Below are 66820 nucleotides of genomic sequence, written 5' to 3'. Positions count from 1 at the left end.
CCTTTCCCTTTCCCTTTCCCTTTCCCTTTCCCGTTTCCGTTTCCGTTTCCGTTTCCATTTCAATTTCCTCCTTCATTTCCTTTTCCATGTATCTTGCACGGTTATTTTCATCTGTGCAAAGAGGAGACAAATGTTACCAGACTGCTGATGTTGGAGAAGGAGGCTTGGTGCAAGGAGTGAAGCTGGTTTGTGTCACGTGTCACAGGAGCAGTGCAGGCAAAGCTGCAAGCACAGCCTACCTTTCCTTTGCTCCTACTGCCAAACCTTATCGTTGGGACTAGGACTGCCCTGAATATTTTGTAGGCATTTACATCCTTGCCAAGAAACCTCTACCAAATCAGGGGGTTAGGTTTCTGCACCCACAGTTTGTAACCAGGGATGCATTCTCTTAATCCTGCTCATTCTGTCTTTCACCTCAAATCTGTTCGTAAACCAAGTCCAAAATGCTGAGGAGGGACACAGAACAGGAATAAGCAAAGCTGTACAGATCCAGTCCAATTACCCAGTAGTTGCCAGCACCGTAAACAGAACTGGCTGTCATACATTCTGGCACCAAAGGACGGAGTGAGGAACATATCTGGATGTAATAACTTTCTGTAACTTCAGCAAATAAAGAAGGGCTGACTAATAGCAGGAGCCTCTCCTACAGTTCGCTTACTGTGTGAAATAGTCCTGAGACACCCTCAGCAGACGAGAATGCACAGCGACTGCTTTGATTTATGGAAGAATGTTTTTCCTAATATTTTTTCTAAGATTTTTTTTTTCTCAACTATGTAATGTGACTCTGAAGATGGTCACTCTGTATTTTTAAAGGAGACACTCTGTGTATGCTTTTTAAGACCTTTTTCGAAAGGGGACAGAGGGTTGCGTATTTTTTAACTCCAAAACCCAGATGTTCTTTAACAGAGAAAAATAGAATAACATACATTAATAGCTTGGAAAACAATGGCAATATTTAATTAACCTTTAGAAATGGCTAATCTGTGAATCTGCACGTGTCAGCTCATCTTTAGAACAGAGTGACTGAGTGTGCCTTTGCCAAAATCAACATGCTTGTTCTGTGGATTTCTTCCACTGGGGATTCACATGAAGAACAAAAAAAAGGAGGAAAAAAAATAATAACTTTTTTTCAGTTGTTTGACTTGAAGCGTTCATGTGATCCAGATGACCTCGTCAGGGTTTATGGAGCCTGGTGTGCCACAGATCTAAGATCTGCATGTTCAAGGCTTGGCTCTTAGCCCTCAGTCGTTGGACCAGACAGTCCGCAGGTCTTGTGGGACCATTAAAAGCTTTGGTTTAGCAGTGGTGCTGTTACCTCTTCATCACTGACTTTCTCTGTCTCTCTCCCGTTAGCTTGGCTGCCATCAGAGCTTACCTTCAGCAGACCCTCTACCTGCCAAATCCTCTCATTTTCCAGCCCCTCAAGTAGAAATTCAGAACACAGGAGGGAAAAGGGGTTGCTGAACGTTTGGCTCCTTTCAGAGCTCCCTGTTTTCTATCTGATAGGAGTGCCCTGCTAAAATGGACTGGAATTTATCCCTCCTCCAGCTGGCTCTGAGGCTGCAAGGTGCAGGCAGATCGCAGAGTTTCTCAGCATGCAGGAGAGGTATCTGAAGCATAAGGCTCGTGGTGCATAAGGGAGGAGTGGCAAGTACACCAGAAGGTGAAGAGATGGCTGGAAGCAACACTAATGCCCCTCCATCTGGAAAGATGAGTGCTGTTTAGTACGTCTGGAAAGCATTATTTCTGCAAATAGCTCAACCTCTTTCAGCTTAGAGGCAGGGATCCCAGCCTGCTGCCAAGCTTAGATCTCCCTGATGGCAATGTGGTAGGGGAGATGGTGAACAAGTGTACTAATGGCATAAAGCAGGAAAAAACAGCATCCAATACATCAGCTTAAGGTACATCAGGCATCTGCCCTTCTCCCAGAAGGCTGCCTGTGACTTCAAATTGCATTAAGACACACTTGTGTTTTATATCACGGGATCAACCCATATGATAAAAGTTTAATTGGGTGGGTGTGAAGGGGAATTTAGAAGTCGCTCAACTGATTGTTCTCAGTGATTTAGCTTTGCAAGGGCAGTACGGGAAAGGATCAGCTCTAATCCAATAGTGCCCCTGAATTTCTGTTTGAATTGCAGCCTTGAAAAGATCCAGCTTTATGTGAAGCTCATCCGAAAACACTGAGAGGTGCGAGTTCATGTGGGTTCAGAATGAATGCCTCATGCAAGTTTGTTAAAACCTTAAGTCAAATTCAGAAACCAGAGGGGATCGCTCAGCAAACCTCATCACACCTTGGGCTTGTGTAGCAAAAGCAAAAGCATTATATATGGTTTTCTTCTAATTTTTTTTTTTTTTTGCACAGATAGAGATGTACATGCAAGTTCCAATAAAACATTTTTCTAGCTATATGGTTAAAAAACATTCAAAGTGAGCAGTCTAAAAAATCTAACAAAACTGCCCTCCATGTGTGAATTTCAAGCAGGACAATCTCCAAACTCCTCATCAGAGTACAGCCTGTTTTCTAATGATATATGTTCATGATCAATGTGGGATGCTGTACGTGGTAATGAACAAGTTGTAATGCAGCTGACGTGTAAGGGTCTTGTGTGTATTCTCAGGGGTCGCTGTTGACCAGCCATCTGATATGTGCCAAGTTGAGATGAGAAACACTGTGCAAAGCTCAGGAACAATTTCTGGAAAACATTGCTTCTGTTTCTTTACAGCAGATTTGCACTTGCAATTTTTATTTATTTCTTTTGTTTCATTATTGTTGTTCCAAGAAATTCAATAGACATTCTCATTTGAAAACATATTTTCTAAATGTATTTTAAAACCATTGCTGTCCTGGATTGGGCTCCAGACATTTTTAGGAAAACAATCGCTTCTCAGACTGGAAAATAAAAGCATAAACCCTGTTTTTAAGCAGTTCCAGGACATCTTTGCTACTGTTGTCATGGTTTTGTACATCTTTTCACAGCCTTGTGGATATTTGCCTAAAAATTTCTTTAAGGTGTTTCATTCCATATTTGTCATCTGCAATGAATGTGAGCCTAAATCATTTGTTGAAGTTTGTGCAGCTTGAAGGACTCCCCATAACTCATACACTTAAGTGTATGGAAGACATTGCAGGTCAGGGCTGACTTTTTTTTTTCTTTTTAAGAGGCTTCACAATGAGTTTAAACATTGGTTGTAGTGATTTAAGATAACTGTATACACAAACTTGTGCATTCACTGGTAGTACTCCACAGTTTTTAACGGAAAAAATCAAAATGTAAGGAATGAATTTCTAGCAATATCATCATCAACAAAATCTTAATAAGCCCATTTTTCCTGCTTTAAAAAATGAGCTTACTTTTCTTTTGACATTCTCTAGGTGTTTTCTACAGTTTTTACCAACATTGTTTCAAAACTATTTGCTTATCATATTTATTTTTTTTTTTCCTAGCAAGAGTAAAAATCTCCATAAGGATTTGTTTGTTTTTGTTTTGTTTTCTGTGAAAAGTAAGAAGTCTGTGAGCGTTCTGGTAAAATATGATAGAAAATTACAAATAATAAAGAAAAATGACTGACGCATTTTGTGAAGAATTGTTTTTGGATAAAAGGGGTTCTTTTCAAGTAAAAAGGCATGTTGTGCAAAAAATTCAATTAGTTCTAGTTTCAAGATCCCTATGGGCCATATCCTGAATAGTTATTGAGACAAAGCTCCCATTGAAGTCACTGGGCATACTTCCTGATTAAAGCCTTCAGGACTAGGTCAACTGGGAGTTTTGCCTGAGTAAGCACTTCAGGATTCGAGTGTAAACACAGCCATTGGGGAATAAATGGGTTAATACAGCAGCCTAATACATTCTCTGCATTCGTAAGCTTTGCTTCATGGAAGGGACGTGGATCCCTCTTCCTCGTGAGGATGGCAGACATTTTATTTTCCTTAACCCACTACCCTTTCCAAAGCAGTGGTGTCTGGTCATAGCCTTTCCCCCCGCCCCTCTCTCTCTCGCCAGCGAGAACGAGCCCCCCCCCCCATGTCAGCAGAAAGACCAAACCACTTTTTTAATCCAGTACCAAGGGAGGAATCCCCCTGCCCCCTCCCAGCCAGCCCCATTCCCCCATCCAGGCTGAGTTAGTCATGTCTGACTTCTCCTATTCACATTATGGCTACCCTTGTTGCTTTTTGGGTTTTGTTTTGCTTCCTTACTGTTGTTGTTTTTCAGCCAAAGCTGTCATTTATCATGAGAACAAGAGCAGCCATGTGTTGATTTTTCTGGATTCCTTTTGGACAGTGTCCCAGTGCTAATGAAGGCCCTTCCAAAGTGCTAAAGAGCTGGTGCCAAAATCAGTTACAGTGAAAACAATAGGGGAGTGGTGCACAGACAGCACATCTAGTGTGTGTGTGCGTGCATGCGTGTGTGAGCGGAGGGAGCACTTACAATTGTGATTTCGGTCCCCCCTCCCTGAAGGATAATAAATTCTACTGAACTGAGGGGCTCAGATTCCCATTTGCTCAGAGGCTGAGGCACATTAGAAATAAAAGCCAGCGGAAAAATAGATGGTGGATGTTCACACATTATGTCCTGTCTGGTCTGGATAATAACACAAAAATCAATGTTGTACGTAAGCTCTGACAATGACGATGGAGCTTCTGCAAGACTTCCAGGGCCTTGAAATTCAGGGCTTTATCTCTGCTCACGAGTCATTTACCTAAAAACTTTTCTTAAGAGCTCCTGAATATTGATATATATATATTTAATACACTTTTTAAAACCCGAACTACTCTGCTCCTCAGGCTTTACAGCCTGCCACGGTTATGACGCGTGCTAAGCCTCACGGTACGAAGCAGCAGGACAGGATGGATGCACACTTTTGCTGAGGGCATGAAGGTGAGGCTGGCACATGCCACAGGCCTCCCACCACCACAGCAGCCCAAAAACCCCAGCGAGGGTCCAGCCACCAAGCTGCAGACCGCACCGATCGCTGCAACTTGGAGAATTTTCACCTCGTAGGAAGCGCGCGGTGACGGCGCTTTCCTGTTATGATTCATCTCGGAGGGATTTATGCGTTTTATGAATCAAAACACTGCGATTTCGCAGCTCGGCGAGCGCTTTTTTCCCCAGCCCAGCTTCTGGCCTTGTGCTCCATCTACCGGCTGGCAGCCCCGCAGCCACCGAGAGCAGATACCTGCCTACCTGTGCGGCCTTGGGCACGGGGAGCCGGCCACTCGTGTTGCCTTGCTGCAGCACCCGTTGTGCTTTATTAAACCCCAAGTGATTTAATCAAAGTGGTGTTTGCCCAACACATCCAGGAAGCGATACTTTCATTACCAGATGCCAATCTTTCTTGCTTGCGTTTTGGTGGTGAGCAAGCCGGTTAGCGTTCGGGGGCAGATGCAAGTGATTTGAAAAGGCCTTTCTGTGGTAATACCTACTAATATTGCTGCTAATTTTGAGTTTTGTTCCAGAATAGACAAATATCTAGGATTTCAATAGAATAGGACTCATCTGGCGAGTGATTTAATCTACAAATCAGTTCCATTTGCATTCACTATGTATATACTTCAGTAAATAAAAAATTACCGCTAATTTACAATGTTTAATTTTAGATCTTCATTTAAAACGCAGTGTTACTGTACCTACGTACTTACTTTTAACGGTTATTGTCTTTATAGACGTTGCCTTCTGCAAGATCTAGGAGATCCCAGAGATCCTTAGGCCAGAAGGCTCCATTATGCTCATCTGGTCTGACCTCTTGCATTGCACAGGGCATACAATTTCACACTGGGATTTCTTCATCTACGCAAGTTACTTGCAGCTGAGCTAAATCATAGCTTACAGAAAGACAGTCAAAATGCATACAGCCCTGTGTAGCACTCCTAAATCCATACTTCAGATTTCCTTTGAAACCTAGTACCCAATTAGAAGTTTCCATCCCTGCTCCCCCCTCACTATCAGAAGAGTCCCTTATCCCCTCCTTGACTGCACTAAGCTATTTTAGATGTAACTTTTATGTATGTAGATGTTTCAGGAGAGCTCTGATTTATCAGCAGTCTCCTCTTCTTTCACCCTCTTATTCAAACATTTCAACAGAGCAACAGATGGTCCTTGCGGGCCATTTGCTGTGATTGGAATTGTACCGTCCCAAAGAAGGGCTGCTTTCTTAGAGCTAAAAGTGAGTCTAAGTTTTCTTAACCAGTAAGAATCTCAAATGATGCCTCAATCTTCCTTGCTACAAAAGAAAACACGCTTCCCAACAGTTGAAGGGTGAAATCTGCAAACTTTAAAAATCATCTCTCAGCATATAGACTATCATACCCTTATAGTCACAGAGAAGGGAGATTTTGAAGGTACAACAGAGAAAATTCCTAATTTTTGTCCCTGTAGCTTTGGATCCTGAACTTAGAATGACAGAAATGATTCATTTGAAAGTATCCCCGCTTCTCATTATTTATTGATATCATTGGCACATTTAAGCATTTGTAGGGTCTAGTTTCAATTTTGTACCATACTGATGCATCTTAGAAGAGCAGGAATTACATGAGCCAAAAGCTTTATATCTTAGTACAGAAAAGGACTGGAATAAAAAAAGCTCTCTAATAGACTTTTAATCATCTCTTTGAATTTTGCAAACCTTTCCATGTTATGGACTAACACAAAATATATCTGAGGGTCTAAGTAAAGTGTATAATTGTACATGAAATTCTTTGAATCAGCTCTTCTAGATGGGATATAATTCTGCTTGCCTACAGAACACTGTTACAATTCTGTAGACCTAAAGGTATGCAGTTGATATTCCTTATCCTCTTATTCCAGTGACCTCAGAGCCCACAGATACTTTGAAATCTGCACTCAAATTCACATTCTAGGCATTCGTAAATCCTTGGGAAATATGAGTCAGGCACCCTGATTCTTCATGGTACTTGTTCTGCATTTTTTTCGTAGTTGACCACCTAAAATGAATTGTGGGGTATAGCCATCTCCCTATGGGATGCTTAGGCCAGATGAGGTCCATGACTCGGATGCACAGCAGTGTTTTGAGCTTGATGTATGGGTGACATTCAGGACTGTTAAGGCTCCTGACAGAGGCCACATGAGGCCTTCTGCTGAATTTACTTTATGCCTGTTTTACGTAAAACAGGTTTCAAACTCCTGATAAAAGAGACTGTAATAGGGATCTTCCTTCTTCCCCTCTAATGACATCTATGGACAGGCATTCGGGGTCCTTTTTATGGGCACGAAAAATGTAAGTTTGAACCCTGTGTGAATGTACCATACTCTAAATCCTCTGAATCCTATCTTCTGGGTGAAGGCTGTAGCAAATAAAGCTCTGCTGTACATGACCCCAGTGCCTGTTCCTACAGAGAAAACATTTTGTGTGGATCTCAGTGCTGCTGTATCTGGAGCATGTACTCACAGAACACATTTTTAAAAGACCTTGTCCCTCAGGAACTTGGGGAAAAGGGAACTTGGGGTTAACTTCTAGATTTCATCTGGGTAGAGGAATGCTGGCCCCAGCACACTGAGGCAGCGCTGGCTGTTTGCAGGGGCACCACTTTTGATAGGAGAGCAACTCTGAAGTCAGGGATTTGGCTTTGAAGCTTTTCTGGTGTCCAGCAGAGCCAAAGCAAGGGCAGAAGAGGACAGATATTCCCACTCAAGATGCCACGCTGAGAGGATTGCCAAATGGGGGCAGTCAACCTTGCTGGCTTATGCTGCATGCAGAAGAAGCATTAGTAGGCATGTGGTTTTGGTTGGAGGAAGCAGACCCAGGTGAACAGCCACAGCTGAAGGCACGGGAAAAGGAGATGGGGTGGGGAGGGCCCAGATCTGGGTCATGTCCCAGTGGAAGCAATGGCTTCAGGCCCAAAAAAAGACTGTACTGAGTCTGTCGGTCCTCAACTGAGCAGAGATTTTATTCACTACTTTTTTGGCTGCCTCTGGTCTTTCCTTATGCCCAGCTTTATGGAATGCAGACGAACTGATCCAGCCTCTTGACTCAGTGGTTTGACTTTGTGCCACAGGCTGTTCATGTTTATCTTTAGTGAGACAGACTAGCGTACAGCTTGAGCAAAGGGATGATTTAAGCCTGTGATCTGAACCCTTGGACCAAGACGTAAGAGTGAAGAGTCACTATGTGTGATGTCAGGTTCTGAGAAGGCAACAAATTTTCTCTCCATTGACAAAAAGGAGATTTCTGATTTCTTCCATAAGTTAATACTACCTCTTTCATTCCTTATCAGATCGTGTGCAGAGCTCACTTTAACCAGGTCCATTGGTGAGGTAAAATAAACTGGGAGGTTTCAGATGGATAAGACATAATAGCAAGAGGGAAGGCTACTGAGGAAAATATGTTGATTTAGCCAGAGAAGAGAAGTAGGTATGTTAATCAAGATAGTTCTGGATTATGGAGGTAAACCCTGTGATTTTGAATTGCAGTCACAAGGTGAACTCATAAAGTGAACCTTTACATTTTTATGTCCTATGGGGAATTCATAACCCAAATTAGATGACAGATTCACGTATCTAATGCAGAAGAATTAGATGCCTAACAATAGGAAATGCAGAAAGCAGCATCCTGAACAGGAAGCTATAGGGGAGGATTTATGCAAAATGCCAGTAGAACTTGCCTATACTTAATCTGAAAATTTTCTGATTTCCTCACGTGTTCAGAACCGTTTGCTCTGTGATCACCTTTCTACAGCATGAAGCACAAGCTCCAGTCTGGACCAGATTTAGAGCAAGCATGACTGCAAACTCTGTTTAGGAGTCCCTGAGGAATCCTGGAAAGCTACATGTGCCTGAGACTGATGAGCTTTTGTGGTGCCCATCTTTACATAATTTCCTACCACACGGGCATGACAAGAAAGTTCTCATCAGCCTTACAGGGACTGAACTCAGGCCTAGAAGAACAAAGAAGAATAAACACCAGACCATGGGGTACCTGGTGTGACAGCACTTTCCGGTTTTCTATTTTGCTTTTCAGGGTTGAGTCACTGTGCAATTGTGTATGCAACAGTGATGGGAACACGAAGAAATCGTTTTAAAAGGAGCCCTGTTTCTGGTGAGGTGGTTATAGCACTCAACTGGGTTGGATGTTCAGGCTCAGAAGGCAGAGGTTAATGGTATGTATGTTACCTGATAGCTGTTAACAAGTGAAGAGCTGCAGTGGACTGTACTGGGACTTGTCCTGTTTAACATCTTTATCAACAAACTGGAGGAGATGACAGACTGCACTTGTCAAGTTCACAAATGACACCAAAATGTGGGGCAAGAGCAAGAATGGTGACCTGCTGATATGCTCGAGGGCAGGGTCACCATCCAGAGGGATCTAGACAGGCTGGAAGAATGGGCCAACATTATGAAAAGAGCCATCTGAAATTCAAGGACACATGCCAAATCCTGCACCTGGGATGGCCTTGCAGTGATTCAGGCTGGGGATGCCGTGGCTGGAGAGCAGCTCTGCTAAGACGGACCTGGAGGCTGTGGCAGACAGCAAGCCGAACATGAGCCTGCTGATTGCTCCAGCAGCAAAGCTGGCCAACAGTATCCTGGGCTTTATTAATAACAGCATGGCCAGTAAATGGAGGGGAGTGACCAAAATGGGACAAAACCAAATGGTACATAGCCTTGACCATCATACTATGATCTCGGAGCTGAACTGAATTTGAACCAGAGACTTCCTGAGGTCCCTTCCAACAAGAATTGTCCTCAGATCCTTTGAATACATACCTGGAGTTTTTCTTTCTGGATAAAGTAGCACCAGTCTGGATGCAAGGAAAAAATCCTGTCATTCCTATGCTGTAGGCCTGAGATAGACTCTTTTGTGTCTTGTAATGGCCTGGTGGTTAGGGTTTTTCCCTGGGATGTGGATTTTCTGCCTCTGAGCCTGACAAGTCTAAACCCAAGTCTATCACTCCCTGAGTGATGTAAATACTCAGCAAAGGGCAGATGCCAACCGTATTGCTCTGTTGTGACACAGTAACATATAATATAGTTGTCATATGCTGTCATATAGCCCCATCCTCACGTGTCCTTACAGTAGACCCTAAGTTGCTACTGATTGTGCTCATGTCACCCCTTGCTGTCCAGAATTCATAGCTGCATGTCCTCCCTGGGATCAGTCCCTGCCCTGTTCTCACAGGAGCTGAAACTGCAGCCTCACTTGCACCTATAATGCTGGGGACTGGAATATTCATTCAGCCTAAGGGTATATCAGAAGGAATATAGAGCAGCTAGCCAGGATGAGGTCCTGGCTCCCACCTGACCATAAATGAAATGCGAAGTGTAATGTCTTCAACAGGACTGGCTGCAATGGTGGGGGGATCACAACTTAGGGCTTTCTCTGGGGAAATGGGAGATGAGAATTTACTCCTTCAAAACAAGCAGCGAACATGTTTATACCCTCCAGAATGACAATTCAAATACTAAATGTGAAGCCTAGGTGGGGCAAGGAACCATGACATTTTATCTTGTGAGCATGCTCTGGACCTGCAGACCTTGTTTGTGAGCTGGGACAGGGGCTTCTCCTGTGGCTGTGCAGCCCCCTTGGAAGAAAGGGGCATACCTTAAGAGATACCTCTGTAAGTGAAGTCAGGTAGGAACTTGCAAGGCAACACAGGCAGTGTATCTCTGTGCTGAGTTAGGTCATTGTGTCCTCTGAGTGAATCTGGGCTCATGCTCTTCTTTTTATTCAAAACGATTTGCCACGAGATTCAAATCGCTGCAAGTCAATACATTGGGATACACGGATGTAGCTACCTCATTTCCCTCCTTTCAACCTGCTTATACGTGCTGCTTGAGTGATATGGGAAGGATTAAACATTCTTCCAGGCAAGAGATCTATAGAACAAAGAAGGTTGATGGGGAGGGAAGGATAGCAATATAATTTATAAAAAGCTCTTAGAAGCAACAGCCTTAGCTTTCTACTATCGTGGAGTATGCCTGAAAATAGCAGGTAATGGGACCGATGTCCCTTTAAGAATTCTTGAGGTTACTAATGGATATAGGTCATGGTGACAGCCTTAAATAAACCTTCAGTAATAAACAAATCATTTTGAGTTTTCATAAGATTACCATCACTCTAAGGCTGCTCCAGTAGGGCTAAGAATGCGTGAAGGAAATGAGCATGATAGATCATATACATCATACTGTCATACCCCAAGAAAAGGACAAAAAAAAATCTTTCAAGGAGGCTCACACTGTATTCCTGATAAAAGCTGCTAAGAATGTGCATTAATATTAATCCTCTATTTTACAATAAGCTATTCACAGCCTCTACACAAAACGCAACATTGCATCAGAGGAAAATGAAAACAAAACTTAGAAAAAATATGTCAACAGGCATAAGTATCCTGTTCCCAGGATTTGGAAATTGAAACTACCAAGAGGGCTACAAAATCATGTATCTAAAATTACTCTAAGAATAATAAGGAAGTTTATACTTAATAGAAATTCCATCTCTCTCTCTCTCTCTTTTTTTTTTTTTCTTTTTTCTGCAATACATTCCTTACATATTGCAGTTTTACTTTGTTTTCGGTTATTTACATTTAATTTAAATAGAGTTCATAGTTCTTACTTGTTCTAAAAGTGCTTCTCTTCTGATAGCTTTATTGCTTTCTCACAGTGAGGGAAAGATACATTTAAACCAAAATATCGCTTGTTCTTATTTGACGCTTCTTTATATCTTACCATGATCAATGTTTGCACTTGGAGTGCTTACTATGGCACTGAGAAAACCGAACTGGAGTTCAACTGAGTCAAGATGTGGTTAAAATAAAATTTCCTTCTTTAGTAATAAAACCTGCTCTAAACTGAGTGTCACTTCATTATTATGAAGTCCCATTTTGGAGTACAAGCATCTCATGGATTGTTTTTAAACCTTTGATACCTCCTTATAATTTCCTCTGCCCCAAAAAGGAGCATGAGAGTGAAAAACGATTTTGGTATATAGCTGATATGTAATAAGGTTCGTTGCTGAAGAGAAAAATTAGTTGAGATATCTTTATGGATAATGACCTGCCAATGATTGTAAATACAAGGTGGCATCTTTAAAGATAAGGACATTCACAAATCGATTAGACAAATCAGTTAAGCAAGGCCACACAGATATATAGCTGTATTAGGACTAAAATGTCCTACTGTATGAACACATAGATGATTGCAAATATTGTAATGTCTTCTTTCTTGTGCCCATAAATAATAATAATAATCATAATAAACGTGCTCCTGCCGACAGCCTAAGCATCCCAGTAATGTGAATTGATTGTTAGCATTTTGCTTTAAAGATAGATTAATTAAGGCTGAATCATATGGCAATCCTTACAAAAGTACAGTACATATGACATCTAAATTAATACCAAATGAATTCATCACAAGTAGGGTAATTACACTGAATATCTAATGAATTAATAATGATAGATCATTTATGATTCATGCATATATATACACATATATATAACATACACACACGCAGAAGATAGCAAATTTTCTGCTACCATATATAAGAGTGAGATCTGTGGTTTTTAGCTCTCTGTGACAGACTTCCTACTGCTTTTCAGTTTGCTTAGCACTGTAGTATGCCTACTGCTGGGCAAAATGGAGGCAGAGAAACTAGCTGAAATAATATCCAGGTACGGGTGGTGAGTCACTGTCATAAAGCTGTGATCCTTCCTTCCTGTGTAACAAAAGATACTGGCTTAGAAGCAGGAACACCATTTTCATGTAGTTTCAAAGTCACCCCAGATGGACTTTGGATGCTTTTTTGAAGGTGTGCAGATGGGATGTAGAGGCTGGATACCTCAACATCCTCTAGCAGCAGAGAGAGGTCTGGTGTGACTGCTTGGTTGTGCCAGGAGCCTCCTTTCAATACTAAAATGCAGCAATAACCCTGTATTTTGCTGTCATCTGTCCATTAGCCTCTACAACTTATCTCTACTTAGTGTGAGTGGGTTTTCAGTTTTAGAAATGCTAATAGCACACACGGGCATGAACAAAGACCTGAAAGTGTTGGCCTCCTCCCTGTCTTCCAGATCACTGATACTTTACTTTCCCAACATTTAGATTTCTTTTCCCTGTTATCTGACCCACACCTTATCTCTCCAGTCTCCTCAGTCTTTTAGAATCTAGACTTTTCCTTTCTCAACAACTTCTACCTACCTTTGCCTTCAAACTGCGAAAGTGCCTCATACTGCCGCTGCTTGACTTCCATTGAATCTCCCATCCATTACTCTGTCACAGGGCCGAAATAAGGCACCTTCACCCACTAAAAAGGTGTTTGTCAAGGCCATCATGACCTTTTCCTGGCTGCTGCCCAACGCATCTTTCTATTTTCATCTTCCCCAGTGCCTGTGACTACCGAGTTACCAATGATAACTACAATAATTAATCTCTCATTGATTATTCTCTGCTCAGACATCTTTGATCGTGCTTTACCCAAGTCTCAGCCTTTCCTTTAGGACTAGTCCTTCAGGGATCCCTTGTTATTTTGGCTCTGTCTTTAGCCTATTCTATATTTCACCATCTGGTAATCCCTTGGTAGCCCACTCTCCTCTCCATGCATATAGGTCATAAGACTATGTGAGCTTGTCTCCTTGTCCACACCCACTGCCTAGCTGTTATGTCTCTAGTCATCTTCCATGGCCCTGACATTACTACAATGTCCTCATCAAACTCTGCTTTGTAGCATCTGGATCATATTTTTACCTTTTAATTTTCTTCCTTCTCCATTGCCAGTATGAATTCCCTGGGCTCCTTGGGAGAGAACTGGTCAAATGCACGTGACATGGACTCTCAGCAGAGGGTCATGATAGTGTCAGGACTCTGGAGCCTATAAATATTTATCTTACTGGATCTGAGGATAGGATAGACCCTGTTCATGGCTTTCGGTGTCTACCCTGCACGTCAGGAGCAAGCCTCATGCCTGATAGCAGAGTAAACAGGAGGGATTCCTCAGCGTAACAGTCCAGCTCTGCAACTGGTACCTTCCCTGCCCAAGTCTTCTCTGCAGTTGTTAAGTCTCCTCATAACTCACCGAAGGAATATCAGCCTTCATCTGGTTTGCATTTCATTTCTTCAAGGGTGCATGATGCAGGTAAAAAAATCTCTGTGTATGCACACACACAGTTCACTTAAGTGCCTGAAACTTGACCGATCTTGTCTAAATAATACAGAAAGCATATGAATTGGGGTAAGGTTAATAAAGCCATGAAGCTTTCATGTATTTCCACTATCTTGATTTTCTCCTTATTTTGGATGCAGTCTTTGGGCTCTACTCAGAGCCATTTAAGAACACAAAAAATATTTTTCCTGTAACTCTGAATTATCTTTTAAACCAAAAGTTTCATTCAGTTCAGTTTAGTATAGTTGGTCCAGTCAATAAAGAGGGTCTTCTTAGTACAAAGGCATATCTTCTTGTTCCCTTCTCTTACTTTAGGTCCTCTGTCTTTGCCATCTCAGTGAGTATCTTCAGTGTATATCTTCCAATACCCGATTCCTTTGTTTTGCTGCTGGCTCTTCTTTCCTTTCCACTTCACCCGCAGACTAGCTGGAGTAAAGTGCTTCTCCTTGCTTCTGCTGACCCCCTTGGCATTGTCTGTATAGAGTGGAGACATGAAGATCTCTATTATATACAGTCTGGGAAAGACATACTTATGGCCTTGTGAGTGAATACACAGTGCCATTCAATGATACAATAGTTTTCATAGGAACAGTTTCATCATATCGAACACAACTGTGAATTTACGCTGGCAATCTTTGACCCATTTTTCATCTCCTCTTTCTCTTATTTCCCTTCCATCAATATACTTGGCTGATGCTCAGCAGAAAAGACAGTACAGTAACCTAATTCTTTCTCCCCCTTTTTAGCTTCAATGTGCACTCCCAGTTGCTGCGATACCTTTGCGTAGTTGTACAGCCTGGGACCCTGCCGTACCTTGAATCAGTACTTGTCATGTGACTTCAATCCAGGCAAAAAATGTGTTTACCATCTGGCAAATTATCTTCCTCGCCTACCACACCCACATAGAAATCGGGAAGGGAGCTCAAAAGGTCATCGGGCCCATCACTTGCCCCAGGGCAGGATCAGCTACATCTACAACATTCCCAACAGATGTTTATCTGGCTTGTTCTTAAAACCTTCAAATGTGGAGATTTTCCAAGCTCCTCATGCAGCGCTCAATTCTCCTTGCAAATTCTTAATGATCCTTGGTATCCTGAGCTCTTCAATTACAACCTCTCACATTCCCCCATTAAATTCAACCTGCTTATCTGCTCATTCAAAGGCTCTGCACAGCTCTGGCTCCATCTGTCCCTGGTTCTTTATGAGAGTGTCTTCACAGGGTGTCTGGGTGCCTTTGCCCTCTTACTGATTAGCCACTTAAGCCATGTATCTCTCCTCACTTACATTCTGTACCCACCCATCTCCCTATCTCCATCTGTCTGGCGTCCCTTTGCCCCAAAATCTCTTCGTCAGGCTTTCATTTTCACTCTCAGGAACTTTCCCTTTCTCTTTTTTGAATAAGTGGACTCTAGTTCACTCAAAATGTGCTTTTTTAAGGAAGCCAACCCCCCTCTCCCTTCCAAACCCAGAAGTTACCATTTAGTCTGCCACCCCTGTTCACCCAGCCAAGTTTATGGTTTTGTTTGCCTTCATTAGCCTGTAAACTCATTTTGGGTGGGGCTCTTTTCTGCCCTTTGTTCTCCACTGTGTTGAATGTGCTGACAGTGCTGAACTCTCAATAATTAATAGCACAAACAAAGCTTATAAAGGGATGGATCAAAGGAAGGAGAAAGGGAAGGCAGAGGGAATATAAGGTTTTGTTTAAAGCAGCAAGGAAGCTGCAGGATAAATGTATCCCACTGGGATGTGTTGAACACCTGTTAAGGAGAGGTTCGGTGTAAGATTGTTGAATAATCTGAATGAAGGCAGTCTCTGTCTCTCTTTAGAGAGAAAATGCTCAGAAAAAAAGTCTCTTCAGTGTTACAGGTAGACACTTTGTGTAAATTCATTTAAGCAAGGGAGACAGCTAGAAAATAAATGAAACTTGGAAAGCTGGCAAGAGGCAAATATGAGGCAGGAAAAGCACCACTGACCATGGGATTTACCTTGGGCTTGGACGTTCAGGCTTGCTTGCATGTGTCCACTCAACTGTACCTCTCTTACACCCCATTAGTGATGTCCCCACTGTCTCAACACTGAGACTTCTGAGATGCTGAAGCAGATCTAAGTGTTTCACACTGTAGTCCTAAAGGTGGCTGTCTATTCTCCTGTGTGGCACTGCTGAGGAAACACACGCAGTGCTGACCCTAAAGGGAGAAAAACACCTCTCATCTCTCTGCCTTCAGGAGACCCAAAGAAGGTGTGAGACAGAGGTGACCAAAACTGGTGCAAGGTTGGAGATTGCAAGACAGCATGGGACATAGTATAGAGCTCCCTGGTGGTGTTCAGAGGATGCTCACACCCTGGTGAGTGGATCACACAGACTGCTTGCCACCATCAGAGCTTGGACACCTCTGGCTGCAGCCGTGAGGGTTTCCAAGTCCATCAGCGCTGACCACTGACTACAGAGCAGGAACACAAACACAAAAGGACTCAGAAAGACCCACCCTATGTATTCAGGAGGGCCAGGACCTCCAAGGAACACTGTCGGGAGTTTGCTTAACTTCTTCAGTGTTAAGACACTTCAAACCCAGTGTCTTCAGGAAGTCCAGAGGTAGATTTCCATCCTCCTCTGTCAGCAATTTGCTCCACACCACTGCAAATCCGTCGCTGGCTGATCTACTGTTGGCAAGGCAGATGTCAGTGCTGTGGTGATAGAAGAACATGAAGTCTATTATCGCTGCTTTTCCCACCAAAATCATGGTTAGTTTGAGGAAGTAAAGCTCCCAAATTCTGCTGGGAATATCAACAGCAGAAATATATTAATTGCCTGCCTCTCTCTTCTGTGTGGATTGAAACCTGAGAAAATACTGCCTGGTTGTTATCCATTCTTTGGACAATCATCAGCATCAATGTGGGAAATGCCAATTAGTTACAGCCAACAGAGTGGTGAGGACTTCTGGAGTTAACCTGTCTGGTCATGAAGAACTGTATCATCTTGCAGTAACGCTAATATCAACGGCATGTCTGCCTTGTTGTTACTAAAGACAGCAAGATGACCATATTTTGCGTCAGCTCCTGGAGGCTGACCTGGATGGAAGAGCACCCGGGAAGAAGTGGCTGCACAAACCTCAGTGGCTGGGGACCCTGCACCTGGCTGACTGCTGGTGAGAGTGCTGGCTGCAGACCTAACTTTTACCCCGATGTCTCTAATGTTGTTTGTACTATGAGACTTGGCTCAAGAAGGGAAGGGGGCCTCCACCAGGAATAGGAGGATTTAGATGGTGCTGGCTCACAGGCTTGGTGTAGGCAATCAGGGAGTGCACCTGTCATCACAGGAGCTGGGTCAGGAAAGCAAGGATGTTGCTTTGGAAAAAGCAATTCAGGGAAGTGCTGTAGTACACTTATCAATCTGTCTATTCACTATTATTATTATGAGAATTTATTAAAAGTTTTAGTTTAAACTTCCTGCCTCTATTTTTGTAAAGAATCACATAATCGGTAGATTGTGTAACCTAGCGGGTTGTATAAACACAGACATCCCTGCCATTGCGATACAAGGAGTGTGCATGTCAATAAAAGCAAAAGGTTCAATGGGCAAGGACAAATGACAGAAAATGCCAAAGAGGCCAGACCGCTGAGTTCCCCTGGGCTCTGGCATCCATGCAAGCACAAGAAAGGCATGAGCAGGGGCTGTCTGGCCATGCTTGCCTCCATCCCAGGAGTTCCCTGACCCACCAGTCCAGGTAAAAGCACCCTGTGCTTGCTTTGGCTATGGCACATGATAGCAGCAATCCAGAGCTAAAGGACTGTTTTGCCCATAGTTCTAGGGGAGATCATTTGGAAGACATTTTTCCAATAGGATCTCTCTGTTTATGTTAACTAAAATTACATTTCAGACACTGTTTTACCAGTCAACATTTTCACCTCAGTATTTTCTAGGGAAAACAAACAAACAAACAAACAAACCAAACACTAATATTCTTTGGTTGAAAATATTTTGTTTTGAGATTAAATTCAACACGATATTAAAAAATGTGGTAAGGGATGATTTTGAACTTCAGATGATTCATATGACTCAAAGTAAGCTACTTCTGAAAAGTTTTGTTTTGCTAGAAAAATGTCATCCTATATAAAATAATAATGGGTACCCCTCCAGGAAGAATGGAAAATCTGTGAACAAGCCTTCATTTACATCCATGCTGCTAAGTGGACACATTAGTACTAATGTTAGCGTGAAATCTAGGTTTAATTCATATCACCATCTGAGTAACCAAGCCCATATTCAGGGCACAGACACATCTGCATGAAGACTTCTGTGCCTAGGTAAAAGGAATTAATGAAAATCTGGCTCACAGGCTAACTGCAGAGAAAATGTGTTCCCAAAAGGCTGGGGAGGGGGAGATGCATAGCAGAGAGGAGCTGGAAGAGAAAGACAGAGAGAGGGAGAGGGAAGATGTGTGCATTAGGGAAATTGCCAATAGGGTGGTTGGAAAAAGATTAATTACAGCAGTAGCAGCATACCAAATACAAAAGGACCGAATACTTGATGGCCCTATACGATGGATTTGTGAAAAAAAATGAGATCAAATAGCAAATTCTGCTTTAAAACACAGCATTGGGAATCTGTGCTACTCAGCTGACATCAGTGGTGTTACTCCAGGTTTGCACCACTTTCAGTGAGAAGAATCTGTCTCTGAGTCTCTGACCTGTGCCTAATATGTCACACACTTTCACTCAGATACCCAGGTGGGTCTCAGGTGTCTCTTTGGAAAGTGGTGGAATTTTCCCAGTCGATACCAGCTGAGGATCACCTTCTGAAAAGGATGAGATTGTTTTAGTGACATTTGGCTCTGTATTTAATTTCAGCCTCTTGAAAGATGGATGCCTCCCTGGTTCTGGTGAATTATCTTTGAGGCTTTATCCTTTCCCACTGAATATTCCCCTGTAGTTTCCCAAGCATGTGTTCCTGGAGAATCTATGCGGAAATGTTGAGGGCCTGGTGTAAGTCTGAGAGCAGCAAGTATCCTGATCAGTGAGCCACATGCCAAGTAAGTTTCATGAAGCTAAATGAAAAAGGAGCTCAGAATTCAAAGGATGGCTGCTCTTCTAATTAACGGTATCTGTGATGTTGCAGTGCACCTTCAAATTACGTGTATGCCTACAGTTCACCAGAGCATCCACCCTTCCTTCACACGGCTGATTAATGATTCTTTTGCACATGCATTTGAAGCTTGAAGAGTTTCATTTCCTGATGATAATTTTCTTTATCTCTGCTGTCAGTGGGGGAGTACTTCTTTGTCCGGGGCAGAACCTGGCAAGAGAGGAGTCAGGGCTGTGCCTGGTTGCTTACACCTCCCAAACGTGGTAGGGAAGTCCCAAGGGACACCCTACCTGGTACTGCAGCAGCCTCTAAAACTGGATTTCAGCAAGGGCTAGTGCTCCTGCCTGGGGACACACTTGGATGGAGGTAGGAAGGAAGGGGACAACAAGGATGGTGTTGTTGTCTCCAGGTTCCTATACACTGAAGAACTTTTAGGATTACTGGACCTCCTTTTGGGGTGACTTGGTGTGTGTAAGGCACTCGGGGCATGCTCCAAGCATGCACTGCTTCTCCATTTTTATGGCTTGAACCTTTAGAAGGGAACAGGATCTTCAAGCACAAGGGCATTTCCCTGAATGCTACCCCATCTTCAGAGACCAAGTCTCCAGGTTGCACCTTGTGAAGACTGTGTTCAGTGTTCTCAGACCACTTGGCTCTTCCCAGGGTTTAACATTTCTGTAGGCTTCAAACCTCTGTGCAAATCTGAATTTAACCTGCAAGCACATAACTTTGCTTGAAGTCCACCAGAGGCTGAACCCTGAGCACAGGCAGCCTCTGGCACATCCATGGGCATCTGCAAGATTTCAGAGGGAGGACCCAGTTCTGCCCAAAGGGCAGAAAAAGTCAGAAAAAGTCAGAGAGTGAAAGATGAGATCTTTTCTCTTTTATTCCTTAGGACACAAAGAGTTATTTATTTAAAAGACTGGCTTAGCATTATTGTAATTTGTTTCACAATGGGTGCCTGGATGTTCCAGACTGGATCAGGGATCTCTTGTTCTAAGCACTAATCTTAACAGTATGACTGTAAGTTCATTTAATACCTGGGTTTATCTGCCTGACTGCCTGATGTTTTTTTTTTTTTTTTCTTATAAGATAAATTTACATTTCAGAGTCCATTCACATGTGCTAACCTAGTTATGAGCCAGTTTCGCTCTTCATGAACTTCCTGCCTACAGGCATTTTTTGTAAATTGCTGTAATATGATAACTGGAAATCCTTTTTACTATCTCAAAACAGGAAATAAACATCCTGTTGTGAGAAGAGAATTAGAATTATGCATGATACTTCTTTTGTAATTTACTCAACTTGATAGCATATATTATGTAGGAAAGACTTTCAGGGCATTAAAGCAAAGATGACCAGCCATAAATCAACTTCTAAGAGAAAGTATGCTGAATCCCTGTTGACTAGCACTTAGATCATTCTTGTTCAGTTTGAGTGTTGGTAATCTTTTGCTTTAAGGCTAAAGGAGAATTAATGAGAAAACATTTAGAAATTCAGCAGATTTTTGGGTCTGCATTTTGCTGATCTTCAGGTGAATGCTTGAATGGTTTGGACTTTTTGTCACATACTGCTTTATGTTTAGAAGGCGTTTCTTTAAATGTCACAAGTGTCTGCCTGCAGAATGCACCTGGGGTAGTCTTTTGTGAGATGATGTCCCTTTTCAGCAGTGGGCAGAAATCTGAGGTCTTGAGGTATGTATTCTGCTTTTCTTCCTTGCGTTCTGTGACTGATGTAAATAGAGTTCCTCTTCTCGGTTTTCCTAAATCTGTATTTTTTTTTCTCTGTTGGAATAATTGATATGTAATGTCTCTTTCTCAAGAGAACCTTTTCCTTTTCACTTAAATTATTCTTAGTTGCATATATTAATTCAAGATATTGCTGGAGATCTTATGAAGGTTTTATTTTAGTTGTCAATAAGAATTTTAAAGAATTGCTTCTCATTTTACACATCTCACTGATCAAGTTAGTGATGAATTTCCATTTAAAAGAGTAAAAAGCCAGGCACCTTAGTATAATTTCTGAAAAGTATCTTGATGATGATTTGTGACAGAGGAATGTTACGATATCTCTAAGTTACGTAACATCAGAGAAACTATACTAATGTCAGTGTTTGGATTTCTGCTGTCATTACTGAGCTATCTTTGATATCTCCTCCAAAACATTAGGGCAAATAATCTTTTATGATATTCATTTTGGAGTGATGCTATATGATTATTTATGAATTTGGAGTTCCTTGCTATACTAATCATAATATTATGAGAGAAATAATTCCAGTTTTGGCATCCATTTATAAACACTGTTCAAATGTTTAAGTGCTTGCAACAGCTGTAGGATGGATTTTTTGGACTCCTTCTTTCTATGCGTGGTCTTGTTTTTATGTTTTAGATAGTTTAGTATAAATGGTTTTTAGAACAATGACAGTGCACTTAAACAAGGTGATCTTTAAACCTGAAAAGGGGATTATTGGTCTGACTTTATTCAGATGGTGCTGGCCAAATCAGATCGGAGCTTTTTTTTTTTTTTCAGGTAAAAGCTGAGGTTTTTCTTAAAATTGACTTTTTTTTTTTTTTTTCTTTTTCATTTTAAGAATACAATTTCAGTGTTTCACTCAGGCTCATTTTCTGAGAAGTGGCTGGTGGTTAAAGGATAGGTCTATGAGTCAGATATGGTACTTTGATCCGATGTCTCCTTTTGAGTCATTCAACTTTGTATGCCCTGACAGGCAATCACATCTCTGCTCCACCACACACCAAGCTGGCCCCACAGTGCTGGGGCAGATGTGTGAATTTGGTGCTAAACCCGTACAACTCTATCCTGCCTCTTAGCATGGCTGATTACAAACTTATAACCACAGCTCTGATTACACAAGCCATGTACTAAAAGCTTCTCTCTCCAAAATTTGCAAGACACATCCTACATACCTCAGGGAGCTGGAGCTCTGGGAATGAATGCTTCACAGGAAGGAGATAATGATGAGTTATCTCCCCACTCTATTACCAAAGGGAGTGGGTCTGGGCATTCATATGGTTCCCAAGGCAACCAAGCAATATTGACTTTATCATCCTTTGATGATTTGCCTATTGCCACAGCTGGGAACCCAGATTACTCCACAGTCCCCATGGCAGTAGGGTCTCACTGCTGCACATGAGTGCAAAACACACTTGAACTGATCAAGAACCACAGCTGGGCCACTTTGGGCTTATTACCTTGGACTTGTGCCTACAGAGCTCCTGGGCTGGGGTTGGTTCCTGTCTATCCAGCTCAGGAGACAAGCAAAGCAGATGTATAACTGTCAGCACCTGTAGGTCCCTAGCTCTGAAATCAGGCAAGCTACCAACATCTTCCTTCCTGCACTCACTTGTGAAAGAGGTTTCTTACACATTAGGAAGCTGTGATTCCTAGTCTTTATTTGCTTAATCTGTGCTTTGACGTATTTTTCAATCATATTCAGAAATGACTGCAATCACTACATGCTGGCATCTTTAAAAGTGGTTAAAGAAGAAGTGTCTCTGCCTTGAGAGTTTTCTGATAAGGCCCCAGTTCTGCATCTTGATGCAAGAGGGCATGCCCTAACGTCTCTCTGGAACGTCAGACTTGTTCTTCCTTGCGTATGTTTGTCATTTTAAATAACAAAGTATTGTCAGCAGAAGTTTGTTTTGCTCTTTGTATAAGCATATAAATGAACACTCCCTTTGAGCTCAGTGGGGTTGAGGTTTCGTTTGTGTAGTTAAGAACTCTAAGGAGGTTCTGTATCTTAGCTAGCATGCGTAATGTCACTCTAGAGGTGTAATTGAGTTTTGGTATTTTCTTGATATTAAAAATGTTCTGGTGTGCTTTGGATTTATTGGTTACAGCTATTTACACAGTGGCCATTTTTGTCACCACAATCAGCTCGGTCTGAGATGAGCTTTTGCAGTGTGGAGGCTGCTGAAATCAGTTGCTGATCGGAAATCCCTGTAGCTTCTGCACACATCTGGATAGACAAAGGGGTGAGCTTTCTCTCTTACTCTGAATTTCTCTGAATTAATGCTATTTCATTTTCACTTTTGTACCCTTTTGCAGATGTTGGAACCTTTTTTCCTCCATCTCTCACACCCATTGTTAATGGGATGTATGTTCACACTGTCCACCTCATCTTTTCTAGCTTTAATGCTGAGAAAGAAATGACATCCTCCACCATCACCATAAGTACTAGCAGGAGAAAGTGCTGGTTTCTTTCCATGGAAGTACAGAGCAATCCTAGTCATTCAGCAAGCTGATTATGCAGAGAATCAGTTTTATTTCTTGAAAATAGTTAGTGTGACATCTCAGCGATGTAAATGAGTGTGGCAACATTGACTCAAAAGGAGCAATGCGGTTTGATTCCATCTTAGGGTCTGGTCCTTGTACTCGGTTGGTAAAGGCTATTCAAATACTTACATAGTAATAACGTTAAGGGATGTGCACAAAGTCTAATACAGAATTTGTTGACTTCCCCTAGGAAGCCCCCTTTTTTTCCCAACTCACAACAAGTTTCAACGCTCATTTTGTCTCAAATACTGGATTGAGAAAACAAATGTCATTTCATTTTTTTTCTTCTTGTGAAGTGCTTAAAAAAGGCTTGTCTGCGTAAGCACTGCTACTCACTGTTGCGTGAGATCAAAGCTGCTCATCTGCATGGCACATGTCCTGCAATGTAGGAGGCTGCTGGATGTTAGTTTGCTCACTGAATAGAAAAGCCCTGAGATTTTGCAAGAGGAGGGCGTGAGTCTCCTTGGTGGAATCAGAAAGGGGATCTGCTGCTGCTGGTTCCAAGCAGCTATTACATGCATCAGCGGTATGACTGAAGTTTTAGGAAGGACCCAGCTTCACTTCATTTCTTCTATAAGGACAGAAAATGCTTCACTAACATACATCATCCACATTGTGGATCACAGGATAAATACTGATTGATTCACTTAACAAAATATTCTTTAATTCCAAGAATGCAAAGAAATGCAGATTTGGGTACAATGGACAGTCAAGAGGCCAAGTTTCAGTTGGCTTTATATGAGGAAAGGCATAGACAAATCCATAATTCTGTTTTCCATATAATGGACTCAAACATACATGTATCAGCTTCCAAAGGGTCAGTTTCACAAAGCAAAGAACTGTTATGAGTCCCTAGACCAGAGGAATAAGCAAGTAAGCAGTAAAATGAGAAAGGGTGCAGATAGCTAGCACCACAATTTTAAGGCAAAAAAAAAAAAAAGTGGTGGAAAATTGATTAGGGAAGGAAAATGATACAAGTAGAAATGTGTAGGCAGAACAAAAGGAATTTTACAGGGATTCAGGTATAAAGCCTATCCTAGACATGGTATTAATCCATTTATTAGCTGGTAGAAATCTCAATAATAATGCAGAAAAAGCAGAATTGTCCAATCAATATTTCTGTTCAGTATTTGGGGAAAAGCCAGATGACTCCAGACAGGAAGATGATGAAATGCTCTCCATTCTAGCAGTAGCTAAGGGAATGTGTTAAACAGCAGATACTAAAGTTAGATACATTAAAATTAGTGGGTCTGGATAATTTGCATCCAAGATTTTAAGATCGATAGTCAAGGAGCACTACAGACCATTAATTTTGATTTTTAACAAGCCATGGAGCATTGGGGATGTTCCAGAGGACTACAAGAAAGCTAATGTTGTGCCAATATTTAAAAAAGGTAAATGCAGTGACCCGAGTAATTATAGGCCTGTCAGCCTGCCTTCGATCCCAGGCAAAATAATGGAACGGCTGATATGGTGCTTGAGTAATAAGGAATTAAAAGAAGGTGATAGAATTAATGACAGTCAGGATGGTTCTTGTCAAACTAACTTGATATCATTTTAAATCAGATTTCAGATGGGGTGATTTAATTTACAGTTTTGATGCAATAGATTTGGCTTTCTGTAAGATGTTTGTGAGGCTTGACATTTTGATTATTCATATAGAGGCCAGCTCTGCAAATAGTGATTAAAGAGAGAAGTTAGGAGGAGCCTAGACATCTGAATCTAAAACTGCAATCCTGAAGGTTCAGCTCCGTGGCTGCCCAGAACTGCTTAATCTCCTTGGTTTTCAGCTGGACAAGTTTCCTAGGCAACTGAGGTTCTGCTTTTGTGCACTCCCAGAAGACACCTCAATCCTGACAGGGTTGAGTGGTTCGGTATCAATGTCATAACTATACATTTGTCTGCCTGTTTCCCATATAGAGCTTGGTCCAAAGAGCATGCTCATGGCACACTTGAAGGATCAGCCTGTGCACAAAATGCAAAAGCAGATGTAGCCTTGTTTTAACACATGACCATGGAAAAGGCTTTTTATTCAATTACTTGGTGGTTAGAACACTCACTTGCCCAGATTAGAAAAACTGTTGAACAGATTTCAAATCCACTTATCTCACTGGATCTCACCAATCATTGGTATACGGTGATGATAGAGCAATGAGGGCCTGAATACACATTAACAGGAGCAACAGTCCTGGCCAGAGTTGAGTTACAGTCACAATGGCTCTCATTGTGAAGTGCAATGAATCTTGAATATAAATTCTGAAAAGAAAAAAAGAAAAAAAAAAAAGCAAGCTGTGTCAAGAAGGAAAGCGAAGAACATCATGTAACTGCTCCAGGATTATCCTAGAAGTGCAAATAAGGATAAGAAGTTTATCCAGGGTCCATTTATAGTCAATATGGGCACCGTCGGGGCTGTTTTATCCTATCCCAAGACAGATATCCAGGACCTTTGGGATGAATTCCTGTATTTATTTTCCCCTTTCTCTCTGTTATAGATGGATAGGTTAGGTTACATGCAGAGTTAAAGTCAGGAAAAAGAAGTCCCACCTTAAATATATACAAACAGATCAGAGAGGGCTCTTGAGTTCAGCAAGGATAACAGCCAAAGTTGGAAGCATCATTATAGCAGTGAGAAAAAAAAAAATCTAGAAAATATCAAGCAAGAAATACAGCCCCATCTTTTATCAGTGAATGGTACTGATCAGTTTTTTACCAAAAACTACACTGGATTTGTGGTTGTTTTTGGTTTTGTTTAGGTTTTGTTTTTACATTCAGTGTATATATATATATATATATTCAGTATATATATATATATTTCTTCTAAAATCTGTCTGTGTGTCTATTGCAGCTGCTTAAACAGGAATTAATTCTGGGAGCTCCCAGGACTTGTCTTGTCTAAGGGGTCATGACCAGATGATCACTGTGGTTCCCTCTGGTCTTAAAAGATCCAGCAAAAAGCGCTGAGGACAAACAAACTGAAAACCCAAGCCCATGCAGTAAGATGCTTTCTGTGCCCAGAAAAGCAGATAATCTAAATAGACAAGACAGACTGGAGTGAGAAAAAGGATGTGTTATCTCTCTTTCACAGATGGGAAACAGAGGCACAGGGAGATTAAATGATTTACACAAGGTTTGTGTCAGAGCCAGGAATGGGAGCCAGATCTCCTGAATTTTGTGTCACTACCTTAACAAGAAGGTCATCTTTTTTTTTCTTTTTTTTTTTTCTCTTACTACAGCATTGAGATGAAAAGGCCTGTACATAAAATTGTACCATTGCTTACAGAGTAATCTCATAAATGATGGAAATCCTATACAAGTAGTGTACATCTGGTATTCCAATTTGTCTTCTTCTCTCAGACTGACTCCTCTTTCCTTCAGCTTTCCTTTTATCCTCCCTTTCCTTTGTCTTCACTGTCTGTTGCAAAGGACACTGGTGTCAATTATAATAGAAGAAAGCACCACTGTCTGATTGCTGGGCACAAAAACAGCATATTCTGACCATCTAACCTTTCAAAGTACAATAAAAAATGTACCAGGCATACCTGGGCATGTATCTTTTAAGACTGGGTTTGTAAACACAGAGGAAAAAAAAAAAAAAAAAAGAAACAGAAAGGATGTTTGAGATTTGCCTGTCTTATTACAGCCAAATCTGAGTATGTTTTCAAGGGAGTCAGAGTTGACCTCTATGGGGTCTGCTTAGCTGAGTTGGCTAGGTTCAATGATGTCTAAATCCTTAAGCCTTTCTTTCCTCTATCTTCTCATTTCACATGTGATTTTGGCCTCCTTTTCTAAGCCCCTTTGGGTAAAACCATTCCCTTTTTCATACTGATAGCCAGATCCTGAGATGGGACAGTACCTTGGGCAAAGCCTGTAAACACCCATCCTGTTTCTGTGGCAACTCTGAAAGTATTGGTTCCTCTCTTGGTCTATGAAATTATTGCAATAAGGTCTTTCACCAACACCTCAAAATCTTGCCAGTTTGCAAGAGGCAGAAAGTTAAGCATGTAATAACATTGCCCATGCACAGAAGAGAAGAATATCCAAGAGTGTGTCAAAACACTTGCGTTGTGCCTACACACCACGGAGGGTCAGCCATGGCTGGACAGGGGAGGACAGTTTGCCCAGGGCCCAGTGCTTGGAGAGGTTAGAGAGGGCCCCAGCTAACTGCCTAATGATACACAAAAGGTCACAACCTCCACCTTTGCCCTTGGCCCCCTGGAGCCACCTCTGTGGCACGGGAGACAATGCTCAGCCAACATCAGTGCTTGGCGCTTCATTTTGGACAGGCAAGCAAAGGCCGTGGCAGCAGGAATTCGTGTCGAGCATGCCACAGACAGCACGGTGGAGCCTTGTGTGTGTGTGTATGGCAAAGGTGACCCCGGATGAATGTAGCTTTGGGCTCTGATGTTTCATAAAAAAATTCTGGGCAAAGCTCAGAGCACCCGAACCTCTTTCCAGCCAGCTGTGTGCTGGGAATAGGTTCCCAGAATCAGGTTATCCTGCTGGCCTCTCTATTAAGGGAGGCATAAAGGATAGTGCTGGGAGAATTACAATGCCATTTTATGGAAAGATCAATGGCATGTCCGCAGCTAGAATGCTGTTTTTAGGTAAGGGTAGTTTCACCTCATAAAAGATTATATGGCTGACATATTTTTAAGTCCGGAGAAGAGTAACAAAATGCGTGATGAAGAGGTGCGGAAACACTTTGAGATAAAGATATGAACGATTGAGTAGTGGAAGGTGGCAAGTAAGAGATGTCAGCGCAGTATATAAAATAATAGATGGTACAGAGGGGTCATCTGGTCACTCCTGTGTACCCTCTCTTGTAATAAATATCGGGCAGACACTTGGAAATAAAAGCAACAGGTTTAAATCTGAAACAGTAAATGCTTTTTTAACACAGTGTCTCTGCCGTGGCCTTGAGAAAATACGGAGGCAAAGAGCGGAGCAGGATTAACAAATGTTGGACATTGCAATCAATATCAGCTACATCTACAGTTAAACTACCCAGGGTAAAAGTTAATCTATTAATTCATATTTTAATGTAATATTATGTTAATGACTCAAACCTATGCTTCAGGGCTTGCGAAAATGAGTGCTTCCTGCTTGTAGGGAAATCTGGCTGCCGGGCACATTTCTGGATGGGCATTTGTCCTTTGCAGGGGGGGGTCTTCTGCATTTGTTCCTGGCGAGTGGCAGAGGCAGGATTTCAAGCTAGCTGGACGTCTGATCTGATCCACTCTGGCATCTGACGCTGGCTCAGCCGAGCTCCCGGGGCGCTGCCCGAGGCCGGCCCCGCTGGTATTTCTGCTGCCAAACTGGAACTTGCAAAACCTGGGCTCGGCTTGGCGGTGGCGAGCGTGGCGTGTTCAGGCAGCTTTGAGGTTTCACCCAAATTGCCCGCCCTGCCCTGGAAGACACCACCTGTGCTAAACTAGCCCTAGGCAGGAAATGGAAGAACAAATCAGGCCTAATTCAATTAAAAAAAAAAAAAAGGCCTTAAAACAAACTGTGCATAGTCTTCTCTGCACGCCATCTGCATAGGAACAGGGGGGATGTGCTGGATGCATACTGTGATTCAAATGGAAGTGAGAGTAAATTGAAGGCTGATATATATCAGTGCTGAGGGCAGGATTTAGACAAGTGAACAGTTGTTCCTACAACAAAAACAGATAATGTTGTCAAGTTTGTTCCCTAACCAAAGGATTCAATCAAACGCTCACCAGACTCTAGCTAAATCTCCACAACCTTTATTGCTTCCTGTACACTCACTTAAATCTTGCCTAACCCCTTCCTGTCCCAGTGCTGGTTTCCTTCTTCCTCCCTGGGGTGGTATTAGCGTCTGCCCACTAAACCATGTCAGCAGGTGAAATTTATAGATGGGCTACAGCCAGCTATTTATCATCATTTTTGTAATTTCCGTCCTCATTTCTTATTAAATGCAATAACCTTTTGGGCACTTTAAACATGAAATCCATTGCCATATCCAAGATTGTTTCTCCTTCTAGCACGTGAACAACATGGCAACTCACTGCCACATGGCACTGCTGCAGGCACTTAAAGGTGCTTAGGAACCTTTTTTTAGAAAAAATAAAATAATAAAATTCACCACAGACTTGACTGAGGGCTTTTACAGGCTTTGAAAATAGGTCATTCCCCTTAACAAGTCCCTTTATTGAGATAAGCATTCACAGTCACAAGGAGAAATAGTAATGAGCATTTCCTCCAAGCACTTGGAAACCACAGAGAGCTTGTGCCATCCATCATCAAGCGTGGATCTCCAGGAAGTAGCACGCACACTGCATTGCTTCCTTATGCTTGGTGTCCCAATCCTCATGTCCTCCATTCACATTTTCTTTCTAGCAAGCAACAAACACAGCTTTTTAAAAAAGATTTCTTAGGAAGACAAGCAAATGTTCACTCAGAAAGGTGTTGCCTTATGCTCACACACCTTAGCAAGCAAAATGATCACGTGTGGGGTGCATTTTCCCTGTTCCCAAGCACACCAAGGCCCTGTGCCAGCAAGGAGCAAGCACATCATTGCTGGTGAGCAGCTCCACCCGTGACTGCAGGGCAGAGTCACCTCTGTGAGACTGATGGCTTGGAAAGTCCACTCCCTGTGGATATCTCCATTGCTTACTCTGACTCTGCGGCTCTCTTCTAGAGTGGATAACATAAGCTGACACCTGGGTGTGACAGGAAGATTGATTTGTATGTAAGAGATTACTCGTGAATAAATAAAATTAAAAAAAAAAAAAGAAACAACTCTGAGGATAATAGAAGGAATTTACTGGGGAATTACATGGGAGGTACACTTAGCTCACCAGGTGGCAACATTATTTTTTCTCTGTTTTTCACTTCTTAATGTTAGCCTTTAACTGGCAGAAAGAACGAAAGAAATGGGAACTATCCCAGGTGTTACAAGCAGAAAAAGGGCAGTTTCAGAGAGAGTTTGCTCTTGCTTCATTGACAAGATAGACTAGAAGAAAGGGCTGCAGGGACTGTGCAAGAGATAAATACGTTGGGTGAGTTTTATTTCAAAGATTCTTGCAGCCAAATGAGGAGTCTAAGAGTGAAAAGCACACATTGATATCAATATATGAGACGGTGTGCCCTTAAACACGAAGCAATGCCAGTGTGTTGGTTTGCTAGCAGGCCTCAGAAAAATCGAGCAAAAGCACTCCGCTTCCCCAGTGTAGACATGTTCTTGTCTTTGGACACACTTCTCATTTCCCTTGGCAAACCCAGGGAGGCTTGAACTTTCAGTGCCAGTTTATGCCCCCTCCCCAGCACATGCCATGTTACTGGAGCCAGCAGAGCCTTCAGTTTAAGCCAGATTGTATCCTGCCTGTTCGCTCTGCCAGCACACAGGGTCTGGAGACCATACAGGACTGCACGCTGGCTGGTGGCTGTCTTCACAGGGCACATAGCTTGCAAGGAAGCTGGGCAAACCTGTCCAAGCAGCCAGCTCCGCACTGTCCTTTAAACATGGAATTTAAATATTTCAACAAAAGAACTACTATGAGCCTTAAACCTGGCTCAACTTTTGATTCATTTCCTTCTTTGCTTCAGTCACTTCCAAACCCTGCGTTCTCTGGCCTTAAAGTCAAATGGGGCTGCAGTGAACAGGAACTGTAAAATTTATCCCCTCAGCAACTGCTTAAATCTCATTTCTAATCCTCTAAACTCCTTGGTTCAAGGTAGTTTAAATTGTTATAAATATCTTGGTGGTGGATTATACTGCTTAATTGCTACTAAGGGAATAATAATATTATGTGTATGTGCATACATAATATAATGTACATACAGAGACAGAGGCACAGACAGAAAATCATCCTGGCAACGAAGGTATTAAATAATAGTTAAAACTACTCAGGATTTGGGAAAGCCTGTTAAAGGGATTAGAAACTAAATCCAAAACTGGACAAGGGGTAAAGGCAATAATTTCCACTGATGGCAATGGTAGAAATACCCTATTTCCTTCGCTTTCTATACCTATATTTTCTTTATATGGGAGAACATGATCTTTCCTATTAAGTTAACCTCATTAATGTAAAGAATACTTACATTTGAGGAAGCATACACACTACTCTCCCAAGAAGGGAGGCAGAATGTCCATTGGTAGTATATCTTTCTTTAGGAGGAAATAGTTTCCCTTCATCAAAACATCAGAGTTGTAAGTCCAGCTGTCATAAACAAAATAATAGAAACCCGAGAAAAAGTACATAAATATTGACTAAATATAACCTCTTAAATGTGAGTAGTCCTGCTGAGTTGCTTGTGACCAATGCACTTGTGCAGATGCTGAGACAACTGGTGCCAAAGTCTTTGTCCTGGAAATGTGGTGTCAAATATAAAGCCTCTAGAGAAAGTAGTTGTGATAGTAAACCTTCCTGAGAGTGGGAGAGAAGGAGTTTATTAAGATTTTAATTTTTAAAACATTCATAATACGAAATATTATGACAGGTGTTCCTATAAACTTGATTCTCCTGTGCATGTTTGTCATAGCAAATGTCTGCACTTCATTTTTGCTCTTCTTCTGCTCTGTCCTGCTCATGAAATGCTGCAAATGCATTCTCCTGCAAGCAGCTCTGGTTGCTTGTGTTGACCTCAGACATGGGCTGGTGTCTGCCAGAGTTCAAGGAACCAGCTCCAGAACACAAATACAAAGTGTTCTAAGGAACTGATTTCAAAATAACTTTACTGAAATGTTAATTACTGAATATAATAGCTCAAGCCAAACACATATTGCATAAAAGAAGTAAATACTTATAGAAAGTAATAGAAATAAAAATACTTAATGGAAAGAAAGTAATCTCAATATTGAACATTTCAAAATGGTAAGAAAATGCAATAGTTGTATGTGCTTTAAGAAATAGCCCATGTGAGAGCTAGTTCTTACTCAAATTTCATTCACCATGCAGAAGCAAGGGTCTCATTGCACCTGTAAGTTTGAACTCAAGAACACAGCTTCAGTTCAAGAAGAACTGTGCCCTAGGCTATCTCCTGCCTTTTATCATCTAAAATAAAGCTGCATTATTACAAATACTATAATTGGGTGTACTTAGTCTATTACACTCTTTCTAGGCACATGAGATCTGTTTTTTAGCTTAGTGTTTATACTCTGTGATTAAACCAGTTTGGTCTTGTTCTGTGGTAAGAACAAGGATCTTCTGTCTGGAAGGTAAAATACACAATCCTTGTACCACCTCTTGCCTGTTGTTTTGGTTCATCTTCACTCGATATCTCTTGATCCCAGCCTGACTAAAAGCCTTAATCTATTAAACACTGTATGGAAAGGTCTATAGAGCATTAATGTAATTGAAACCATTTAGCTTTCTTGGTATACATTTCCTATGTATTCTTCAGACTTGAAGTACTCTTTCTATCCTGTGTTTGTACTACACCCTGGAGACTGGCTTTGGTGCATGTTTTGTTCTGCTTGGATCTGGCCAAAGATCCACACCTGTGTGTAGCAAAGCCAGCGTAACACACATAGAGCCACATGTGCTTGTGAGCATGCTAAGGCCAAGGTTGGATGTTGTCTGGTGTGATCTGTGAATGTGGCAGTGTGGACTGTGGTCCAGTTGCTCCTAATGTAGCTGAGAGAAACAAATCTGACTGCTGTACTTGAGATCAGTTTTTAAAGAGCTTGCAATAAAAACAAGCACCTCTCTGCAAAGCTAAAAGTTCACCTTGTACACAGAATCTCTTGAGACTGTTATTTGGCTTAGATATACTAAGATTTTTAATATTTTATGCCTTAATTCAACAAAATGAGCTTAAACACAGCTGGGAATTACTTATGTAGCTTGCTGAACAGGAATCTGCAAGTACTTTAGAGCAGGTCCGTGGAATAACTGGGTGTCCTGCAAGCAAGGGGAAGCAGGTGCCCACCTCCCCAGAACTAGCGCCGCCCAGGCCCTTGTCTCAATGGCTATGTTGTTTCCATCATGCATGAAGAGACTTGCACTCTTAGCATGACTCTCTAACCATATACACTAAAGTAAAGAAGAGCCTGAAGGGCAGCCACCATGTAAAATAAAGCAGTTTTAGATAGCTACCAAGCTGAGGGAAATTGGTTCGACTGGCTTACTAGGTGCTCATTAGGAAAGGGAGGAGACAAGGCTTACAGTACTGGACCTTTTTCCATATTGCTTAATTGCACTTATTGATAAAATGCAAATGGTTTGAATGCTTTGTACTTTTTTATGGGGAGCGGATTTTTTCCTTGTTTTCTGCCAACCTCTGGCCTTGACCGTGCATGAGACATTTGAGGGAAGAAACATTTAGTTTAGCTGTTTCATCATTACAATCTTGTTCTATTGATCTCTTCCCATTGCTGTGTTTACTAATTTCTTGACATACACAAAGTGTGTTCCTTTTTTTTTTTTTTTTTTTTTTTTTAATAAGGGAAGCTAGCAGTTCTTCCCATTCTAGAGGAAGGAAAACTGAGGCACAGATGTGGGAACTGGCCAAGAGTTTGCTGGAAGAACTGGAACATAAATCTAGTAGTTACTATATGCCATCATAAAGCCTAGAAGAATTTAAAGCAGTTTCCAACCTTTCCTCTCCCCTAAATAAAACACAAGTAAATAATGTCCTCAATGAGTATAATTGAACCTAAGATAAGGACAGATCAGAATATTGTCCCTGAAAAAAATGACTGACTCATGTGTTATCAAACTGTGTATTAAAAAAAAGAAAGACAAAAAAAAAAAAAAAAAGAACACAACCAAATTTTGATATGCACTACAGAAGCAATATCTTCAGTGGGGCTGCTTGAAGATGCTTGAAGAGCCCATCCTGCTGCTTGGAGAGGTCTGGCTATGTAGAAAGCAAGTGCACATCAATTTATATCCAAACAGAGCATAGATGGAGTCTGTCTATGCTCCAGCTTGGGATTTTGGGCTGAAAGGAGGGAAAAAAAGGAGAAACACCGACGGTTGTGCAAAGAAGAAATAATGTTTGTGTGGAAGAAGTGATCTCCAGAGGAAGATACAAGGTAGAAAAAATCATTAGAAGAAAATAAGCTGTATAGGAGGCCAGATGCAATAGTTGTGGTAAGGACCACACAGGCAAAGCAGAAAAACTGGCACATGAAGAGTCAGAGCAGACATTGCCCAGTGTTGCTTCTGTAGTTAAGACTGCTGAAAGGTTATCAAGATGTTTTCAAAGGACTGGGATATCTTCCAAGCCCATTTCACCTTGAAATAGAGACAGTGATTCAGCCAGGATGGCATCTGCATCACTGCGTAACCACTGCACCAGGAGAGAAAAAGAAGACAGCCAAAGAAGTGAATGGAAAGAAATGGCACCAGCACTGCGGTCACAGCATCCCCGGGCAGGTACCTGGCCTGGGAGCCAGCCTCGACATGGACAAACACTTTATTCTCATAAGCCTGAGCAACCTCATCAAAGTACAACAAACTGCTCATTACCAAGTGCCTGCAACGAAAGACACGTTACCTGACTTGGCAGAAGCAAAAATAGCCTCAACACTTGGTGCCAAAGATAAATATTGGCTAAAGCTATTGGATAAAGAAAGCAACTCACTACATCTTGGACACCAGCAGGTAGCTACAGATGGTGTAATATGCTGTTTTGGATGAAGCCTGCAGTGGAAGAATACCTCTGCTGCCAACAAGATGCGCTAACAGGACTCACAGGGATCAGAGGTGTGGATGATGGCATTCTGCAGCATAGATGCAGAGACACCAAAACGGAAACAGTCATAGATCACAATCTCATTTGTTTGCTGTGAACAGCCAAGAAAATAAATCCGTATTTAAATACTAATAACAGTCTTATCCACAATAAAAACAATATTGTAGGTAGCTGCAGCATCAGACCCAGGACACTCAGATCATGGCAATGCAAGTGACATGCAGGCTGAACACGCCTGTCCGGGCTGGCCAGCAGTTGTGTGGCATGGCAGAAATAGAAGTGATGCTATAAGATGGTGAGAATGTGTTGGGTGGTGAGAATGTGTTGTCTTTCCATGGGAGTGGAGCAAAGTCGGAAAGGACTTCCCAAAGCAGCCCACCTAAACTGCCCCATACTGGTACCACTCAGATGGAGGGCCTGTGGAACTACTGCGTGCCACCAGAATTAAACAGTTCGTCTCAGCAGCTGAGTAGTTTCAAGTCCAAAATTTATTTTCAGGGATTTTTTTTTTTTTTTAATTTTACCTGGGGATGAAATCTCAGTCATACCAGGCCATACCAGGTCACATTGGGTCTTCCCGAATCACAAACCAGAGCAGCTAGGAAAGCTATTAAAATTCCCAACTGTGGCTTTAAGAAGGTTCAAGAAGCAAAAAGCACAGTAAGCCAGCCTTGAACTCTAAAGGAACTCTGTCTCTAGTATCAGTCCCTATAACACTCAGTGTCAAGATGCATCTCCATGCCATTGCCTGTGGCTAGCAGCAGTAGACAGAGGAAAGGAGAAGAAAGAAAAGATGTGCACAAACAATGTGGTCCATCACAACAGACAAACCAAAGACCTCCCGCATCAGTATCCACAGATGCATTTACAGGTACAGCTGTTCCCTTGGGACACATGAGGCACTTGGAGGCAAGCTGCATGGATCAGGCTGTGAAGGCCTGCTTTGGGGAAGATAGTGAGGAATGGGCTTCTCTGTCACTGCCACCAAAATTCTGTGAAGTTTTATAGATAGGCTGGATTCAGTGCTATGTGCACTCTGCTGAGTTTTGATCAGCCAAATGTCAAAAGCATGCAGGCTGTTAAGTGATCAACTACAGTTCCAAGGCATAAACCGTTCACCCCACTCTTTCCCCATACCGAAGGGAAGAATCATTTTAGGCATGGTTGTTTGGTTACAGTTCTCACATACAGACTTCAGAGGGGTATACTGGTGAGCTAAATCCATAAGCAAGTAAAGACAGTGATGTTTAATTTTCTACTGGGACGTGGGAGATCAGTGACTCACTAGGTGGTCAAAGAAAAGTCTTTTTACCCCTCCAAGCCTTCATTTCCCATTTGGGGAAGAACTGCTGCAATATTTGCTGATGTAAAATGTGCTACTTGCAACTGGGCATTATCATCATCTCAAATTAATGTGACAAATGGAATGCTGTGATAAACAGCTTCATCGTCCCCGAGTAGGGAGCACAACAGCGTGATTGTGTGGGAACTGTGAGAACGCAGCACATGACCAGAATCATGTATAGGCAACTGCAGTATAGGCAAAGGGAAGAAGAAAGCCTGAATGTCACCCTGTTTTGGAGTTCTCTCCCCTTACGCATGAACACCGAATAATAAGGTTGGCTGTGATTTAAACCAACCCAAAGAACAATTCCTTATCTCTTTCCATCTGGAATTTCATTTCCTGGGCATCTCACATCACGTTATATGCGTTTTTCAGGATCAAAAGTCACATTGAGACAACTCTAATTCCTATCACACAGTAATTGTTTTTATCTGGGATAGCGCTCAGGTATCCACATTAAATTATTTGCATTTTTCGTTAATCGCTGATGTTTTCCAGCAGGAAACGTGCCAGCTGCTTACGTGACTGGGCGAGCTCAGGGGCCGTGCACGCAGCACGGCAGCGTGCCAGTTGTCTGGGTGGCTACTTTCCACAAGGGAATGAGTCACTGCAGCAGTTACCACTGCTCCACCCCTGATATTGGTTTCTAATATCCTACGCTGGAAGGAGGCCAAGAATCCTGCAGGACCCAGGTTTGGGTCTGGGCTCCTCTCCCGTTTCCTTCCTTTGATGGCAGCTATGTATTTCCTGCGCTACACTCCCTTTCCTCCCCAGTTCTGTATGGAGGCTGCCATTACGCAGCTCTGACAGAATGGGTCACCAAGCAATGCTCAGCATTACCACTGTCATGCCACTCATTTGTGTGTTTGCAGAACCAGACTCATTAAACAGTGATTTTTAATTGCTGTGGTGCTGTGTTACAAACATCACGCAAGACCATAGCACGTCAAAGCTACAGCAGGCCAGAGAGGCCTTGCTCCTGTTGTCGGCGTGCCCTGTCTGCAGCAAATCCTTGACTGACACACAGAGGCAGGAAGACTCCGGGCTGCCTTTTGCAAGTTCTGTGTCTGCTGTGAGTCAGCGCTCCCTTGAAGCCTTCCTCACACCCATCGGCAGTGCCTCCCCCTCAGCGCGGCAGCTTCAATGTGAAGCAAGCACTTTGGTGGAGGCGTCCCCACTGGTGCCATGTCAGCGGGGCAGGGAGCCACCGCAGGCCTTGTGGGGCAGGCTGGCACTTGCTGCTGGTGCACACCAGCGTCGCAGTGCTTCTCCTGGCCCACGTGCATGCTCAGCAGCCTGTGACGGGACCAAAAGTCTAAACGGATGCATTAGGAAAGTGAACGGGAACCTGAGTTCTCCAAGGGTTGCTGTTTCATTATTTCTGCTCATAAAGCTTCCTGAGAAGTGTGAACATTTCCTGCTTTTAGACAGGCTCTTAATTCACGCCACATTAGGCTTGACCTTAGCTCCCACCAGCCACTTTCCCTCTGCCTCCCTCCTTCCCCAAACCTGCTCCTGCACTCTGCATGGCCCCTATTAGTATGGCACCAGGTGGCTGTGCCCTGCACCAGCCCCCCAAATCCATCTGTTGATGGCACACGGTGATGGCTCATTGCCCCTGCACACATGGTAGTAGGTGTCCCACATCTGCAGCTGAAGGAGAAACTCAAGTAGCTCCATTGCATGGAGCAGTGGGAGGTGTTCATAGATCCTCAACCTCTCATCCCAGATGTGCTTCAGCCTGTTCAACCCCTCCCTCCTCAGATATAGGTCCTTCCCTGACCCATCAAGGTCTGACCCATCCTTGCTGCTCCTGCTTATCCCCATTTCTGAGAGCCTGGGCTAAGAGTTCTCCATGGCCATAGTTCCTCTCACACACAAGAAGTCCAACAAACCATTTTAGTTTTTATTTCTTTATTTTCTGTTTTGCAGTGTGTTGCCCGAATCCTTTATGAGTGACAAATTTGTAATATTGATAGCAAGTTTTTCAGGATATCATACAAGCATCACACGCTGGCAATTACAATCTGGTTCCCTGAAAGGCTGTCATTACATATATTGCCAATTTGATTTTTTTAACAACAAATTTACATGAAGGAGTATTTTTAGTTTAAAGAAATTGTATTTCTATTTACAGTCTAGGAAACAGATGTCTTTAAAAATCTAACAGAATTATTTGCAACAGCTGGTTTAGCTTATGAAGCTGCTAGCTGTAGAGAGAGTGCTCTCTGAGACAGTGATTTTATACTTCAGAGCACTAGTAATCTGTTTGTCCTTGCTTAACTTCTTCTATGCCATGCCCTGGTTCACATTTGGAGCTATATTTTATCTCCGAGTTCCTATTATTTCTTATAGGTTAGCAAAACATACGACCTATGACATCGCAGCAGTAAAGAAAGTAGGCACATGTGATTTTTCTCTTTAGTTTTCATATCTCAGTGCTCTGGCCATTCAATTTAGTTTCCCAGGTGCTGACAGCTGGTAATGCTCTTAACTGCTCTCCCCTGTTGGTAAGTTATGGATATTTCCTAACTGACGTTTAATTGTATAACTTTACTTCACTCGAAATGCCAAAGGTCTCAGGAACCCATTCCTCCTCTAGGCTGATTATGGCACTGAAGATAATACTGTTTGCGGACGGTGAACCTAAACCACTGCTGAGTGTCTTCTAAGACAGACTGACATTTATTGCATTCCTTATTACAACATGACTGTCCAGAGCTGGCCTGGAGGACACGAAACTCTGATTTTTAGGTTACTTCTTCCATGTTTATAAAAGCAAGTGTCAAAAAAAAGATGTTTGAGTTTATCACTGATGCTCAAAGAAAGGACTGTAGGAATGAGAAGTTCAACTGAAGTTGTGCAGGTACCTACAGTCCATGTACCCCAGCTGTCCTGCTGCCCTGGTGAACGGTGACATCGGTGATACCACATCTCCTCAGGCTCCCAACCTCTGGAAGTAACCTGGCCAATGGACCCACTGGCCCCAGGACTCCTTTGTGAGAAGGTGCCAGGTCCATGCACACCGCCTGCAGGACCTCAGTTAGGCTATGCACCAGTGTTATTCAGCACCAACCTTTCAGACCCTTGTTGGGAACTAGGAGCCCAAATGCCTTTTGAAGCTGCCACGAAACCTGTCCATGGCTTTGCTCAATGGGTGAAATGTGCTTTCTCTTCCTCCCCCAGGGGTAAACTGAGGGTAAACAATGGGGGTGATAAACTGAGGGTAATGAACACTAAAATAATGGTGAAATGTTCCCATGCTGTTGCAACAGAGGCTGCAGTGGGGAGGGCAGGACTGACTGATGTCCTCATAGAAGGATGAACTCATTTTGCCTAATTCTGTGACTATTGAATAATTCTGCAGTCACAGCAAGCAGGAGTAAGACAGAGGGAGAAAACTCAACAAAAAAACTAATACAACATCCCTTTTATTGTGTCCCCACCCTCTATTCATAACTTTTGTCAACCTGGGAATATCTAACCTGTGCCTGGCAGTGCCAGTTTGGGTGGATGAGGCTGCTTTTCCCTAGCAGAGACTGGAGGGAAGTTTGTTATGGGAACCACTCTAAACAGAGTCCACCAGTTTCACTGCAAAAGAAAAAAATGTTTGTCAAAACTTGACCTCATTTTATAAATCCTCAGCAAGTTGGCCAGGATTCATCTTCTTTATTGTTGTTACTTTTCAGCCTTCACAAGGCTCCTCAGTCCCCTGCAGCTGCCAACTGACTGCTGCCTATTCAGCAGCCGATGGGAAAAGAGTCGGGCCGTTTCAGCCCAAGGGGAGAAGGTGCTGCAAACCTCCCCGAGCAGCTGGCGCAGCTTTGCTGCTTGCTAGAGAAGCCCAGAGGGGAAAGGGCCAGGGAGGATGAACCTCCCCAGCTGCCTTACATGAGGCTGCTGTAATGCACAGGAAGAGCAGTGATGTGAAGGCTGCAGACGTGCTGCGGTGGAAGAGAGGACCCCCATGCATTGGGGACCTGAATCCTTTGCATGCACCGAATCCCCTGCCTTCTTACAGACAGCCTCCTGGACAGATAAAAAACTGAACTGGTGTAATGCAGAGCCAGTCGTGAGGCACTAGGAAGAAGCAGGCAAGTTTTTCTGGCCCGCTTGGACAGTATAGACAGCTGGCTGCTAGGTACCATTAGCATTTCTGTAGGAACAATGCAGTTTGAAGAGGTCCTTGTCCTTCCCAGTGCATTCCCTCCCTCCTTTCCCTGCTGCAGTTGACTGTCCCCTCCCCCAGTGATGCTAAGGCAGCTGTTTCTGAAGTCTCAAACAGATCAGTGGGTTTTTCTCTTGTTGCTAATACCGGCCATTTCACTAATTTAGTTTAAAGGGAATCAGCACACTTAGGAGTGATAAATGGGCGGGAGGAGAGAGAGTAACAAATAGCTGTGAGTGAGAAAAGGCAGGGACCTCCTTTGGCAGCTTTGCCATTAGATAATTGTAGTGTGGAACAGCACCTTCAGATGACCACTAAGAAATGCAACTGCATTTGGGCCCTGGCTCCAAAAACCATGTAGGAATGTGATTCACTGTTGATCTGTTGCTTAATTCTCAGTAAATAGTCAAGCAAGCACATGTCCGAGACAGCCACTGGCTGGTGATGTGCTGCCAAACTGGGGCTTAGAGAGGAGAAAAGCAAATATACCTAGCTCTGGAGTGATGAGAAACCTATTTAAAATAGGCAATGCAATACTTTCAGCAGAACCAAGATATACACCCCACGCATCCCTTCTGCAGGTAATGTTGTGGTGCAGTGTTTTGCTGAATTTCCTGTGGTTTGTGCTCTAACACTCATCTCTAGTATTGAGTATACACACGTAGTTAGTCTTCTTGCTTCTGTTTAGGTGCCAAACTCTCACTCTTGCAAGAGCTTTGTGGGCCTGTTTCTGATTTATTCCACTGAGTCGTTTCACTTTCTTTAGTGAGGTTTCTCTTGATTTCTGCTGGTGAAGTGGAACTGAACTATAGATCTAGGTACACAGGAAAATGTATACTGGGAATTGCTTCAGATACTACACGGTGCTAACGTACTTTTGCTGAATATCCTGATTGCTTAAGGATTACCTGATTAAACTTATGATTTAAATAATGTGTGTCTTGATAGACGGGGTCACATTTATGTAGCCTGAAGTGCCACCTAGAGTCTTCCTTCATGTATCTTTTATAACATTGCTCCTAGTGCTGTTTGAAGGTCACAAGCTGGATAGTGGGGGCAAGATGAGCAAGCGATCATGAGTGGTTTAAGAGAAAATGAGGTAACTGGGATGAATACAATGTCTTCACTGGAAAAGCCCCATTTTCTGTTCCCTCTCCCTTGCCAAAACCTTTCTCTCAAACAGATGTGGGCAGGCATTGGGGTCAAATGGAAAGGACCATGGGGCACAACAGCTGTGGGGACTCCTTTGGGCACTCAGGTCAGCAACTGGATCCAGCCATGGCCAGCGCCTGGGTCCAGCCTGTGCCTCTAGGCGCTCTATTTTTTCCCCTCCAAAAGACCTGTGTCCTGGAATAAAATTAGCCGGCTAAGAAAGCTGAAGCGACATTTAAATCCCCTCTCTGGGGACACCATGTGCTGCGCAAGCTTTTCCACCCCTGACACCTCCTCCCCACCTGGTCTCACTAGATGCAGACAGGAGGTGTGTTCATAGCCCTCCCTTTCCCACCCATCCCCATGCAAAGCCAACCTCAGGTCTCTGTCCTTGCTCAGGGCAAGCACATGGGACTAGCTGAGGTAGGGCTTCTTATCCTGATTTGTTTTTCCTGCTGGTGTAGGTAGCTTCCCCCTGTGTGCTTCTGGACATCAGGCATTTCACAGAACCACAGAATGGCTGAGGTTAGGAGGGACCTTCTGGAGGTCATCTGGTCCAATTCCAGCGGAGGCACCTATAGCAGGTTACCCAGGACCAAGTCCAGATGGCTTCTGAAGATCTCTCCCTTTTCCTTTTCCTTTCCTTTTTCCTCTCTTCCTTCCTTTCCTTTTTCCTCCCTTCCCTTTTCCTTTCTCCTGTGTCTACTGAATTTGCATGTTAAATTTGACAGATCTTTCTGAGACCTGCAAATCCTGCCACTGAAAGTGAGCGCCTGTGGTTCTTGAAAGGGAAAATGCCCCCTCTTTTATGGTTTTCTAAGACATGGTAATCGTGATATCACTCTGTGGGAATACTTGAATTCATAGGAGGAATGAATATGTCCATAGCTGTGTGAAAAAAGACATATACCCCCAAATTTCCCATATATAATATGGGAATCTGATTTAGTTTGTAGCTATATTGAGAATAAAAGCTTTCTCTTCACCTAACAGAATCAATCGGCCCATAGTGGGTCTTTATTCTCATTTAAATTAAGGGCTATTCCATACCGAAAATGCACTAATGTAACTAAATTGATTTCTAACTTGATTTTAGTTAAATGGGTGTAGTTCCCTATGGGGATACACTTAAATCAGTCGAAGAGAGGATAAATTATGCATCTTTGTATATTTCTTTGTGATTTATCTCAATTAGGTTGTAAAGGGGTCTCACAGTGCCCAAAGCTCCAACCGCACCTAAAAACAAACACGAACCTCGCATCTTATCGTGGAAATAAGCTGAGTGGCAGCACACAGGTCTGATTCTCCGGGGCGCTTAGCAACTCTTGGGAAGGGCTGGATGCTCTTAACTCCTGTCATTGAGCACTGAAGGTGTTTGGTGCCTCACAAGTGTTCAGTACTTCTCGAGATCAGGCCCCGCATTGTGTGTGCTTCCCCCTCCCCATATTTCCTCGCCTATAATTACCTCCCCCCACCAGGCACAGCCTTGGCTCTGAAGCACCCTCATTGCTCTGAGAGCCGAGGCTAAGTGCAACCCTCTGTGCATTGAGGATCCCAGCTGATTCGGAGGGAGGCTTTTTTCTTATTGGGCTCCTCCACCGTCGCAGGGGAGCTTGTCTTCCCTGAAGGGAGAAAAGAGCAGAAAAATGAAAGAGAGAGATTTCCCTAGCAAAGGAAAAGAAGCCATGCTGGGCTTGGAAACAGAATGATTTACAACCTAGCGTGCAGCCGGCACTGGGGAATGCCTCCCGGCTCAGCCCGCTTTCGGCTGGGTTTCGCTGCCTCTCTGAGCATCCTGGGCACAGCGCTTGGTTTTGCGGTTTTTCTTTGCTCCCAAGCAGAAAGCTGCTGCCTGTTCCCTTCCCAGTGCCTGCTGCTGAAAAGGACAAGAAAAGGGGGAAACCTTCAAACCAGAGGCTCTGGCCTCTACATGCCGGGGTTCTCACCTCCAGGGGGTACTACATGCTGCGTTATAGGGGCAGCAGCTCTTCAATCCATTCACACTCAGCACTCCTGCAAACCGCGGTGCTTAAAAATAAATCAATGTTATATTATTTTAATTGTTTTTAAAATGGATGGATTGTAAAGCCACACAGGCCAAACTGCGTGTAACCTCTTGAAAAGAAGCAGAAAGGGGGGGGGATGACATTCGCCATCACTCAAGGATATGGATTCTGAAATTTCTTTGTCTAATTTATGGGAGAATATATGCCAATATCTAAGTTTGGTAGACTTCTGACCTTTTGCCATTGACAAAGGCTGTAGACAGGTCTGACATACAGTGGGGTAATGGAAATATAAGCAATGGGTTCCAGGGTAGAGGCCAGAAAGCTTTGAGGCTGTGGTCATTCTTCCAGGAATGACATGCAGGCTTGATTGACCAGAAATGTCTCTGAGAAAGTGAGAGACCCGAAGAGGTCAATTCCCTCTCTTCAATGGCTCTGGCTATTTTCTCTAAATTAAAAAGAAAAATGGGACACTCTAGTCCTTTGTGTAATTTTATAGCCTAAGGAATATTTCCTAGGCTTACTCTGCTGTGTGCGTTATAAAGCAGGATGGGGTATAAGCCCCTGAATTTTCACTCTGGTGGTTTTTTTCCTCCTGTTCATTTCTATTTACTGTATGATATCGACTTCTAACTGTTCTGCATATTTTAGGCTTTTTATAAATTGAGGATTTTATAATAAACCAATGGAATCTTAATGTCAGTGTTTGCTAGCACTATAGGCACATGTACTATTATAGGCACATGTACTATAATACAGATGCATTTCCTTCCTTCCTTCCTTCCTTCCTTCCTTCCTTCCTTCCTTCCTTCCTTCCTTCCTTCCTTCCTTCCTTCCTTCCTTCCACTCTCCCTTCCTCCCTTCCTTCTTTCACACAGCCAGTTACAATTTTTTGTATATATTTTTCCATGCTTTCTTTAAACCTTTGAACACAGGGAGGTTCCCAATCACCTCCATGTAACATCAGAGTAAATGTACCCAGTGAAAGATGCTGCAGAACTAAATGCCAGTGGAAGCACCAGAAAGGTGCTTTTGGCTCTGGGTGTAGAGGACACCATTGTATTGACTCATATGGTGACTGCAGTCCTCTCCTCTCCTCTCCTCTCCTCTCCTCTCCTCTCCTCTCCTCTCCTCTCCTCTCCTCTCCTCTCCTCTCCTCTCCTCTCCTCTCCTCTCCTCTCCTCTCCTCTCCTCTCCTCTCCTCTCCTCTCCTCTCCTCTCCTCTCCTCTCCTCTCCTCTCCTCTCCTCTCCCTCACCAACTCCACTTTTGTTTCTATCTGCATACCACAGCTCTTTCATGCCACTACCTTTCTTCAGTGAACTACCCCCTGTTAAAGACACCCTTTCTTGTGGGGTGACCATCAGGTGGGATGGTCAGGAGCGCTGTGGGCCCAACTCCTTAAGTTGATCTTTTCACCAAAGCCTTCATATCATGAAGCTACACCCTAAGGAGAAGAACTTAACTGCAGCAATGATGTTATAGCCAGTGAAACATCCCTGGCCTTGTGCATTCAGCCATTTGTGGGAGTTTGCAGGAGGGAGGTGCACCTCGTTGCTCTCCAAAAGGCTGCCCATCACAAGGTGCCCATTTGTAAAGGCACATTTTGGTAAAAAGACAGCTCTGGCTTCCATGTTTTATTTTTTTAATGGTAGTGAAAATGTACCTCATTATAATCTAGACAGTAATAAAAAATCATCATTTCTATGTCATTCAGCAGAAACGTATGGTAAATGAGATTCAAAGGATTAATTTACAAAGGAAATGTCAATGTTAAACTATAGACAGTCCCTTTTGTCCTGCTTGTCATAAATTCAGAGGAAGAGAGTTTGCAAACTGGCTTGGGGAGGGTAAAGTTGAAGGATTAAACAACCATAAGTCAATCTTTCTGTGCCTTGAATTTTTACTTTTGGGGCATTTTCCTCTGTACTTTCTATTAAAAGAACATATAGCTTCATCGACATGGAGAAATTGCAAACATTAGACCACAAAAGTTGGGCTCTCTTGTAGCCATGCTCTCACAGGCGGGCTCTAACTCAAATCAGCTGTGCTGGTTTAAAGCCGTGCTAGTATCCTTTATTGCTAACGCTGGGCTACTTGGGTTACTCACTGTTGTGTCTTCTATGGGAACCTAGGAAGAAACAGGCTGGCTTTGTCTGCCTTCTGACAGGGAGGCTCTGTATCTACATGTCCTCAGCAATCAGATTATAAAATTAGAGCTTCATGATTTTTTTTTCCCAGATGAATGTTAAATTTGTTTTGCTTCCCAGTATTCCAGTTCAGCCTTAGAGGAGGGTGTGAATCTCTGGATAATGTGATGGACAGCTGAGGCCTGATTTGCTCTGGCTGAAGGGCTTAATATTGCAATGGGACTCACAAGGGCAGTACTTTCTTTTCATTCATTGCAGTCTGCATGGTGCCAGGCCCTGCCCAACTTCTTAGCGTAGGATCAGAACCTCAATGCATAAAATGTTCATTCAATTGCATGTCTAATTTGTTCACAAATTTTCTGTGAGTGCTGAACCAGATCACACTGCAAACACTATGCCTAGTTATGTGCCTAACTCAGCATTTGCACACAAAATTGCCTAATGAGCATGTGCAATTATGGCAATTAGACATGTGAATTAAGCATGCAAATACCCTAGCACTTGGGTTGGAGAATCATAGCCTATATCACTAGAAATAGCATAACCTGTTTTAGATATGGTGAAAAAGCACATCCATCTTCTCTCTTTGTTCTTTTTCTGTTTTCCAGTGTGACCACAATCATGAAAACAGAGTACTGTAAGACCTTCGGCTTGGAGAGGAAAGACTGCAAGCTCTGGGCAGAGACCATCAGGAATGTGCAAATGAAATCAGGCTTTAGGTGCTTCTGCTTCTCTGTCCCAGGTGTCTTTTGCTTGTAATGAAATACCAGTGCACTTTTACTGAGCATACCATGTCTTAATGGGGTTAGTTATTCTGCATGCAAGGCAGCCCACAACTCCATCAGCAAGAATTGTCGTAACAAGGTGGAAAACTTTCCTTCTGTTATAGTCCTTCCTCCTACATTCACCAATAGGACACAATGCACAACTACCCTATGATGTCCACACAAATATAATTTGAAGGCTCTATAAACAGGCAAATTTGTTGTTGTTGTTTGTTCATATTTTTTTAACAGAATTCCACTTTGAGACATTCACGTCCTCCTGAGAGAAGACACTGCTGACTGGCTGGGACACAAATCAGGGCATAAGGTGTGAATTTGGATGGTGGATGCCAGCAATGGGAGTTTTGCATGTTATTGCTGCTTTAGTGAAATAAGGTTAGCGAGCACAGAGGTGAGCAGGTGGTCAGAGATAAACAGGTGAGGGAGAATATTTCTGGAATAAAGAAAGGTCTTGGTAGGGAAACCATTCCCCCTTAAATTTCTGCTTCATTAAGGTGATTTCAAACTTGCTGTGAAATCAAGGACTCGGTAGCTGATCAGCGCAAACAAAAATAATCCAGGTGGCAAGTCTGATGAGATATGACCTTGTTCAAAATCAATAGACTGTTCCCCTTCCACCGAGCACAACTGACTCTCGAATGAGTTTACTTCAACGGAGGCATTTCCCTCACAACATTAACATTTTAATTGCTTGTGCAGGATTTTCTGGAAAATTAACCCGGCGATGGTTGAGCACAGACAGAGGATGCTCCCCAGAAGGTCTGGGAGCACAGCCGGTGCTGCGGGGAGCTGTAAACTCATACTGCCACCTAAAGGAAAGAAACCTGCACGGAAAAAGGAAAGAAAGCTTCTCCCTCTGCCTATATCAGAGCTTGTTAAAACAAAGAGTCTTAATTTACTCTTTGCAGCCTGGCTCCATGGTGCCTTTGGAGCAGCCTCCTCACTAGGGAAGAAGGAAGGCTGCCATCAGGATTGCATAAACCTCTGTGTTTCTGAACGGGAAATGTGATGGTGAAGGGTCTGAGTGCTGGTGCTTGATAACTTCTGGAGGTTTCCCAACTTCTTTGTGGGTGTATGAGGTCCTGGAGCAGGGCTACACGTGGGATTGTGTGGCCAAGGAGAGCTGTAGTGCCTGGGGAAGGCTCTGCTGGTGAGCACAGAGTAGGTGCTGCAGCGCCTGGGCTGCAGCAAGTAGGTGGTCTTCAGATCCTGCCTGATTTTACTTCATTATCTGATGTAGATTGCATAAATGCCAAGGGGACAGAGAAATCTGCTTCAGACCGACTGAGTACCTTAACTGCCGGGTGCTAAAGAGACAGGCCTCTTTTGAATAGACTTTTTCTGGCTGCATAAATCCCGCATTCCTGGCTGCACAGCAGAGGCAGGCAGAAGAAGAAACTGTTTACAGAGCACATGTTCCCACCGAGTATTCCCAACCAGTTCATGAGCAAAGCCTGTGAAAATAAAGGCATGGGGGAGGGGAGAGAAATCTTCCCCCTGACTTCAGTGAGGGTTTGGAGCACACAGGGAGGAACATCTTCAAAGCGCATACGCAGGCAGTGCCGGGCCACAGATCCGTGTCCTCTAGCTGTGGCTGAAGTGTCAGCCAGCAGCCGCTCACTCAGCAGCCACTGTGCCAAAACACCGGCAATAAAAAAGGGCGAGTTTAGGAACTTTCTGCATTTGGGAGTGCCGGCTGATTCCCAGCGAGTGGCTGCCAATATTGTGTGGTGAGCGCCACAGCTGGCAATGAGGCGGTGTTACTGACAGGCTGAGCCACGGGGCGCAGGCCCAAGGGGTACAAAGGCACGTGAAGCTGCACCCTAAAAGCAACCTGTATAGGAAACAGCTGGGGTGAGGGGAGCTTGTGTGCACAGCAAGCCTTTTTGGTGGTTTGAAGGCAAAGCATTGGTGTTTTGAGGCACTTCTGAAGGGCAGGAATGTTTCCTTACGTGCACACCCACCATTATGCACACATAGTGCCTACCGCCTAAACAGTGGCAGCAGCCCGTCATCTGAGGGCTGACTCCAAGTCATGGCTGGCACCCAGATGTTTGGCATCACACATTTATGTCTCGGATGGTGTTCCCGGCAGGCAGGAGGTTGCTTACAGAAAGCACCACCCTGCTGAGTGGCTGTAACCAGCGCATTCCTGGGATTCCTGCAGGGCTCTCCTGAATCCGCTACACCAGGCTTCACCAGCAAGAGGACTTGGTTTGGTGGGACACTGGGCCTCTCTTCTCCGAGGTCAGCTCTCCAATAAAGCTGAAAGGTCATGGACGGGCAGAATAGATACTGTTTTCTCTTATGCTAGGTGTGTTTTCTTTCTACAACTGATCATGGTCTCAGCAGCCCTCTTCAGTGTGCCCATGAAGTGCATTTAGGAACTGTCTTTCATTGCTCATGCTGTTTCACAGCTTACTGACTCAGCTGCGATATGAAAAGTGCTCGGTGGGAAGCAACTTTCTTAGAATGAAAGGAAAATTAATTAGCATGGCTTTTCTTTGTACAGAACTTTAATTTTACTTGTGATACGCTCTTCAAGATTATGTAGCTGTGTTTGGGGAATTTTTTTTAATATTGTCTTGCTTTGAATGTTGTTACTGAAATGTATTTTTTCCTGTTGATGTATGCATATATTCAATTTTATGAGCCAATGAACATCTGTGTGCAAGTAGGGATTTCAATCCCATGCAGCATCTGCATTTCCAGTGGAAGGCACTAGCATCTTGCTCTCTTCTGTGTCTATAATATTGCTTAATGGGTTGGAGGTAGGTGGAACTGGGTAGGGATGAAAATAAAACATGGATTCTCAAATGAGTTAAGGGACTGTTAGGCACTATCCGAAAATCTGAATACTGCTTCTCATTAATTAACACTATCGTTGTATGGATGTGGTTATTAGTGCTGGAAGGGGCACTGTCCTGCAGGGAGAGCATTTCATGATTCTTCAAATAGCTCTCTGTGTAGTCTTGAACAAAAAGATTTATTTATTTATTTATTTTTCCTGCATGACTTATTTTTTACATCTGATAAGAGACATTATGATTAAAGCTGATGAAACATTTCAGTTCAATGATTGGAGAAGTTGATTCTGGTAAAAGGAAATGAAGTTAAATGAAAATTACTCAGCTTTTCCTCTGTGTGGATCACGCCAAGTTCTTCATTTTTATAACACAAAAATATTTATTTGAACTTTATCTTTTAATTTCATGTTACACTCATGTACAAATTACCATATTATTCTACTGAATTATTGAATATAGGCTATATACACTATATGCATTTAAGTATTTTCATATCACGCCTCAACATTTATATGTGAATTCAGTGATGTACTTTTCTTTTTGCTAATGAAATATTTGAAATTTCTCAGAGATAATTTTTTGTTTGTTTGATTCTTTGTTTATTTTCTTCAAAATTACTGGAAGTTTCCTTTCTGCCCTTTACATTCTGATTTTGAATAATCTTTGGAAATATTTGATCCCCATTTGCTGACATTTCTGCTACTTGCAAGGGCGTTGGAGCCAAGAATTAGGTGCTTTTTATATATTTGAGGGCTATGAAGAAGTGCACCCAATGAATGTCCTTCAAGCAAGAAGTTGGTACCTCTCCGGCACCATTTGCAACAGTAATGGTTCAGGCTGAATGGTTGAGGTTGAAGGGACCTCTGGAGATCATCTAGTCCAACCCCCATGCCGAGCAGGGTCACCTAGTGCATGTTGCATAGGACCCCATCCACGTGGGTTCTGAATATCTCCAGAGTAGGAGACTCCGCAGCCTCTCTGGGCAACCTGTTCCAGCGCTTTTTCACCTCCACAGTAAATAAGTGTTTTCTCGTATTCATTTGGAACTTGCTGTGTTTCAGTTTGTGCCCTTTGCCTCTTATCCTGTTGCTGAGCACCACTGGAAAGAGTCTGGACCCATCCTATGACACCCTCCCTTCAGATATTTAAACGCATTGATAAGATCCCCTCTCGGTCTTCTGTTCTCCAAGCTAAGCAGGCCCAGAAGGATTACTCCTTTACATGCCAGCCACCATCCATTTTTCCTGTCATCACTTCTGCCAGTACAAGTCATGGTCAAGTTCAGAGACAAAAGGCTTGATGTGACTTTTCATAAGACCGCTGGTCCTAACATTATGAGTTTCTTGGAATGGGGACAGGATGTATGAACTCAGGTGCAGCCCTTCTCTGAGCAGGTGATACATGCAGGGGCACAGCTGGTATGTCTGCATGGTGCTGAAAAACATCATGTGGGTGCTGTGGCCTCCTGGCAGTCAGCACAGGGCTCCTCATCCCGTGCATGTTGGTGATGTTTGTCCCAGCTGGTGAATTCCATGGAGTGACTTCAATGGGCCCTGGCAGAGATGAGAGACAGCCACAGCCTGGATTTTCCTTCTTGTTTCTCACCGTAACTACTTCACAGCCATGACTAGATAGCCAAGAGGTGGAAAGCTGTGTAAGAGCACCACATACACCTCAGAGGAAAAATCGTCTTTGAAGAACAGAAAAGGTGGGCTCCAGGGAATATGTATCTGTGATTAATCTGTTCAGCCACTGGGTGCCAATGTTGGCTCATATTTGATAATCGGAGACATTTTTCTATGGGAAGAGGAATTTTTGAAATCCAAAAGAATATAGTTTCAGAAGGCTGTGGAGTCTGAAAAAATATCCCCAAGAGTGTGAGACTATTCGAAACAACCTGGAAATGGGGCACCAGAAAGGCGCCTGTGAAGGGTGGGGAGATAGGGAAGTCCTGGGTTAACAAAAGAAAGAGTGGAACCCTTAATGAAATTGGCTTGCTGAGAATTATGAATCTGTGAGCCTATGTCTTGTAGTGATTAATGATGAACCACTGTTTTAACTTTGGATCAAATAATGGGTTGCCTCTGAAAAGCTTCATTAATCACCGTTAGAAATAGGCCTGCCAATTCATTACTTCAGGGTAGACATCAGCTGAACAGTTCAGCAAATTCAGAATTGAGTGAACTCGAGGCAGGGGCTGGTTAAAAAGAAAGCAGGGGACTAATCTGTGTTTCAATGTGTTGGGATTTAAGAGCTAGGAATATCCTCCAATTGGCAGTTTCCCCTTCTTTCCCCTCCTCTCCCTCAAAATCTTTTTGCTAATTGTGATACGGACACAATGGGCAGAAAAAGCATGGCATTCAGACCTGTGCTTGGCCAGATTCTTCCTCCAGGTACACAGATGTAGCTCCCATCCGAATCACCAGAAATCACATTGTGTGTCTGAGGGCAGTCTGGATGTTTTGAGCAGCTGTTTCTCACTTTGCAGCTTCATCTGAGACCAGCGCTTTGCCTCTGTGGATTCAAGTGCAAGAGAACACTGGCAAGAAAAACATTTGCCCCCTTTTCAAGAATTTGCTGTTGATAGTGAGAATCTTCCATGCTTTGTAACCCAAGATTACATTGTCAATCCAACAGGGATACATTTTAATTGCTCTTCCAGGAAGCAAAGGACTGGGATACCCAAGAAAGTGCAGCTGATGCTCCCTGCTTGGGAAGAGATAGGGCAAGAAAAAAAATTAGCCAAACATGTTTTTCTCCCAAAACATTAATTTTCATCAACGTAAATATACTTCAAAGATGTAGTGGGACCTGTCTGAATTAATTTGGCTAGATATCCTCCCTTTACTCCTGCCAGAAAAGAAGTGGAAAGCTACTTCCCCTACCTTCATCTCCACCCCTAAAATCTGAAATGCTTTGGGTATGCTTTTTTTTTTTAAGTCACTCTAGCATTTGATTTACAAATTTACTTCACCTTTTATTTTCTAAAAAAATTTACAGGATTAAACTCATCCATTTTTCAGTTTGTGCAACATGAAATACTCACCCAAAAAGATAATTTATGCAGTTTTGGTTTCCTGGAAAATATGTTCAAGATTGACTGAACTTCCTTGAAACAAACAAAAAAGTCATTTATTCGCACAGCTGGAGATAGAGAGGGAAAAACATCTGGATGTGACAAGGGGGAAAAAATGTGCATGGGAAGGGAAAAAGTAGTAAAAGGACAAAAGGTTATAAGTAGAAAGAGAAAAGGATTGATATGGGGGTTGCAAAGTGTGTCCAGGGATTAAGTGAGGAGGGCTATAGAAAGTGGGCTTTGAAAGAGAAATGTAAATATGTTGATGGAAAGGAGGAAGGGAAGACTGAGATGAAACAAGAAAAGACAATGAATAAATGACAACTGAATAAAATACAATAAAAAAATGGAAAGCAAAAATAATGAAAAAAAAAAAACCACCAGCAAATTATATTTGAATGAAACAAAAAGAAGGAATAAATGTGAGAAGGATATGCGTAGTCCAAGAAGAACAAAGCTAAGAAAACTTACAAGAGTAAGGGATATGCTGAAAAAGGCCCAGAAATTGAAGAAATACACTGTAGAAAAGGAAAACGAGAATCGTTTTTAGCAGTACTGTTGAAAACTGTCAAAATCTGAGCAAAGAAATAGGCCTGTTAAGGTGTAAAAATGGTCGCGTGTCCTTTTTTGTCACAACATTTTGAACTTTGACTATTTCTCACTCAGCTCCAGCCACAGCGAATGTGTTGTTGGCACAGCAGTAGCTCCCAGCCCCGAGACAGCAGTGTCCTCATTGCCGAAATCCACGTGTGGGAAAGGCAAAGGCTGACAGAGAGCTGGAAGTAACATGTCAGCACCTGGGTGCCGCGTTAATTTGGTGCATCAGCACCTCGGTCTCTACCCGCTCATTGCTTCCAGATGGTGCCTGAGCTCTGAACTGGTATTTGAGGCATTTAAGGTAGCCTTCATTGAGTTTTCTCGGGGACAGGAATGCAGAGCTCAGCAGCAAACTCTTTGGTATGTTGCAGTACTGCCAAACTGCTTTGCAAAATTCAGATGGCTTTTAAGCAAAACGATCTGGTATTTATTTACTCACCAGCATCTTGCCTGAAGTTGTGTGGAGAAGGGAGGACACTGTTTGGTGCTGGGCTCCTCTGCCTTTGCAGGATTATACCCTTGCCCTGTTTTCCATCTGCTTGTGTTCACGAGCTGAGATCTCCTCTCTGTGATGACAACCCCAGCTCGGACCTGCAGGGACGAGATTCAGGGATAAGCCAATCTTCCCTCCTCATTCATTCTGAGATGCAGCCAGAGGGCAAGCCAAACATACGTAATCCAGCTGTATAAATGGCCATGCGATTTCAGGTGGCAGCCCAGACACTTAGAGAAGGATAGACCTCAGGGTATGTCTATGTATCTCCCAAGGCCATGGGGAGATCCTGCACAAATAATTTAGCACTTTGAACTGAACTCCCTCCTTCCCTCCAAAGTCATGATGACACCTCAAGGCCATATGTGGCCCAGAGGGCGTCATGCAGGACACAGTTGCAGGTGGCTCTGGAGCAGACCAGCCCTGAGCCTGCAGCAGTATGGGCAGCAGCCACCCAGACAGTCTGGCTCCTTGCAGCACAGGCCTTTTGCAGAGAAGATATGGTCTGAAGTTACATTTATGGCAGCAACTATTTGAACAGCTTTTTGTATTTCTCCTTACCCCCATCACACGCCTTTGTTCTGCATGGCTGAAATTTTAAACACTTTTTTGTTAAAAAAAAATAAATATTGTTATATGTTCAGGTTTGCTTCATGAACATTTATAGCCTTAAACTTCAAAAACTGAAATTCTGAAAGAAAAATAAGGATGTGAAGTAGAGAATAGGAAGAAGCATGAAGGCAGAGAGATGTCTTTAGGTGAGGTGGAAAAAAGACGAGACAATAAGCACTGCATCTTACGGGGATGACTTGTTCCTTTTGACTGGCTGTAAATAACCCAAGTGACCAGAGCTGTGATTCAGTGTCAAATCCTAGCTGCCTTCCTGGCAGCTTATCAAAACATCAGGCGGAGAAGTGAAAACAATCATCTTGCTTTTCTCTTATATTGTTTTATCTTCACCATTATGCATTGATTACAACCCTGTTCTCATCAAAGGCTTTTGTCATTAATTTCAGTGTGTCTCCAATTGTTCACAGACTTTAAAGATAATGCTATTTTCTTGTACTGTCTAAGTTAAGGGATAATCAGGAAGAGGTCTAAATTCTTAAAGTGTTTGAGGGCAGTATGTTCTCAAAGGGAATGAGAAACCTATATTTAGCCCTTAGAATTTAAGTGTTAGTCAAACATGTATATTTTTGGTTTCCAGACAAAGCCTGGATCACTAACATATCCTGGCTGTCTGTTTTTTTAGTGAAGAAATTAGTTTGTAACCAAAGATTTTGTCAGTTCTTCGTTGCAACTTGTCTTACAATTAAAGGTGTTGGTCATAAGAATCAGCACGTACATGATTAGATCAGTCCAGATTTAATGGTCACACTGTGAGAAACGGCTGGTAGTTTGTGGAGGCCTGTATTTCTATATAGCATTCAGGCTCTGAAAGTATCACCCACATATTCGTCATCTTTAACAGCAGCATCTGGGAAATCTTCACCTAACATATATAGTAACTCATAGTAATGTGAAAATGTGTTATGACCCTTTCATCTGCAGGGAATGGAGACAGCCACCTAGTGGGAACAGGTATCCACACCTCCCTGTTTTCAGGGTTTTCATAATTAAATATCTCAGTAATTCTAAAACTTTCTGACATCTGAAGAAATCTGATTGAAAATGTGCCGCAATTGATGATATGTTGTCGAAATTCAGAACATTAGATTAAAGCTTACAATTAAATTCTTAAAATATTCTTAATTAAGTTCTATTAATTTAATGAAAACAGGCAAACAAGGAGCTATTCTCTTTGCAGTTGTAAAGTAATATATATCTATCAGAAACAGCTTGCAATCAATGGACACAGAAATTAGTCTTTTTAAAATCAAATCTTTCCTTGTTTTCTGAATTGGAAAAGAATCTGTAACATTACTGATATTGCAGAAAATTTTTGTCCTACTCAGTTCACATGATATAATTTTGAAATACATAATTTCTGTCATATTGCTGTATACATGTAGCTTTGAGCAATACGAGAGCAGACTGGTTAGTAGTCAAAAAACTTGGTGTTTTCAAACTAGAGGGCCCTGATGATCTGCAAACAAGAGTACCTGACTCATGACATTTCCAACTGAGGACTACTTGAGAATTTGTGAAGGGTGGCTATGATACTATAGCCCTAGAACACAGAGCCTTAAAAAAGGAGAAAAGGATATCCATTATCCTAATTTTGATTGATTTGAATCATGGAATCATTTAAGTGGGAAAAGACCCTTAAGATCATCAGGTCCAACCATCCACCTAACTACCAAGTTCACCACTAAACCGTGTCCCTAAGCACCACATCCACATACTGGAACAAATATTCAGAGTATTTACTAGTGCTTGGAACATTAAAAAAAAAATAAAATAAAATAAAAAGAGCAATCGAAATGGATTTGTCGCTAATGAAGCACATTAAAGCATTAAACCCATCTCATTGTCTCAGACTGTAGCACACTAGTCCTTACCAGTAAAAGGAAACAGTGTATTTCACACAGTCACTGAATTGTAGGGGTTGGAAGGGACCTCAAGAGATCATTGGGTCCAACCCCTAAACTCCAATATCATGTACAGTGACTTTAGCAAAGGTTTTGACATTGTTTCTCATATCTTAAGGTAACAGGATATATACATCTATGTAGTATAGAGTAAATAAAACACTGTCCAGAAAACATACTAGTTAGAGTTTAGTTGGCTGTGCAATTCCCAGCCAAAATCTAAGGATATGTAAAGTACAACTTTTGCAAGAGCCTCATATTATTCAATACTTTCATTAATCATTGTGTAATCCAATAAAGTATAATATGCTTTTTTAAGGTTTCAGATATTGTCAAGATGGGAAGCACCAGGGATCTCTCACCCCTTAAACACATATACAAAAACACCTGTTGGAATAAAATGTTTTAAAAGATTGGAGAAGTGAAAACAGAATAAAAGCAATAGAAAAAGAAAGAGCATAATACCATGTTTAGGCAGAAGTAGTTTAAAAGATGTGTATAGGGTACGATTAAGTACCTTAACTTTGATTGGTTAAGTATCAGTTTTCTAGAAAAGGGTCTGGGGTTTTGTGAGCTATGATTCAGCAATGGTACATTACCACAGAAAAGACAAAAGCACTGCATACAAGAGAGAAGTCTACAAGTTCTAGGAACTAAGATTTTTTTCTTTTTCTGTTCTAGGACCTCATTTGTAGCACTGTGTCCAGTTTCAGATATGGCACTTCAAAAAAAAAAAAAAATCTGGACTAATTGGAGAAAGCTGAGAAAGCAACAAAAGCTCAGAAATCTGTCAAAAATTGACAGATAAGGTGAAATGAGACTGATAGTCTAAAGAAGAGAAGATGATGAGGTGTAGGAAAGAAAAGAGACGGGACATTATAACAGTTTTGAAAATATAAAAAACTGGTTCAAAAAAAAAAAAAAGTCTGATCTGAGTATTGTGTAGGGAGAAGAAGTAGTATGCCTGAATATAGCAAGGGAGCTTTAGAGATTGTAGGGAAACCTTTATATTGCTAAAGCCCTAGAATAGATGTAATGGTTATGGAGCATGTATCACTGAATATTTTTTCCAATGGATTTGATGGACATCTGTCAGGAATAACTGTGTGTTTACTCCAGTCTTAAGGCAGAACAACAGACATCCACTTCTTCAGATGCTTTGGCTTTGATTTTATGGCACTTCTTTGTTACTTGCACAGCAGTCACCTTGCTGTTTTCTCTGTTGTCACATTTCTTAGAAACAAGAATTATTATTCTGATTCAGTTCATTTGCTTGTGGTCCTACATTTGAAAATCAACCACCAACAAACATTTCCACGAACTGTTATAAACTGTTATAAACCTGTCAGTAATTATTACTACCTTTACTGAGCCATGAAAAATCATTTCCTCTCTAATTCCAGAAAGCAAATGAGCGTAAAGACCATTCTTGCTTCTACTGTGTATCATGACTTGATGATGAACACTACTGGTTAAATATAAGCTTGTCCCACCTAAAAGTACAGAAATAATATTCACACTTGGCTGTAGATTATAGTATCATGACCAGTCTGTATACTCCATCCCCTCTGTGATTTGGGCCAATGGATTCAGGTACATATGGTATTTAGCCCCTGGTAACTACACAGGTGAAAATTATGATCAGATATCAGTAAATAGAGAAGTATTTTTTGAAGTTTACTAAAGCAGCTCTCAGTATGCATTCTAAGAACATAACTTTTTGCATTTCCTCGGCAGCTAAAGTAAGTCCTACATTCAGACTGCAAGAACTTGAGACTTCATTATTGTTGTTTCAAATGTAAACTGCTGTTGCTTGAGTTCAAGTTCATGATTTAAGGGAGATTTAAGCCCAACAAAATCTTGAGGAAGATAGCACAAATTCAGCAACTTGAAAGTGCTTCTGGGCAAGGGAATACTGTTCAAGGTATTCCACTCAGTTGCTTTCTGGTCTTTTTTTCTGGATAAATTTCTAATCCTCAAACACTGAGTTCAGTGTGGTAATCAAAGAAGTTTCCTATTTTTTTGAAAAAGTTTTTCATCTCATTTCTTGTCTCAAACTCCCTTCCTTTAGCTATAGGCTCCATTTCTGTTTCCCATCCTCCCACATGTCAACAATGTCTTCAGTTGTTCAGCACTCTCTAACAGAAAAGTCCTCTTTACATTATTCTTTTCAAGTGATATTTCTCAGGATCGAGCAAAGTTTCTTACCAGGAATCTGGTAAGGAGCTGTCTTGCTACCATTTTCCAGACCTGGACCTTTAGTATACACTAAACCATTGTAATAAAATATTAGTGCACAGCTGTGACAAAGGTTTGCTATTTACATAACCATTAATTAACCTTTCTAGAAGTTTTCTTCTTTCTTGCCCTTTCCTTACCCTTGCACTAAATTACAAGTATAAAACCAGAAGTCTGTGGTAGTATCATATTTTAACAGGCAAACCTCAAAAGTGAGGCTACAGAAATGGCTTTTATTGCAGCTCTTCAGTTTGATACAGAATAAGGGCAATATGAAATGAAAAAAAAGTGTTGTTTTTTTTTTTTTTTAGCCTCAAGGTAAGATTTTGTAGAAAGAAAACACTACTTTAGAATTTCTAAGCCTGAATTCTGCATTGAAAGCAAGGTTTAACCAACCATTACATTGCTCTGCAAGCCTTTGATTAATTGATTCAGCCTTCTCCTTACTCATATGACGAATGAAGGGATGGCCACTTAAAGCAAGGGATGGGGGGAAAGATCATTCTTTCTGGGAAACTGAAATGAAAGAGCAATTGTACAGGCAAAAGACAAACAAGGTTATAATTTAGGAACAGATCATTATACAAGTGCTATTTGATAATTATTGGTGTTTGGGCTGTAATTCTACTTTTATCCTATCATTAATGACCAAAAAGAAAAAAAAAAATTAAGGTCTTTTCTTTCTTTGGAGAAACTAACATGCTAATAACACTCCTTGTTTCCTTGTGAAGAAAGGCCCAGAGAGAATAACCAAAAATAAAGCAGAACACTCTAAGGTAACAGCAAAGGACAATGATGTTAATTAGAGGTCAAGTCCTGAAGCAATAAATTCATTAAAAAATGTGGGCATTACCTAATGTAGAACCACTAGATTACAAGATACTGCTTTGTTTTGCACAGTGAATCTTGAATTCTTCTTTGTGCTGCTGAACAACCTTGACCAAAAAGGTGCTGAGAGCTGGCACCCACCTCCTCGCTGGGCTGACAGAAGGGAGAAGAGGATTTGTTTCCCTGGTAGGAAGGAACTGAGTTTGGTTTCAGGGGAGGAGAGTTTGGTTTCACCTGCAGGAGATGTGTCCAAAATAGTGAGTTAGTGAGAGAGGGGTGTGAGACAACACATGTTCCTGCCTTCAGAGCTTTTGCTGAACTATCTGTATGCTGATCCCTGCCCTGTGCTCTACCCTATATAGGGTCACTTCTGTAGGCACCAGACTAGGTCCCTGTAGAGGTCTCTAAATCCTTCTGGGGTTAGCTTACTGTCCTTGTTCTGGCTTCCTCCAAGCCTTATGAATGCAGAATTCCCAGTGAAACATCAGGAGTTATTCTGCAGAAAATGAGAGGAAATTTTTTGTGTACCTGGAGAGAAAAAGACAGGAATTTAACCAAAAATGGACCCTGGAAAATGCCTGACATGCTGACTGTACCTATGCAGAGCTTTGGAATATTTTGCTAGTCAGGAACCCTTAGCCAGGGATGAATCTTGTTCTTTTGAACATTTGAACTTTTGCATGCATGAAAAGGTCAGGTTAAACAGTAACCCTAGCCAAGCGAATAAAGCTGCTCCAATAACAATAGGAAGGGTTATACTGGAGTGACTGGACAAGTCGAGACTGTCACGATACAGATGACCAAATCATTATGTAGCAAGCATAACTCCCCAAGTTAAAAATAGCGTGAAATAGCATATTTTGAGTAGGAATGGATGTGAGCGTAGGGAGGGAGATGCTCCCATGCCTCAAGGTGTCACAAAGCATAAGGGTTATGGCTTTGGGGGGAAAGGCAAGCAGGAAGCTTGCTCGCGTTCGGTCTGTGGTCGTGCAGCAAAGCAATGAAGAAGAGCAAAGACAGTGAGGATGGTCTTCTGCCCCTCAGAGCACACCAACAGCAGAAACTGGCTTCATCATTTCCTCGCATCACGGAGCTACGGCCTTTCAAAAAACCTGCCTTTTACCTCAGTCACCGACACGTGTCCTCCTGTGCGACAACAGAAGGGTTAGACGGATGTGCGAGAGGGAAAAAGAACAACAGAAGGGTCAGACGGATGTGCGAGAGGGAAAAAGAACAACAGAAGGGTCAGACGGATGTGCGAGAGGGAAAAAGAACAACAGAAGGGTCAGACGGATGTGCGAGAGGGAAAAAAAGCAGAGCTTTAGCGTGCTGCAGGAGGATGACGGACAAGGGGATGCCGTCCCTCCTCGGCGAAGCACCAGCAGAGGTCAGCACAGCCAGGCGAATGGAGCAGCGTGGGGATGCTCTGCCCGCGCCGCCCCGCTGTGTTTTGGGATTTCCTGCCAGCAGCAGCACAGCTCTGGGACGAGGTGGCATTAGGCACAGCTAGTGCCTTTCTTCTGCCCTACTGTGTGCTTTCGGGACTCAAGAAACGGAGCTTAACGTAGCTCTTTGTATGGGGGAGAGAGAGAGGAAAAAAAACCCCACAACACACTGAGTTATTTCACGGCAATAAAACTTAATCTACAATTCATATAATACGGAAGAAAATCTCATTTATCACTGTCTGTTAAGAAGCCCAGCTTGATACACCTTTTTCTTTCATGATGCCAGCTCTCACAGATCATTGTATAAAAGCCAAAACATCATTCATCAGACTTAATCAGTAAAACACTGCTTCTTGGAGCTATTTGTTCCAGGAAGACTCTGTTTCATGAATCATTTTATATATGGATTCCTTGATTTAAAGCTATTGCAGCAAGCTGGATTTCCTTAATGTAAGGTGATGTATCATGCCTGTTTCTCCTGAGAACAATGCTAAAACTTGGGTTCCTTCCAGAGCAAATGATGGTAAATGCCAAAATGCACAATGAAAATTGAGGTGTAAGGAAGTGAATTGCAGAAACACCCACAGAGTTTGCTTCTGAAGTAGAGCAGTGCAGGCAGGAGAACATTTGTATGTAGCAGAGTTTTATGAGTGAGGTTACTGGGTTTTGGAATGAATGAATAACCACAGTCATGCGTGGCTTACAGTAATGCACAGGACTAAAGTGATATGATGCCAGTGATTTCCTGGCCAAAGAGAATGGCAATTGATTGACTGCTTTGGTTAAAATCACGTGGATCCTTTTCCAGATCTAAAGAGAATGAGTTTCTCTAACATCCCATAACCACACTATAAATGGAAGCTTGACTCTCTGTTTCTCCAAGTTAAAGTGTGAGACACAGTTATTTTCCACAGTATACATAGACATGATTATAGAATTGTGCAAATTTACAGTGCTGAATATAACTGCTGGTCTTTGAGACAAAGACAATAAAGAGACACATAACCAGCATAAATTTTGTGCAAAAACAGCTGGGTTCAGTTTGAACATGCTGGCACACCAGTACGGCATGATGCAGCACAGGAAAGAGATACTAACATATCCTGGAGATACTTTATCTGTGCCATCCGTCTCCTTTGATATTAACCAGCTCTCAGTAGTGTTATTTAAGCATGCAATATCTCCATGACTAAATTGCTTGCTATTCCAGAACTAGCATGTCTGGGACTAACTTGGACAACTTTGCCAGCCACTGCATTACACAGTATAGGCATCTCCCTCACATGAGTCCCTGGGGAATAGATGTTACCAGCATTCAGAGAAACAGATTCATTTCTTACAAGCTTGAGGTAACAGCAAAATGGACATCTACTCTGTGCACCCTTTTGAACTCAAAAGCTTCTTGTGGACTAACATAAAGTTGGTCAAAGGGAGCTGTTGGTTGGAGTTGTAACCGTAGTAGTCTGTTCGGAAACTTTTACTTTAGGCTAAATCCATAATAAACCCTAATAATTGTAAGAACCCAGTCATTAAGAATTAGGAATATTTATAAATATGTTTATAAATACCATGAGTATTACCATATATAAATCATAATATCAGCATGGGTTTACTGGGGAGAAATAATCTCATCATATACTGGGATTTACAAAGGGAAATCATGCTTCACCAGCCTGGTAAAATTCTACACCAAAATAATTAGCCTGGTGGATGAGGGAAGACCAGTGGACACCACCTACCTGTACTTCTGTCTTTCACGTTGTCTCCCATAAGATCCTCATAAAGAAGCTGTTGATGTATGAGCTGGATGAGCAGACAATAAGGTGGTTCAAAAACTGGCTGAACAGCTGGGCCCAGAGGGTGGAAGCTGGTGGTGCAAAGCCTACTTGTGGCCAGTAAGGAGCAGAGTACCCCAGGGGTCAGTACTGTTCAACATCTCTATTAATGATCTGTACAATTGGGCAGAGTGCACCCTCAGCAAGTTTGCAGATGATACGAAAGAGGGAGAAGTGGCTGCTACATCAGAGGGCCATGCTGCCATCCAGAGGGACCTTGGCAGGCTGGAGAAATGGGCTGACAGGAACCTTGTGAATTTCAATAAGCAGAAATGTAAAGTCCTGCACCTGAGGAGGAACAACCCCAAACATAAATATATGTCAGGGACAGCCACCTGGAAAGCAGATTTTACAAAAAGGACCTGGGTGTCCTAGTGGACACCAAGTTGAACATGAGCCAGCAATGTACCCTTGCACCAAAGAAGGTGAAGGGTATCCTGGGCTGCGTTACAAGGAGCATTGCGAGGTGTTGGGAAAAGTGATCCTGCCCCTCTTCTCAGTACTGGTGAGGCCACAAGCGGAGCATTGTGTTCGGTTCTGGGCTCCCTTGTATCAGAGAAATTGACATACTGGAGAGAGTCCAACAAATGGCCATGAAGATGATGAAGGGCCTGGAGCACCTGTCACATGAGGAGAGGCTGAGAGCTGGGACTGCTCAGCCTGGACAAGAGGAGGGTCGGGGGGATTTCATCAATGTCTCTAGATACCTGAAGGGAGGGTGCAAAGAGGACGGAGCCAGGCTCTGTTCGGAGATGCTCAGCGCCAGGACAAGAGGCAATGGGCACAAACTGGAATACAGGATGCTCCCACTGGACACCAGGCAGCACTTCTTCACTGTGTGGTTGACAGAGCACTGGCACAGGTTGCCCAGAGAGGTTGTGGTGTCTCCTTGGACTTCAAAAGCCATCTGGACATTCTGTGATTACCCAGACACAGAAATGTGTACTACTTAACTTTTGCTCACTTTTACTTTTCCACAATTTTCCTTTAAAAATTCCATTATTCAATGTAATTATTAGCAGACCCACAGAGCAGAGGTCACAACAGCTGAAACTGAACTGCAACACCCTTATGTGTGTAAAATGTGTTGCCTTTCCCTTTATGTGGAAAGAAGCACATGGATCTGGATTTCTCTGATATTCAATGAAGTTTAAGGCTTTGATTCCCTGATAGGAGTTGAACAAAGCAAACTGCATTTTGAAGAAGTGATTTATGTGTGAGATGGGAATAAACATTGCAGCTTATTGCCAAGGGTTTTCTTTTTGTCTGAAACCTGTACAGTGCAATGTTTTTTTTTTCTGTGATATAAAAATAATCAGTATTTATTTTATAACATAAAACATCCTGAATGACAGAGATATACCAGCAGCAAGTGATGGGTAAGAATGAGGTCTGCAGAGCATAACTGCTATATAATGGCAGGTATCCCCATCTAAGCTAAGAAGAAACCTATATTATTTCTGGATATTCAAAAAAGCTGCTAACGTGCAGGAAAATGATTAATAAAATGACCTTTACCTCTGTTATTTAGCCCTGCATGAGACTGGCCTGCTTGACAAAAGACGTTGCTTGTGAGCTGGTGTTACTGACGTAAATGATGGAACAACCTCATTTTTGCTGATAGCTACTTATCCATGTAGCAGGGTTTTAATGTAGTACAAAAACCTTACAAGCCTGTAATAGATAGCGATGCATGAGAATGAGTTTCTCTGAAACTTAGAGAACACAGAGAAATACACCATCACTTATCACTGAACAGCTAAAAAGAGGTGTCTGTGTATTACCCTTATGTCCAAAAAGGAAAAACCCTGTCTCATATATCAGAGTCAAGGATGCTTCTTGACATGGATTAGTTTATATTGAAGAACTGTAGCATCATGCATCAGAGAACATCAGCGAAACCTAACCTCATCTATCACTCTCTCTCACGGAAATGTAGTCATATCCATTAGTTTCATGAAAATACGGGCCAGAGCATCAATTTATATCAGGTAATGCTTGCATTACATCATGTTACGCTAGAGACAAAATCTGTGCGATAAGTTACTATAATTTACTTTTTCCAAAATCAACACAACCATCACGTACCACTCAGGTAATCCCATTACATAAACTAGTGTCAGCCAAAAAAAAAACCAAAAAACCCAACCCCCAAACCACAAAATAACTGTCAGACAGTGTATATTTATGAATTGTGGAGTTAGACTTCACTGGTGTTTCTCATCAGGGAATACGACATAGACTGAATATGTTTCTGATGATACCAATGCACTGTCATGGCATGACAAAGGCACGGAGCTGAACTTTCCAGCAGTGATTACATTGCTGGCTCTTCAATATCATCACTGGCTCTGTCCCATCACTGTCCATGAGAACTGTCCTCAGTTGTGTTAATATTTGTGGCTCATGCCATTTTAAACCTTCAGAGTCCTGGCAGGGCCAGCACTGGACCCATGGGCCTGCAGACTTCTGGGGCTGCAACTGGAGGCCGTATAGGACAGGTAAGTGTCTCTAAAATTATGCTGTATTTAGTCATTCAAGCCCCACCATTTAAGTCTTTCCTGATTTCAGAGAACTTCTGGGCATCACTCCATTACTGAGCAAAGGGTTAACAGATTAACAATGCAAACTGTCTTGGACCTAAAATTTGGTGGTGCTGTAAGTAAAATATTTCATATAAACACATCTGCCAGTTTTGGAAAAGTACAGGGTCACATATCAAGGAAAAGGCCTGGGAAGTTTTATTCCTGAATTTCTCAGGTGGATTATATTTTTGGATCCAGGCACTTGTTTCATATTCTCAACATCCAGCTGTTTCATAAAAATCCATTCTTACCTGGAGGTGCATTGAGGAGGAGGGCCAGCGTGGCAGTCTGCCTTGTGTTTCTTTCATGAAAGAAACTTGTTTATCTTTTACACTATGGTACATCCTGCTATGTAAATCACCTGCCTGAAGTTTTGCCTTTGGGCCTTCTGGAACCTCTTTGTGTCCCTGAGTCAAGTAACTCAGCTTCAATCATCAAGGTACCTCAGAGAAAATTATAATAGGGCATCATTTTATAATTAAGAATGGAAATTCAGCCTCCCAAATGGTCATGAAATTAATCCCTTTTCATCTAACGTCTTCAGGATGAGAAACCTAGTCTAATGCATCTCTTGACAGTAGCAACAAAATCATCATCCATCACTTTGCACCAGGGAAGTCCCTTCATTTGCTTCATTTTCAGTCTGGGAATACCACCTTCACACAAATGAATGAACACCAGAAAAACGGCCCTTCAGATAAATTGTCTCCTGGGGATATATATCTTTAGATACTGTATTGCATTCACATATTAGTGTTATATGCATTAGCTTTCCCATAAGATGAATAAAGTCTCCACACAGCAGAAATCACCCTGTGTATATTCAGTTTATGATCAGAATAAACCTGCTATATTACATTTAGTGTGGGAATTCTGATTGGAGACCTAGGAAATCACTGGAGGACAGGAAAATCTACTTTATTGCACTGCAAAGTAAATGTAATGGAATATGCAATTGGCAGCTTTAAGTAGACAAAAAGCTACACTAACAATACCACACAAACACTGAGCATACAAAACCTTTTAAATAACCTTGATGTGTCTCCATACTCTGAGTACAATGATGCAGTGATAAATGATAGGGAGGTTGGGAACCTTTCAGAGAAACAAAAGCAAATATACACATTCTCCAGCACAGAGATCCTTTGCTTTCATTAAGCAAAGTAATTTTGCCTCATTTTTATGTTTGTGGGTGAAAAAGACCCAAACTACTACTTACCTGATACTTGTTTTTGTAATCTAAGATGAATATTTGCATTTATATCAGTAAGACCTTTGAAATACAAAAAATATTACTGTTCCTCCAAAAAACAGTATGTAACAGATTACTGTAATCATAATTGTAATTGTGTCAGTTAGTCTTGGAAATATTTTTAAGGCAAAATTATAGATGACGTTCAACACAATTATGTAAATAAAGGCCGCAAATGTTGCCTAATACAATATTGTCCATTAGGGGAGCTTGAGCTTGTTTATATCACATCGTTACAGTAAAAATGCACCAAGCTGGATCACTTAATTTAGAGGTATGCAGATACAGACAATAGTTTAGATCAAAGAGAATTCTATACCCTACCCTCAGTATATACCAAGGGATTTCTCTTCCCCTTTTGTAATTTAACAAATGT

General features: G+C 42.2%; 1 long non-coding RNA gene across 1 annotated transcript; it reads left to right on the top strand.

The window, feature by feature from the left end:
- The first annotated feature begins 20410 nt into the window (after positions 1-20410).
- On the top strand, positions 20411-50775 carry LOC310894927. Its single transcript, XR_014580297.1, has 3 exons — positions 20411-20886; positions 23050-23184; positions 46578-50775. It is a non-coding gene; the product is annotated as an uncharacterized lncRNA (long non-coding RNA).
- Positions 50776-66820: the final 16045 nt, after the last annotated feature.

Source organism: Anser anser (assembly GCF_964211835.1).
Source record: "Anser anser genome assembly, chromosome: 2".
Classification (NCBI taxonomy): domain Eukaryota; kingdom Metazoa; phylum Chordata; class Aves; order Anseriformes; family Anatidae; genus Anser; species Anser anser.
This window is presented reverse-complemented; position numbering and strand designations above follow the sequence as displayed.